Source organism: Mustela putorius, unplaced genomic scaffold, assembly GCF_011764305.1.
Source record: "Mustela putorius furo isolate JIRA1106 unplaced genomic scaffold, ASM1176430v1.1 tig00001149_pilon_pilon_pilon, whole genome shotgun sequence".
Lineage (NCBI taxonomy): Eukaryota > Metazoa > Chordata > Mammalia > Carnivora > Mustelidae > Mustela > Mustela putorius.
In genome coordinates this window covers 609,025-681,113 of record NW_025421595.1, presented here as the reverse complement: position 1 = coordinate 681,113, position 72,089 = coordinate 609,025, and positions in this window count along the sequence as shown.

The window sequence follows — 72,089 nt, the reverse complement described above, 5'->3', positions numbered from 1 at the left end:
TAAATAAAATTAAAAAAAAAAAAAAAAGGAAATACCAAACTCCAGCCATTCTACCTCCTACTCAGGGCAAAAAACCAAGAAGTACTATTGAAGTTCACAGCACAGAGAAGGTCCTTAATCCTAGAACTACAAAATGATGCCCATCTCCCACATCTTACCAGCACATTGCTTAGATATATTGACCTTATTTCGTTAAACCCAGCACATCACATCCAGTTATCGTGAAAAAAAAAAAAAAACACACTAAAAGACAAAAACACCCAAATTTCTTTTTTATGAAGACTACCCTTTACTCACTGTCAGATATTGCTCTAAGTACATTATATTTGTTGCTTCATTTACTCTTTTAAAAGTCACCAAGAGGAAATGAAAAAATTATTTCCTCTGCCTCAGCTTTAGAATATAATTGACATATAACACTGCATGAGTTTAAAATGCAAAATTCAATGATTTATACATGTATAGTTTGGAGGATGTTTATTGCAGTAAGGTTGGTTAACACATTTTTCACTACATGTAATCCCATTGTTGTTGTCATGCTGAGAAATTTTAAGATCTACTCTCTTATCAACTTCCAAGTATACACTAGAGTTTTCTTAACTGTAGCCATCCTGTTATATATTAGATCCCTGAACTTATTCCTCTTATAATTAAAACTTTGTGACCTTTACTATCATGTCTTTTTTTTCCTGAGACCGAAGTCCTGGCATCTATGTATCTACTCTCTGTAGTTTGGCTTTTTTAGAGTCCACATGTAAGTGAATCACAGTGTTTCTCTGTATGGCTTATTTCACATGGTATAATACCCTCAAGATGCATCCATGTTTTGCAAATAGCAGATAGACTTATTTTTATGATTGAATAAATTGTAGCTGAATATACAAATTACATACACATGCATATTACATGCATGACATTTTGTTTATCTACTCATCCACTTATCTGTTGATGGATAATTAGATTGTCTTTATGTTGTGTATAATGAATAATACTGCAATAAACATGGGGGTCAGGGCACCTGGGTGGCTCATGATCCCAGGGTCCTAGGATCGAGCCCCGTATCGGGCTCTCTGTTCGGCCAGGAGCCTGCTTCCCCACCCCCTCTCTGCCTGCCTCTCTGTTTACTTGTGATCTCTGTCAAATTAATAAATACAATCGTAAAAAACAGGAAAAACAAGCAAAAACATGAGGGTGCACATATCAGTGATTTCATTTCCTTCAGATAAGTAGCCAAAAGTGAAATTGGTGAATCAGGAGGTAGTCCTATTTTTATGTTTTATTTTTCATTATTTTTCTAATTTTTAAAGATTTTACTTATTTATTTGATGGAGGGATAGAGAGAGGGAGAGAGGGAGAGAGGGAGGGAAAGAGCACAGGGGGGCAGAGGAAGAGGAAGATGGAGAAGCAGACTCTTTGCTGGAGCTGGGAGCCAGGACCCAGTGATCAAGACTTGAGCCGAAGTCAGATTCTTAACTGATTGAGCCAACCAATCATGATGATCATGATGATGCATAATAGTCCTATTTTTAATTTTTTTGGGAAATTTCATACTGCTCTCCATAGTAGCTATTCTAATTTATAATCCTACCAACATTGCAAAGTAGTTTTTCCTCTGCATTATCACTAGCATGTATGTCTTGGCTTGTTGATAAAAACCATTATAACAGGTATAAGTTGATATGTCACTGTGGTTTTGATTTGTATTTCCCTGATGATGAATGATGTTGAGCATCTCCCATTGTCTGTTAGCCATCTGGATGTCTGAAAATAACAGTTTGGGTCCTTTGCTTGTTTATTAATCAGACTATTTTTTTATTTTGTTTATTTTTTTAAAATATTTTATTTATTTATTTGAGAGAGAGAGACAGTGAGAGAGAACATGAGCGAGGAGAAGGTCAGAGAGAGAAGCCGACTCCCCGTGGAGCTGGGAGCCCTATGCAGGACTCGATCCCGGGACTCTGGGATCATGACCTGAGCCGAAGGCAGTCAGTCGTCCAACCAACTGAGCCACCCAGGTGTCCCTATTTTGTTTATTTTGTTGGTTTGTTTGTTTATTTATTTATTTATTTTGCTATTGAGTTATGCAAGCTTCTTGTATGTTTTGACTATTAACCCTTCAGATTTATAGTTGGTAAATGTTATCTCCCATTGTGTAGATTGAATTTTTATTTTATTGCTTATTTCTCAGTTTGATGTAGTAGCATGTGTTTATTTTTGCTTTTGTTGCCTTACCTTTATCTCATATCCAAAAAACCATTGCCAAGATCAATGTCAAGTTTTTCCCCATGTTTTCTTCTAGGACTTTTACAGCCTCAGGCCTTATGTTTAAAGGTAAAATAAAAGCCCAAATATCTTAGAGATATAACAGTCTCTTTCAGGCTAATAATTGAACCTCAGTCCATCTTAAAAAAAAAAAAAATCTTCCCTTGAACTCCTCTCTCCCACACACATTTTGGTTGTCAGGATTTAATCTGGGTATCCCTTAAAAAATTTTAGCTATAGCTATTTTAAAACTTCTGGTCTTTAGCCTCTTTAATAGAGTAAGGTAACACAATGCCATATTACAATATTGAAGCATTTTAAATTACATTTTAAATTACACTAGACACTTAATTTTATTAATGTGTTTTATATTTTTACATGTTTCCCTGTCACTAATTACCATCCTTTTATTTCAGCTTGCATATTGCTTCTTACAATTATAAGATGGGTCTAGTTGATGAATTTATCATTTTTGTTTGTCTGGGAAAGTCTTAACTGTCCTTCACTTCTGAAGGACAGTTTTGCTGGATAAAATATTCTTTTTTTTAAGATTATTTATTTATTTATTTGACAGAGAGAGATCACAAGTAGGAGAGGCAGGCAGAGAGAGAGGAGGAAGCAGGCTTCCTGCTGAGCAGAGAGCCCGATGCGGGACTCGATCCCAGGACCCTGAGATCATGACCTGAGCCAAAGGCAGCGGCTTAACCCACTGAGCCATCCAGGCGCCCTGCATAAAATATTCTTGATGTTTCTTTTTTTTTTTTTCCCTTTCTTTCTTTTTTAAAGATTTTATTTATTTATTTAACAGAGAGAGATCACAAGCAGGCAGAGAGAGAGAGAGAGAGAAGCAGGCTCCCTGCTGAGCAGAGAGCCCGATGCGGGACTCGATACCAGGACCCTGAGATCATGACCTGAGCCGAAGGCAGAGGCTTAACCCCCTGAGCCACCCAGGAACGCTTTTTTTTTTTTTTTTTTTTATTCCTTTAAAAATTTCAATAAATCATTCTACTCTCTCTTGGTTTGTAAAGTTTCTGATAAGAAATATACTAATATTTGCATAGGCCTTCCCCTGTATAAGTGACAATCTTCTTTTCTCTTGCTCTTTTAAAATTCTCTTTTGTTTTAATTTTTTACAGTTTTAGTATAATGTGTTTTGGAGAATTGAGTTGAATCTATTTATGTACTTCTCAGCTTTGTGAGTTAGATGTCAAATGTCTCCCAGTTTTGGGAACTTGCTAATCGTTATTTCTTTAACTAAGCTTATTTAAAGCTTTCCACCTCCTTTACCTTTCCACCCCCTTCTTCTGTAATTCCAATAATGCATACATTATTTATATGGGTTCTGTAACTTCCATAAGCTTTCTTCATCCCTTTCATTCTTTTTCCTTTTTGCTCCCCTGATTAAATAGTTTCATTTCGTTATGTTCAAGTTCACAGATTCTTTCTTCTGCTTCATTCAGTTTGATTTTGAAGCTCCTGTTAAATTCTTTAGTTCAGTCATTGTGTTTTTAGCTCCAAAATTTCTGCTTAATTTTTTTATTTTTTCTATCACTTTGTTGAACCTCATATTTGTTCTTTATTGTTTGACTCCTTTTGCTAAATTATGTGTTCTTTCATACCTGTCTGATCATTTTTACAGTTATTGTGTATTCTTTGTTAGGCAATTCTTGTATGTCCATTTCTTTAGGATCAGTTACTGGAAATATACTTCTTTGGTGGTGTCTTATTTTCCTGATTCTTTATAATCTTTGTAGTCTTGTGTAGTTTGTGTATCTTAATAAGCAGTCCCTTCTTTCAGAATTAGGGACTAATGTGGAAAGGAAATTACTTCACCTATGCATGTCTTGGGGAAGAGGGGACACATTCTGGCGCATATTGTGATCCCCAACTTAGTGGTGCATGTGCCAAGTGTGGGGATATTAGCAGTCCTGGTGGGGCATAATGGTTGCCAACTCAGACTTCTAGGATTCACATCATTAATATCTGCATGATTGTGGTGAGAACTGCTGGGTTCCACAGTGGCTACAAGGACACAAAGGTGTCCTTCATGGCTTTTCTAGGTCTAGTACATAAGGATGAGGGCACGTAGTAGTGATGGGCATAACCTGATGTCCTTATGCTTTACTGCAGGGGCTAACTTCAAGTGTCTGAACTGGGAATACGGAGGAGATAGATTGGATTTTAAAAGATGAGATTGATGTAGATTAATTGATCTGATGCCATTTAGGTAGGCATATGGCAGGGCAAATAAAAGAATGCACTAGGGGATGATGGCTCTATTTACTCAGAAAGAGTATTCAGGGTAAGTGCATATTGATGGTGAAATTATAAGCTCATTTTTTTAACCTGCAAAAGTAGGATGAGAGAATCAGAATCAGAATTTAGTTTCTGATTCAGAGGATGATATTGCTTCAGTAAAATGCTTATAGTTAAAAGAAAAAATAGAATGAAGTAAAAAACAAAAAAAGATTGTCAGGATAGATTTAAAAAAAAAAAGATTCAACCAAATGTTGTACAGGAAGTGCTATTTAAATAAAGTCACATCCCTGGCGCCTGGGTGGCTCAGTGGGTTAAGCCGCTGCCTTCGGCTCAGGTCATGATCTCAGAGTCCTGGGATCGAGTCCCACTTCAGGCTCTCTGCTCAGCAGGGAGCCTGCTTCCTCCTCTCTCTCTGCCTGCCTCTCTGCCTACTTGTGATCTCTGTCAAATAAATAAATATAATCTTAAAAAAAAAAAAAAGAACTTTAAAATAAATAAATAAATAAATAAATAAAGTCACATCCTTACTGAAAATAAATGAATATAGAAAGATACACCATGCTAATCTAATATTAGCAAAAATAGGGGGAGATATATTAATTTCAAACAGAATAGACTTTATTTTTTTTTGAGATTTTTTTAATTTATTCATTTGACAGAGATCACAAGTAGGCAGAGAAGTGGGCAGAGAGAGAGGAGGAAGCAGGCTCCCTGCTGACCAGAGAGCCCGATTGGGGCTCTATCCCAGGACCCTGCGATCATGACCTGAGCTGAAGGCAGAGGCTTAACCCATTGAGTCACCCAGGTGTCCCCAGAACAGCCGTTAAAGTAAGGATAGCATGGATGAAGAAAGGTATTGCTTAATGATAAATGGGTCAATTCTTAAGTGCAAACTTCAAATAATGTGAGGCAAAAACTAATAGAGTTGCTCAGAGAAATAGATGAATTCATTATCATAGTTAGACTATAGTATCCCTTTGTCAGAAATAAACAGATTCAGCAGTCAGAAAATTAAGAACAAGAGCTAAAGATGATGTTAGCATAGTAATGATATGGGAAACAAAGGCAAAAGAAAAAGCTAAATTTCTGCTTACTACTTACAGACCATTGACAAGTCCTTGAAACAGATAGAGTGACCTTTGTCTGGGATCTCAGCTACCTCAATTTTGACACTTTGCTAAGGGCAAAAGGCAATCTTAGCCTGACCCCCAGGATCCTATCGTATAAAAATTCCTTTGGAAACTTTATCTCTAAATGCCCCCAATATGCATGTTGGTAATCATCCTCTAAGAATATGACCCACTGATATAGCTCTGAAGGGTCTTATGACTCAGGTTTTAACTAGATGGTAATAAATGACCTTTTCCCAGCAATAGCTAGCCCCTCAAGGTTCTGGAAACCTTGTTTCCAAAATTCCTTAGAGACATATAGTATGGTTACCCAACTCCCAACTTAAAAGTATATAATCAGTTACCCATCACAATCTCAGGACAGCTCTTTCTACCAACTTTGCATCAAAGATGTCTCAAGAATCCTTTCTTGGTTGTTGGCTCTGAACCATCGCTGTTTTCTATATCCATAGGAAGACCCTAAAATTGTCTTGTTCCTCCAACTCAACGAGATAATTATGAAATCATCCTAAATACCCCAGAAATCATCCTAAAGACTAACAGAACAAACTTCACAACTAAAGGGAGAGAAGAGGCCTCATTGAAGATGGTAGGAAGTGCAGACACATGGTTAGGGGGTGAAACAGATCACAGAAACAGATCACAGGTGCTGCAAAGGGAGGAGCCCTGATCACAGAGAAGGGCCAGAGAATAAGAACACACAGGGAGTGCACAAGGAGAATGTTTCCCCCAAAGACTTTGGCTAGGAGAAAAAAGGGGCTGAATTTCAGGAGTTGTTGCATCCAGCAGGGCTTAAAGGCCTGGAATTTTAAATGACAACAGACAACAGTGTAGCTATATAGAGTCCAGGGAGCTGCTGAAAAGACAGGCAAACAACCTGGAGTAGAGGGGGAGACAGGGTGGAAACAGTGATCTGGGGGCACTCAGTAGGGAGATCCTCACTCAGTGAGAAGATTGCAGTCTTCTTGGAGCCTTCCCCTGAGAAGCAGTATTCATGAAGATGCCTGGGAGGTGTGGGAATGAGCTGGCTGGCACCCCTTCCCTTCTCCACCCCCTGAGTGCATAGACAGAGGTATCTGCAGGAAGCAGCTCAGTTTCAACACTGGCTGCATAACTTTCTTATATCAAGTGCCAGACCTTTGTGAACTGGCAGGACTACCCTTCTTGGCCAGCTTGCCTCAGTCCCAGGACCACCAAGGTGGACAGAGTTTTGTCCACCCCATTTCTATTGATTAGAGTGTTCTGCAGGATTTCAGTTCTGGTGGACTCATTTCACAGGCAGAGCAGAGCACCAGAGTTAGAACTCACCACATTCATGCCAGGGACCAAACACTGACCACTGCAGGCAAGGACAGCCCCTGCAGGCAACTGGTCTGAAGGATAGAGCAGCCAAAACAAAATAGCAGAACAGACACAGCTCAAGGCAGAGACACTCCCTGAAGTGACAGGCCCTGGGAAATACATGACCCCTTCTTCATAGGACACTCCTTTAAGAAGCAGGAGATTTTATGACCTTTTTTAACACAGAGAATCCATTAAAAAATCATTCACCATGATCAATTTGAATTTATTCCTGCACTGAAAGGGGGTTCAATATTTCTAAATCAATCACATTAATAAGAGGAAGGATAAGAACCATGTGATTGTGCAATAGATGCAGAAAAAGCATTTGACAAACTGCAACATCCATTTATGATGAAAACCCTCAACAAAGTAGGATTAGTGGGAATATATCTCAACATAATAAAGGCTATATAGAAAAAACCCACAGCTAAAATCATACTTTATGTGAGTTTCTTGACTGATTTTTTTTTTTAACTCACATATACTAATTTTTACTGTTGCTGTCACTTTGGGTCTCTCCTTTGCACTCAAGGAGTCCCTTTAATATTTCTTGTTTAGTGGACACGAACTCCTATAGCTGTTTTTTGTTCTGTTTTGTTTCTCTGGGAAACCTTTTTATTTCTCCTTCTATTCTGAATGACAGCCTCACTGGGTAGAGTATTCTTGGCTGCATGTTTTTCCCAGTCAGCACGGGTACTATATCATGCTATCCCCTGCTAAATTTCTGTTGAAAAAAACTCATGCTATCTTAATGGGTTTTCCCTTGTAAGTTAAGGACTGCTTTTTCCTTGCTGCTTTTCAAACTTTTATATTTTGTAAATTTAATTACTCATATTTCTTGGTGTTTGCTTGCTTCTGTTGAATCTGCCAGGGATTTCTGTGCCTGTTTTCTGGCTGTCCGGATCTGGATGTCTGTTTCCTTCCCCCAATTAGGGAAATTTTCAGCTGTTATGGCTCCAAAAAATTTTCTTCCCTCTTTCCCCCGTCTTTTTCTTCTGAGATTCTTATGATACAAATGTTGTTAAATTTGCTGAAGGCACTGAATTCCTTCAGTGAATTCTCATTTTCTCTACCTGGTTTTTGTTCAGCTTGATTACTTTCAGCTTGATACTGTGTCTTCTAGGTCATGAATCCATTCCTCTGTCTCTTCCAGCCTGCTGTTCATTCCATCTAGAAAGTCTTATGTTTCGTATACTGTGCCCTTTATCTCTGCTATGTTATTCCTTATCTCTGTGTTAAGGGTCTCACTCATGTCTTCACTCTTTTTCTTTTCTTTTTAAATTTATTTCTTTTCCATGTAACAGAATTCTTTGTTTATACACCACACCCAGTGCTCCATGCAATAACATGCCCTCCATACCACCTAGCTCCCCCAACCCCCACCCCCTTCACTCTTTTTCTTAAGTACAGCAAGCAGTATCCTTATGATCATTGCTAAATTTAAATTTACTTTAAATTAAATTTAATTTAATATATTTAAAAATATTTTAAATTTTCTATCAGGCATATTGGATATATGTGTTTCACTTAGATCTGTGACTTTAGCCTCCTCTTGTTCTTTCATTTGAGAGACATTTCTCTAACTCCTCATTTTGTTTGCCTCTTTGTGTCTGTTTCTCTGAATGTTTTTCTCTTGAACGTAGTGACGTTATGAAGAAGAGGTCCTGGAGTTCCATATAGTGTACTTCAGGATCCTATATGTATTCCTCCCACCCTCTGTTGTTTCTGAGTCCATTTGAATTTTAGTGTCATCCTCTCCACTGATTCTCTGCCTATTGTAGGCTGTGCTTGCTCTCTATGGTCATAACCCAGGCAATCCAGCTCTGGGAAAGGCCTCCCTACTGGGGAACTTGATAGTGGGATAGCATTCTCAGCAAATTTTCATTGTACCACAAGTCCTACGTCTGATATGCCCAAGTGCTGGCATCTGGGGGTTGCATGTGGGACTGCACATGGGACTGCTGGCAGTGTGAGGTTTGGCCTCATTTGTGTGTATTTTTGAGCAGGTGTTTTTATGTGATATAGTGCAGTGCCAGCTATGCACCCAGTCAGTATCTTGGTGTGGCATATCACAATGGCTGGGGTTTATAGGGCTGGTACTGTGCTATGGCTGGACAGGGCATATGAGCACTTTTAACAAAACTTGTCTTGAACCCTGAGTTGAGGCTCTAAATGTCTGTGCAGACCTGCCTTCTACAGGTGTCTTTGTGGTTATGTTAGGAGGTGGGACAGGACAATGGCACCTGCCAGCTTCCTCATTTTCAGAGGAGTCCCCAACACATTCATTCTAAACTCAGTCAAACAGATCTGTCTCATTTGCCCATGACATTGTGTAAATTGCCAGTTGCATGTCATCTCTCTATGCAGGGTCTGATTCCTTAAGAGCTCTCATTTGCCCTCCCAGCTTGCCCAAGGCTGAGTCAGTGGACCTCCAGAGCTCCAGGCTCCAAGGCCCACTTGTTATATAAATGAATGGAATTTACCCACTCTGGTGTTTAAAGCCAAGTATCATGGGATTAGTAGTCCCCGTGCGAGCATCTTGGTGTGAGGGCCCTCTCCACAAGCAGCTCCCTCCATCCAGCAAGCAGTCTCCCTCCCCTTTCTGACCTCCCGAACCATTCAGATGAAGCTGCTTCTCTGTATTTAGTGGTGGAGTTTGTTCTGCCCATCTCCGTGTCACTCTCTGGTTTATGGACTTGGGTATGGATGATAGCCAGCCATAAACATGGCATGGGATGAGCTCAGGGTCATTCTACTCTGTCATCTTCCCCCAATGAAATCTCTGTTATGCTAAGAGAAACAAGATCGATCTAGAATTTCTACTCATTAAGCTGTATTGAAATACAAAGTTGAAAGAATGGCATTTTAGAGGAACAAAATTACTCAGGTGTTCTTACTAAAAGAGCTGTACTTATGTATATCTATAAGAAGTTAAGTTGAATCCAGAATAAATTAAGATGAAAGAAAGAAGGATATTTTTTTAATGGAAAATGAATGGAAAAAGTGAAAATATTCACAATGTGAAATCTATAAAAACTAATAAGGATCTAGAATGTAGGTAAAACTGAAATATTGAATGGAATAATAGAGAAGTAGAGGGGAGCTGAAAAGTATCAATTATCATTGCATTACTCTAAATAAAGATTAATTTCATTAAACAAAATATGACAATCATTCAAAAATGCTTAAGGAATACAATGTCTGTGAAGCTAAAGTGTATTAAGCTAAGTGAAACAAGTCAGTCAGAGAGAGGCATATTATGATTTCACTCATTTGTGGAATTTAAGAAACAAAACAGTTAAACATAAGGGGGGTGGGGGTAAGAGAGGAAGCAAACCATAAGATACTCTGGAAAACACACTGAGGGTTGCTGGAGGGGAGGTGGGTTAGGGATGGGCTAAATGGGTGAGGGGCATTAGGGAGGGCACTTGTTGTATGTTAACATGCAACCAGTGTTGTATGTTAAGTGAGGAATCACTAAATTCTTTACTCTTGAAACCTGCATTACACTATGTGTTTATTAATTATAATTTAAATAAAAATTTGACCGAAGAAACCTTGAAACAGTTGTTTTTTATTTTTAAAGGGTGGAGGAAGAATGGAATCTCTAGCTTCTAAAAAATGGGTATAAAGAAAAAAAGAGTAACCAATATAAAGTAAGGAAAGAATTTTAAAAGTATAAGGAAAAGAAAGTACAAAATAAAAAACTAGAAATAAACCTACATAGTATTGTTTCTGCCATAATGACATAAAATTCTGTATATGTTCTGGAAATATTTTGCATCCTATGAAACTACACACTAAAAATGAGACGGTTTATGAGAAAAGTAGGAAGGGGAAAGATGGTAATATTTGGGCATATTCTGTGACAGTCATTTGTTTTCAACAAGAGAGATAATTAGGAAGGGAGTGGAAACTATTGCATAAACATGTAAGGGCTTCAGTCTGGGTGACACACTGCTTTGAATGAAAAACCAGTTTGCCCTTGTTTGTACATCCACGATGTATTTTCTGTCATTTCATTTTCATCTATTAATATGATTTAATGAAATGTGCCTCTTCTTTACACCATTGTAGCCCATAGAGTAGTTCTTTGTCATCCTCTTCTTCCCTGCCTTATTCCTCCTCCTTCTTCTTTTTTGGAGGATGTCTTGGTCCCATGCCTAAATTCATCTTATTTGAAATGTAAACCTAGAGAATGCAGGAAGATTAGAAACATTTTATATTTTCTATGAAATCACTCATTTCAGAAAGTTCATGTGGACTTTTCATGTTAGGATGAGGGAGTGAGGACCAGTATTTGCTGAAAGAAAACAGATGGAATAGTAATGTATTCAGCATAAATAGTAATGTATTCAACACATGTTGAAAAATGGCATGATCGCAATCAGAGGTGGTGTTCAAAATATAAAATAACTTCTTGGGTACCTTGTGGAGGATGTAGTTTATTAGGTGGTTACACAGGGACAATACTCAAGGGGTAAAAAACCTATGGTGATTGTCCATGGCCTCAGGGTCTAGAGGGATACTAGGCATTTGTCCATTGGGTGCCAAACTGCGCACTAGACTGACATCTTCCCAGCTGTGGTCTGGGCCTTGTCTGGGAGGACACATATAGATGGGCACTGGTATATGGGAGTTGTAGTGGGCTGGCAGGAAGGCTACTGGGCACCAAGTGCTCAGGCAGCCACCTACCAACTTGGAGCTCTCCTGATCTGAGGTGGTTCAGTCAGTGTGGGAAAGAGGTGAAGGGGTCTGGAGTAGCAGCTATTTATCAACTGGTGTGGGAGTACCTCTGAATTTAACAGCACGTTTTCAAGGTTTTCCTAGTAAAATTGGTTTGTTGGAATTCTCGATTGCTGTAGAGTTGTCAACTACTCATGTAGTAGTTGATACAACTACAAAGTAGTAGTTAGTAGTTAGTTAGTAACTAACTAAGTAGTTGATACAACTACTACATGAATAGTTGATAACTAGTTCTGTACATGGGTACACAGATTTGTAAACAGGAAACAAAAGGAATTATAGGTCAGGAGATATCAAGCAAAGAGCTAGAGCCTGAAATAGTTGCCTATAAAAGGTTAACATCCCCACTACTTCTATAGTCCTCTTTTCCTGCATATCATTCTTTGGTTCTTTTCATTTCTTTGTTTTTGACAAGTTTGACACACCTTCTCACTTTCAATTCCTTTTGCTCCTCATAAGATTTAAACTTCCTCCTAAAGAGCTCATATATCCAATAGCAAAGACAAGTGTGGTTGTAACCACAAGTCTTCAAAGACGTATCTATAAAAACCTGTCTGAATAGTTAACTTCTGTAAAGGGATAAATTCCCTTCAGATGATTATATTTTTTGGAGAAAATCATGTCCGTCACTTTGTGAGTGCTCACTAAAAGTTCCTGTACCCCAAATAAAATATGCTGCTGCAAGAGTTACTAGTTTTAGGCAGACAGTGACAGAAGTGCTTCTTATTGTACTTTGTAAGATTGGCTAATCTGTATAGTAAGATGGATTTGGATTTGAGCTGTATAAAATTTATTCTTTAACATGGAATCACATGTCCACTGAGATTTCTACTGGTCAACCAATTATTTACTTTGACAATACCTCACACTTCAACTCACCTTCAAGATTCATACCATCCCTTAGAATAAGGATATTGCTTCCTCCGGTATTTCCTTGACTAATATGTTAAACATTAACTCTTCCCATGTACATACCCCAAGATACCTTATATATAAGATGTCTCTATCTCAAATACACACACACACACACACACACACACACACACACACAGAGCCTTGGCAGACCTCATGTTACCTCTAATTGACACATTTTTCCAGAGAAAATTACTGTACCCATTTCTCCTTCTTAAAGACTTTTGAACCTCTTTCAACCAAACTTTCCTTTCTACTACTGCTGTGAAAAGTTTCATCAAAGTGACTAAATGACTTTCTTAACTACTTCATCCAAATAGACTTTCCAGTCTTTTACCACCAAATACTGGTTTCCTTATTTAGTTCAAGACTGCTACCTACACATTGATTATAAATTTGGGGGCACTTTTATGAGCATGCTTTGTTCCTTAACTTCGTCCTTTTACTCAGTTTTACTTTACTTCACAGGGGCCTCCATGAGCTAGTGAATTCAGACTGATCTATATTCCATCTTGAGCAGGAGTAGGTTCACTAATAATTCTGCCATGGTTATTGATAGTTTTTTTTTTTTTTTTTTGGTAGTCCTTTTGCATTTGTATTTCGATGATGGGAACACTGCTCTTGATTGTTTATATAAGAGTAATGAGTCAGTAATTTCCTAGTAGTATGCCTAAGTAATGGGGAATAGTATTGTTTGGAGCTCATGTTTGAGTCAGGATTTCCAAAAGGGGTTATTTATAGAATTTAGGCCTCCGTGTCCAGACACACCTTGGAATACTATTCCTAAGTGTATGAGATCAACAAAACCAGGAATCCTGGCTATAATGAAGTAGTAAGGGCACATAGTAAGGGCAAATGGATATCTCAAAAATAAAGGAGTTATTTGTTCTGTCATCATGACAGGATATCGGAACCAGGGCCTTACCTTACCTAGGCTACGTGTTTGCATATCAGTCCTTTCCAGATGGTATTTGGCCTGTAGCTCTATGAAGTTTGTTGAATTAAATTTAGAATTACCTGCAGACTGCTAAATATATTGTAGTAATTGTTTCTTTTTCTAACAGAGAGATGCAAGCAAAGTTACAGGTTGACTTACTTAATTATGGTCAATTGTCCATGTAGTTTCAAGTGGAAATGCCCTTGCTTGTGACTTCATTTGCCCAGAGGTTTTTATCATAAAGATCTGTTGAGGGAGGGCATATCTGTCATCCAGTAAGATTGGCAACAATGGCTACTGTTTGGGATAATCTAAGAATGGTATTAAAGTGAGTGTGTTCTGACCTAATACTTCTAAGAAATGGGGGGAGAGAAAGGAGTAAGAAGACCACTATGCATAGCTGACAACAAAAAGCCTATATAAAATGAGAAGAAGAATGACTATAAGAAAGAAGATTAAAACAACAACAACAACAACAACAAAGGAGGAGTTAGGGATCTTGGTCCCACCTTCATTATCCATCATTACCTGCTTATTCTAGAAGTGTATCATCTGCTTCTAAAGGAACTGAGACTCTCAGTTTAAGGCCCACTATTGGAGTAAGGGGGTATTTGTGTGCATTTTGAATTTCTTCTTTGCTTGTGACACATATACCCAAAGATTAACTCCATGGAATTTCTCTGTTTTCATTTTTGTAAACAGTATATGACACAAGGTTCAAAACCAGTTTTTCTCTGATACGTCCTTCAATATCCTAGTTGAAGATTATAAAGACAGGATGCTGTGGGAAGGCTGCCTTGGTGACTTGGAATAGTATATGAATTTCTGGCAATACTTTGCCATGTTTGCATACAGGAGGGCATAAGTCTAGTACTGGAAGTGAAATCCTTAGATACAGTTATTGCTTTATATAAAAGCAATATTCCAGTTATTGCTTTATACAAAGTGACTAATGTGTTTTCAAGAGATGGGGCTGTGTGGTCAGAAGGGGTCAGAAGGTATAATATGAGTCCTTTTGCCGAGTGGAGTTCAAGAATTACTGCAAGTTTTATTAATTTTAATAAAGGGGTGCTACTGGAACTTTCAACTTTTCTGGAAGATGGTGTGTATGAGGCCAGTGTGATTTTAGTAAGAGATAACGTAATAGTTCTTATAAAGTGTGTACTTTGATCACTTGCTATACCAGCTGGGATGCCCCAAGTTGGAAGAGTAGCACAAAGACAGTCAAAAAAAGGAAATACAATAACCTGATTCTACATAGGATGCCAAGCAAATCAAAACCAAATGACAAACCAAGGTACTAAATAAGAACAAATAGCTGAAGAACTAGTGACTCTAAGGGCTGAAGTTTTGATTAGGGAAATGCTTCAACCCACCCTAAAATTAGGAATGCAATAACTAAAACATAATCCAACTGTAAGAACCCCTGTGAAGGTGTACAAAGTGTTTCTGTATCCATATCTCTCTTATACTTCTTCCAAGATTATATTGTCGACAGGTGACCCATAACGCAAATATAGCCTCAGCTGTATTATAGAGTTTCCTCACCAATACTGATTCTGTATAATCAATTTGACTATGATAAGACATAGTTTATGATGACTAAAAACAGATTGATATCCTTGCCTGTTTTGCTTACTGATGGAGAGAAGGAAAACAGGGTCTAGTGCAGGATGAAAAGGGCCTTTAGATATAAGGTTTTCTACTACAAATTTGATCCCTTCTTTTGCTATGACTTCAAGAGATATTAGATATATGATGGTTTGACAGTATTTTATCTGAACTTTTATAGATTCTGTTCTAACTATTTTTCTTATGTCAGTGAAATTTTTAGCCCATGGTCTTTCTGGTACACTGTCAAAACCCTTATCTGGGATATGCATCAAATATGGTGGAGAAAGCAAAAGTACAGGCAGACCACACACAATTTGATTATGAATAGAGACATTCCTGGAATCCCAGGAAAGAGTCCTACTGATGTAAATTTGGGGTTATAATTTCATTTGCAAAGTGAATCTCTCCCTGTTATATTTGTAGCTGTTGTACCACAGAAAAGGAAGGAATGTTTTCCAGTTAAGTGTTGAAGGGCTGAGGAGTAGGTAACAACTACGAGTTATTTCAATTATCTACTACCTGTGTGATATGTTTACTCAGAGGAAGAAGTGATATGGTTAAACGTAGAAAGAGTAGCACCCCTACTGATCAGGAATTCATGAGGATGACCATCAGAATTTATAGCTGATTCATTTTGAATGTTTAAGAGCATGGCAGAATTTGTGGTGTTTTTTCTTTCTTCAGACACCATCATCTGAATTGATGGATTTTTGTTTTCTTTTTATTTTCACAAGATAGTAGACAGAAATCCACAGAGTCATCTCTCTCTGATCAAAACCAATATTTCTGATCACAAAATTGAGATAGAAGGAGGACCTCACTTGGATTTACTAGTGACACACAGCAAAGTTTCTTTGAGTACATACTGATGAGTTGAGAACTGCAAACTCACAAGTCTGGGAGACCTGCTTGAACTTATAGGTGTATACCCTATCGGTTTCTTTTAATAACAAACAGCACATTAAGACAACACAACAGAAAACACCAACAAGAGACAGGAAAACAATAGCTTGATTCTACTAAGGATGACAAGCAAAATAACCAAGGAAATCAAGACAAAGAGTGTGAAAATTCAGATCTGGTGATGACTTACTCTCCTAGTCTCAGCAAGCTATAAGCAGCATGGCATAAGTGTCTTTAAGAATACCACATTTGGCCAAACATCAACAAAATTAAAATAGACAAAGGCAATTTATTAAGAGCCTGCTATAGCAAGTGTCACCACCATCACCTGTGTTTTGGCAGATACTCAAAGACAAGCAAAAGAGTAGGAACACTTCACAGTGAAAAAATGGAAAGTCTCATGTATGTCCTGATTAGAGGCTGTTTGCATGGAATGCTGTAATTTGCTTCCCTGGAAGAGGAGATTTTATGTATTTGGCTAGAGGTGTACTTCTGACTTCCTCTACTTGGGCCCAGCTTGGAAGAAATGCAGGGGCTAAAATTACAGAAGCCCTCAGTTATTAATCAAGTCTTGGATATTTATGGGTCAATTATCAGAGGGGTTATTATTTGGCTCCCACAGCTAGTTGCTACTGACAGTGATCTGTTTATAGTGTATCGATAGTAACCTGGCTTCCAAGACTTCTAACTATAGAGAATGAGTTGGTTTTCTGGACTGATTGTGGAAACTACAACCACAGCCCCAATCTTTGCTGCAGATTGTGGGGCACAGTTCAGTTTGTATATATGGAAATCCATTGTCTGTATAGTCTCCTCTCAACAGTAATTCAAGAGACTATCGGGTTATCTCCTTTTGAGAAGAAAGAAAGTGATGGTATTTAGTTGCATGATGTTCAGGTGAGAAGTGTTTAAAATTGTAGGTATGGAAAGAAATATGTATAGTTGGTAAATAAAAGGGTAGGTCATAAAGAATCCTGATGACAACTATAAGTGCTCTGAGTGATATAACACATAGGTACAGATGATATATATCTTTAAGTGCTTTTTGTTAAATGCCACCTAGGAGGTTGTTCCAGCCTGGGAGAGTCCCAAAAGGGGCAAAACAGCTCATCTCTTAGGGTATTGCCTCACATCATAATACCTAACCATAATTCCTTACCATCAAAGTCTAATACTGCAGTAAAGTACAGGCCACTTACCTAGAGAATGGAGAATGATAAGCAGGTAAACAACATATCATAATCCTCTCCTACCTAAATTTAGTAGTTACTTTCTTCCATAAGTACCAACTGGCTGAGGTAACTCTTTGCTTTGATTCCAGAGTTCTAACCCAGTTGATTTTCAGTTTTTGACAGCTTATTCATTGCTTCATTCAAGGAATGTATCCTTGGAGCTTCCTTCCATGCCATTCTCACTGATGCCCAAAGAAAGATATTTGATACACCTACCTCTCTAGTATAAGGGCCTGGTTGGCCAGAGGGAGCCATTTTGTTGCAGTGAACTTAGATTGACCCTGCCCCCCCCAGAGGAACTTCTTGCAAAGCCTAGATACAAGAGTGGGTCAGGCCAGGTGAAGACATTCAATCAGTGGGGTGCGCATATATTTATTGAGGTGAGTTTAAATCCCATTGGCCACCTGTGTGTGGGCGGGGCTCAACTACCCCTATAAAGACTAAGCTATAAAGGTTAGTCTGCGAGGCTGAGGCCAGGGAGGAGAAGGAGAGCCATCGGAGGAGTAGGAGAGTCAGGAGAGCTGTCAGAGCTCTTGTAAGAGCTGTCAGAGCTTGTTGGGGCTGTAAGAGTCATAAGAGCCACCAGCGGCCCCACTGCCCCACTGCCCCGGCCTCGCCAAGCAGCCTTGCAGGAGCAGCGTCATTCCGGGTGCAGCTTCATTCTGGAAATTGTCGGGGACAATTTACATTCACCTCCTTGGTGAATGGCCCAGTCAGGAGCAGCATTGTCTGGGGAGACGTCTTGTCTGGAGCAGCCCCATCAGGGAACGGCCTTGTCCAGAGCAGCCACAGTGGGAGCGGCCTTGCTGGAGTCCTCGTCGCCTTTTTGTAAGAGACAGCCCTGACCAGGTCAGTTTGATTCTTGATGCTTGGCGTGAAATAAAGCTTTGCTTGACCTTCGCTTTGTATCAGTCTCGATCCTTTGATCACAGACCCTAACATCTAGACTCTGTACTATTATGGTTTTCTTTCTACCACCCTGACCATGTATACGCTGCAGTTTTGTCTTCCATCTAATAATGTAGCTTCTCAAGACTCTGTCCAGATCCTCTCTTTTTTTATGATATCCTTTCCTAGCCAGTATCATCCATGTGCATGGATGGCTTCAGTGATCACTTATAAGCCCATTACAAGATGGCCAAACATAACCATGATTGAAAAGTCATGATTATCTCTCCTAGAACTTGTCTTCTTATAATGCAGGATATCAATGTCCACTCAGTTTCATAAGTCAAGTAAGCTGAGAGCCACCTATCACTTTTTTTCTGTTTCATTATCCATTATGATGTATCATAAAGTTTTATGGGCTGTACCTTTACAGATATGCCTATGCTTTATCTATGCCAGCTGACAGCTTCATAAGATAAAACCACCTCCCAGATAGTTGTGGTACACTCCTAAGTAGTCTTTCTATAAGTACTCTGGTTCCCTTGTGATGCGACCATTTTTATATTTCTACCTAAAACATCAAGAGTATGATAGGTATTGCTTTAAGTCTATATGTTGCTTTGGGTGGTATAGACATTTTAACAATAGTATGTCTTCCAACCTATGAACGCAGGATGTATTTCCTTTATTCTTTAAGATTTCTTTTACCCCAAACCTATAAGGAACTTATCAAATTCAACACCTCCCTCCCCCACCCAAAAAAATCCAGTTAAGAATTGGGCAGAAAACATGAACAGACATTTCTCCAAAGAAGACATACAAATGCCTAACAGACATGGAAAACTGCTCAACATTACTCACCACTCAGGGAAATACAATGAGTTACTGCCTCACAGTGGTCAGAATGGCTAAAATCAACAAGTCAGGAAACAATAGATGTTGGTGAGGATGTAGAGAAAGAGGAACCATCTTATTCTGTTGGGAATGCAAGCTAGTGCAGTTATTCTGAGAAGTAGTGGAGGTTTTTCAAAAAGTTTAAAATGAAGCTACCATTTGCAGTAACCTGGGTGGAACTAGAGGGTATTATGCTAAGTAGAATAAGTCAATCAGAGAAAGACAATTATCAGATAATCTCACTGATATGAGGAATTTGAGAAACAGGATAGAGGGTCAAGGGGGAGAGAGGGAAAAATGAAACAAGATGAAACCAGAGAAGGAGAAAAACCATAAGAGACTTTTTTTTTAAAGACTCTTAATCTCAGGAAATAAACAGGATTGCTGGGTGTGGGGGAGGGATGGGATGGCTGGGTGATAGACATTGGGTGAGGGTATGTGCTATGGTGAGATAAAAAATTAAAAATAAATAAATAAACAAACAATAAATAAAGGGTTAAAAAAAGTAGAGCTACCCTACAAGTCAGCAATTGCACTTCTAGGTATTTAACCAAATGATATAAAAATAGTGATTCAAAGGGGCACATACATCCCATCCTAGTATTTACAAGCACAATCTGCAAGAGCCAAATATGGAGAGCCCAAATGTCCAGCATCTGGTGAATGATTAAAGAAGATGTGGGAGGCACCTAGGTGGCTCAGTCAGTTAGACATCCAGCTTTTGAAGTCAGCTTAGATCATGATCTCTGGGTTAAGAAATCAAACGCTGCCTTGGGTACCACATTCAGTGGGAAGCCTGCTCCTGTCATTCTCCTACTTCTGCCCCTCCCTCCACTCATGCTCTCCCTCTCCAAAAACAATTATCTAAATCTTAAAAAAAAAAAAAAAGATGTGGTGCACACACATACACAAACACACACATGTGTGCGTGCACACACACACACACACACACACACTGGGATATTATTCAGCCATCAAAAACAATGAATTCTTATCATTTATGATGATGTGGATGGAGCTAGAGGGCATAATTCTGAGTGAAATAAGTCATTCAGAGAAAAACAAATACCATATGACTTCACCATATGCGGAATTTAAGAAACAAGACAGATAAACATAGGGGACGGGAAGGGAAAACAAAATTACATCGAGAGGGGGACAAACCATAAGAGACTCTTAATTATACGGAACAAAGTGAGGGTTGCTGGAGGGGTGGGGGAATGGAGACATGAGGAAAAGGAGGGATGGGCATTAAGGAGGGTGCTCACTGGGATGAGCACTGGGTAGAATATGGAACTGCTGAATCACTGAATTATACCCCCAAGGCTAAAAATACACTATATGGTAAATACTTTGAATTCAAGTAACATCTTGAAAGAAAAGAAATAGTGAAACAAATAAATTTTTTTTAGCAATGTTTTCTACTTTTCAATGTATAAGTCTTTTGCTTCCTGGTTAATTGTATTCCTAAGTATTTCTTGTTTTTGAAGCTCTCATAAATAGGACAAGTTTCATGTGTACTGCAACTATTTGATATTTGTATATACTGCAAAATGATCCTGACAGTATGCCTAGTTAATATTTATCTCAAAAATATTTACATAACTTTCTTCTGATGATGATAATTTTTATTTACTCTCTTAGCAACATATGATGAACTGTAGTTAATATGATAAACTGATAATAACTGATAACCGATTAACTGATATAGTTAATATGATTAATCAACATATGATTAACTATAGTTAATCATCATGGTGTATCTTACTCCTAATTATTTATTTATATTATAAATGGAAAATTATAACTTTTGACCCCCTTCTGCCCTTTTGCCCACTCTGAAACTACGTGTGTCAATCACCAGTTTGCTCTCTGCATCTATGAGTTAGGTTTGTGTTTCTTTTGATTTTTAGATTTCAGATATAAGTGAAATCAGATGGTATTTGTCTTTTTCTGATATCCTCTTTTTTTAAACTCAGGTGTAATTAAGATACTGTGTTACATTAATGCTGAATATACAGTATAATCATTCAATAATTCTATTATCACTTAGTGCTCATCAAAAAAATGTATTCTTTAATGTGAATAGGTATTTATTCTTTTTAAAAATTTTTAGTTATTTTCAGTATAGTTAACAAACATGCTATATTAATTTCAGGTGTACAATATAGTGACTTGACAACTCTATACATTGCTTACTCCTTATCAGGATGAGTGTACACTCTCTCTCTCTCTCTCTTTTTTTTAAAGATTTTTATTTATTTATTTGACAGATAGAGATCACAAGTAGGCAGAGAGGCAGGCAGACAGAGGGGGGAAGCAGGCTACCTGCAGAGTAGAGAGCCTGATGCGGGGCTCCATCCCAGGACCCTGAGATCATGACCTGAGCCGAAGGCAGAGGCTTAACCCACTGAGCCACCCAGGTGCCCTCTCTTTCCTTTTTTTTTAATAAAATAAGTGTTCTCTTAATACCTTTCAGTAATTTTACCCATTCCCTCACCCAACTCCCCTCTGGTAATTATCAGTTTATTCTCTATAGTTAAAAATGTTTTTTGGTTTGGCTCCCCCCCAGGTTTGTTTTGTTTCTATATTCCATATATGAGTAAAATCATATGATGTTCGTCTTTCTCTGACTGACTTATTTCACTTAGCATAATACCCTTAAGATCCACCCATGTTGTTGCAAGTGGCAAGATTTCACCCTTTCTTATGCTGAATAAAATAAATTGTGTATGTATATCTATATATGTGCATATAGACACAAATATATATGTGTGTGTGTACGTATGTGTGTATGTATGTATACATACACTTATGGGCTGCCTTCATATCTTAAAATTATTGTAAATTGTCGGGGACCGCCTCTGGCTGGGAAAATCTCCGCCATTACAAGATGGCGCTTGGCTCACTGACAGCAAAATACGCTGCAAGTAAACAAGGAACGTTCTGGTGAAGCCTGCCTAAAGGAGGACATAGTCATTGGCTGTTTCAAATTTAATCAGCATAGTAACAGGACTCACATTGGCTCTCCTCATTGCTTGGCCCCTTATTGGTCACCCTGCCACATATAAGTGAAGGAAGTTGACGAAATAAACGGATGAAGCATTAACACCATACCAGGCTGATTGTCATTCTTGCGGGCTGAGGGCGACATTTTGTTGTTGTATAATTTCTTTATATATTTTGGTTATTAATTTCTTGTTATGTATTTTCCTTTTATTTCTTGGTTGTGTGTTCAATGTACAAAGCTTTTTAACTTGGGTGAAGTCCAATTTATCTTTCTTTTTCCTTTTTTTGCCTATGCTTTTGATGTCATGTCCATATAATCCAGCATCATGAAAATTCTTTTGAATATTTTATTCTAAGAGTTTTATAGTCTTATAGTCTTTTATTTAATCATTTTTAAAATTTGGATATGATGTTAGCTAGGGTTTCAAGTTTGTTCTCTTACACATAATACCCAATTGTTGAAAAGACTGTCTTTTCCCAATTGAATAGATTTGGAACCCATGTAAAAAATCAACTAACCATAAAGGATAAGGTTTATTTCTATTCTATTCTTTCAATAGATCCATGCATCAAATATGTCAGTACCAATGGATAAGGAAGATGTGGTCCATATACATGATGGAGTATTATGCCTCCGTCAGAAAGGATGAATACCCAACTTTTGTAGCAACATGGACGGGACTGGAAGAGATTATGCTGAGTGAAATAAGTCAAGCAGAGAGAGTCAATTATCATATGGTTTCACTTATTTGTGAAGCATAGCAAATAACATAGAGGACAAGGGGAGATGGAAAGGAGAAGGGAGTTGAGGGGAATTGGAAGGGGAGGTGAACAATGAGAAACTATGGACTGTAAAACAATCTGAGGGTTTTGAAGGGGTGGGGGGTGGGAGGTTGGGGGAACCAGGTGGTGGGTATTGGAGAGGGCATGAGTTGCATGGAGCATTGGGTGTGGTGCAAAAATAATGAAAATTTTAAAAAATAATAAAAAATTTTAAAAAATTAAAAATAAAAAAGTAAAAATAGGTTATCTTTTAAAAAAAAATCAAACAGTGTTGGGAAAATTGGACAGCCACATGCAGAAGAATGCAAATGAATCACTTTCTTAAACTGTACACAAAAATACACTCAAAATGGATGAAAGATCTCAATGTGAGACAGGAATCCATCAATATCCTAGAGGAGAACATAGGGAGTAACTTTTTTGATATTCATCATAGCAATTTTTTTCTATATATATCTCCAGAAACAAGGAAAACAAAAACAAAAATAAACTTTGGGATTTCACCAAGATAAAAAGCTTCTGCACAGCAAACAATCAACAAAACTAAAAGGTAGCCTATGGATTGGGAGAAGATTATTTGCAAATGACAGTTCTGCTAAAAAGGTTAGTAACCAAAATATATAAAGTACTTACAAAACTCAACACCCAGGAACACCTGAGTGGCTCAGTCGGTTAAGCTTCAGCTTAGGTCATGATCCCAGAGTCCTGTGATAGAGTACTGCATGGGGCTCCTTGCTCAGCAGGAAGCCTGCTTCTCCCACAGCCTGCCACTCCCCTTGCTTGTGTACACTCACTCTCTCTTTCTCTGACAAATAAATAACTAAAGTCTTAAAAAAAATTTCACCATCTAAAAAACTAGTAATCCAATTAATTAAAATATGGGCAGAAGACATGAACAGACATTTTTCAAAGAAGACATACAGATGGTTAATAGACAAACAAAAAGATGCTCAGTATCACTCATAACCAGAGAAATGCAAATCAGAAGTATCATGAAATATCACCTCATATCAGTCAGAATGACTAAAATTACCAACTCAGGAAAGAGATGTTGTTAAGGATGTGGAGAAAGGTGACGTATCCTTCATTGTTGGAGGGAATGCAAACTGGAGCAGCCACTCTGGAAAACAGTATGGTAGTTCCTCAAAAAGCTAAAAATAGAGCTACCCTATGAGCCAGCAATTTCACTACTACATATTTACCCAAATGATACAAAACTAGTGATTCAAACAGATACATGCACCCCCATGTTTACAGCAGCATTATATACAATACCCAAGTTACAGAAAGGGCCTGAATGTCCTATTAGCCATGAAAAAAAATGAAATCTTGACAATTGCAACAATGTGGATGAAGCTAGGGGGTATTATGCTAACTAAAATAAGTCATTCAGAGAAAGACAAATACCATATAATTTTGTTGATAGGTGGAATTTATAAAACAAATAAACGATAAGGGGAACAAAAGACAGGAAAACTCAAAAACACTCTCAACTATAGACAGCAAGCTAATGGTTACCAGAGGGGAGTTGGGTGGGAAGATTGGTTAAATAGATGATGAGGATGAAGGAGGGCATTTTTCAGGATGAGCACTGGGTGATGTATGGAAATGTTGAATCACTGTATTGTATACCTGAAACCAACATTACACCATGTGTTAACTAAATGGGATCTAAATAAAAGCTTGAATTTTTTTTTAAAAATGCCAAAATATATAATACATATAATTATTATCAGAGCATTTAGTCTATTTGCATTTAACACAGTTATTGATAGATATGAATTTATTGTCATTTTATTAATTGTTTTCTGGTTCTTGTTGCAATTCTGTGTTTTCTTTTTTTTCCCCTGCTTTCTGTCTTTGCACCTTGGTGACTTTCTTAAGTGTTATGTTGGGTTCCTTTCTCTTTATTTTCTTCTGTATTTAATGTAGGTTTTGGTAAATATTTGATTCATCCATTCAACTTAATTAATTAATTAATTAATTAATTAGTTTATGAATAGGGGCACCTGAGTGGCTCAGTCAGGACAGCATCTGCTTTTGGCTCAGATTGTGATCCCAAGGTCCTGGGATCCAGTCCCAAGTTGGGCTCCCTTCTCAGACAGGAAGCCTGCCTCTCCCTCTGCCTCTGCAGTTTCCCCTGCTTGTTCTCTCTCTTTCTCTCTAACAAATAAATAAATAAAATCTTTTTAAAAAAACCCTATGTATATAGCAGCATTTTGTAAGTTGGTTGTCATTTCATTTGAATGCATTGTGAAAGTACTGGTTCTTCCCTTCTCCCATCCTCCAAAGCCAGGCAGCTGCTAGTCAGCTTTCTGGTCAATTTACCTATTCTGGATGTGTCATAAAAACTGGAAGGATACAGTATGTAACTTTTTGTGTTTTACTTCTTTAACTAGCATAGTGCTTCTAGTTTTATCCATCTTGTAATATGTATCAATATTTCATTCAGTATCACTCTACACAAATGTGTATCATCTCCAGGAGTCTAGTTAGTATTGTTTACTTATGTATATCATTAACTACTTTGGAATGTCTTTAAAATCGAGACAAAAAAAATGTTTATTATAAGCCAAAATAGAAATAATTTAAGTTATGTTACACTTACAATAATGAACATCATTTTTAGGCAACCACAAAATGAATTATTTCATTAAATATCTGATGAAGGAGACATTAATTGTCCAAAAATACAATTGTCTAACTTTCCAGAGACAGAATCTTTTGTGTGCAAATTATGGGAACCAAGTTTATGAAAAAAAAAAAAAAAAAAAAAACCTCAAAGACTTTTTTGGATGAGATTTAAAAGTTCCTATAAATTAAACAAATAATTCTAAAATTTATATGGAACCAGAAAAGACCTCGAATAGCCAAAGGGATATTGAAAAAGAAAGCCAACGTTGGTGGCATCACAATTCCGGACTTCAAGCTCTATTACAAAGCTGTCATCATCAAGACAGCATGGTACTGGCACAAAAACAGACACATAGATCAATGGAACAGAATAGAGAGCCCAGAAATAGACCCTCAACTCTATGGTCAACTAATCTTCGACAAAGCAGGAAAGAATGTCCAATGGAAAAAAGACAGCCTTTTCAATAAATGGTGCTGGGAAAATTGGACAGCCACATGCAGAAAAATGAAAATGGACCATTTCCTTACACCACACACAAAAATAGACTCAAAATGGATGAAGGACCTCAATGTACGAAAGGAATCCATCAAAATCCTTGAGGAGAACACGGGCAGCAACCTCTTCGACCTCTGCCGCAGCAACATCTTCCTAGGAACAACGCAAAAGGCAAGGGAAGCAAGGGAAAAAATGAACTACTGGGATTTCATCAAGATCAAAAGCTTTTGCACAGCAAAGGAAACAGTTAACAAAATCAAAAGACAACTGACAGAATGGGAGAAGATATTTGCAAACGACATATCAGATAAAGGACTAGTGTCCAGAATCTATAAAGAACTTAGCAAACTCAACACCCAAAGAACAAATAATCCAATCAAGAAATGGGCAGAAGACATGAACAGACATTTCTGCAAAGAAGACATCCAGATGGCGAACAGACACATGAAAAAGTGCTCCATATCACTCGGCATCAGGGAAATACAAATCAAAACCACAATGAGATATCACCTCACACCAGTCAGAATGGCTAAAATCAACAAGTCAGGAAATGACAGATGCTGGCGAGGATGCGGAGAAAGGGGAACCCTCCTACACTGTTGGTGGGAATGCAAGCTGGTGCAGCCACTCTGGAAAACAGCATGGAGGTTCCTCAAAATGTTGAAAATAGAACTGCCCTATGACCCAGCAATTGCACTATTGGGTATTTACCCTAAAGATATAAATGTAGTGATCCAAAGGGACACATGCACCCGAATGTTTATAGCAGCAATGTCCACAATAGCCAAACTATGGAAAGAACCTAGATGTCCATCAACAGATGAATGGATCAAGAAGATGTGGTATATATACACAATGGAATACTATGCAGCCATCAAAAGAAATGAAATCTTGCCATTTGCAACGACGTGGATGGAACTAGAGCGTATCATGCTTAGCGAAATAAGTCAAGCAGAGAAAGACAACTATCATATGATCTCCCTGATATGAGGAAGTGGTGATGCAACATGGAGGCTTAAGTGGGTAGAAGAAGAATAAATGAAACAAGATGGGATTGGGAGGGAGACAAACCATAAGTGACTCTTAATCTCACAAAACAAACTGAGGGTTGCCGGGGGGAGGGGGTTTGGGAGAAGGGGGTGGGATTATGGACATTGGGGAGGGTATGTGATCTGGTGAGTGCTGTGAAGTGTGTAAACCTGGTGATTCACAGACCTGTACCCCTGGGGATAAAAATATATGTTTATAAAAAATAAAAAATTAAAATTAAAAAAAAAAAAGTTCCTATAAATTAGTTAAGTTTGTGTTAAAATCTCCTTCAAAACTCAGGATGCAAATAAATTACTTTGCCAACTTATTTTTCTGCTAAGGTCCTGGCATTTTTAAAAAGCTGTATTGAAGTAAACTTGACAAATTATATCAAGATATTCAAAATGTATAGCATGATGATTTGATATATAGACAAATTGTGAAAGGATTTTCCTCACCTCCATGTGTTAATTAACATATTCATCATGAATTCTTGATCTTTTACTTTTAAAATCTCACAGTTTCCAATCACTGCTCCCCAAAAGTTATTTTTTTAATTGAGGTAACATTCATAACATAAGATCAAGTATTTGACATGTATAATTTATTGGCATTCAGTTATAATGTTGTGCAGTGATCACCACCATCTAATTTCAAAAAATTTTCACAGTCCCAAAGGGAGACTCTGTGCTCATTAAGCAGCCCTTCCCATTAATTCTATTCCAAGCACATACAACTAATGAGCCTCTGTCTCTATGGATTTATCTATTTGGCTTATTTCTTTTCCTTTATTCCCTCCATAAAGATTTTATGTATTTATTAGAGAGAGAGATAAAGTGGGGCAAGGGGCAGAAAGAGAAAGAGAGAATTCTAAGCAGACTCCCAGCGGAGTCTCAAGGGGCACTATCTCATGACTCTGAAATCATGACCTGAACTGAAACCAAGAATGGATGGTTAACTAACTGAGCCCTCTAGGTACCTCAGGACATTTCATACACAAAGAACTACATAATAGGGGACTTACTATGTCTGGCTTCTTTTACTTAGCATATTATCTTGAGGCATCTGCCTTGTAGCATGTACCTGTATTTTAATCCATCTTATCGTTGAAAAATAGTCTGTTTTAGGGATCTGAATAATGTTCATTTATTTTTGTAGACATGTAGACATGTAGACATGCCTTTTGGTGACTCTGTTATAGGAATTCATGTACAATAGAAAATCACAGAGTCATATGATAGTTGGTTTTATTTATACGATGAATAGTCAAGCTCTTTCACAGTAGCTGTAAAGCTTTATATTTCTGGCAGCAATGGGTGTCTGGCTTTTCACATTCTCACCAAAATATTGTGTTTATTTTATTTTATGGCTAAAGTAATGTATATGTAGAATGTATATGGCTTTGACTTACATTGATATTAGCATCTTTTCATGTGTTTTTGGTCATGTGTATACATTTTCTTATTATTGAGATAGAGTTGACATATTAACTTCAGGTGAACAATATAAGAAATTTGTATACATAGTAAAATATTTACTACATAGTAAGTATGTATGTCCTTACTAAGTAAAAAATACTTACATAGCAAGGTATTTGTATACATAATAAAATATCGCAATAGTCTAGTTAACATCCATCACTATTCATAGTTACAAAATATTTTTTTTATTTTTTAATAATTTATTTATTTGTTTGAGAGACAGAGAGAGAGAAAAAGAGAGAGGGGGAGGGAGAGAATCTTAAGCAGACATACTGTTAAGCTAAGCATGGAGCCCAACTCAAACCTTGAACCCTGACACTGAGATAATGCCCTGAGCCAAAATCAAGATTTGGATGCTCAATTAAGTGAGCCACACAGGCACTCTTCAAATTTTTCCCTTGTGGTGAGGAATTTTAAGACCTACTCACTTATCAGTTTGCAACTATGCAATACAATATACTAAATATAGTGACCGTGTTGTACATTACTTCCTGATAATTATTTTGTACCTTTGCACCTATTACTCCCATCCCTGTCCCTCCCTCTGGCAATCACCAATCTGTTCTCTATCTATGAGCTTGCTTTGTTGCTGTTTTTAGGTTATACATGTAAGTGATATCAGTGTTTGTTTTTGTCTTTTCTCGTGTTTTTAAATTATCATAATATTTTTTAGGCTCCATCCATTTTGTCATAAATGGCAAGATTTCACTCTTCTTTATGGCATATATGTCTGTATATATATGTTAGCCACATTTTTATCCATTCATTTATTGATGGACCCTTGGGCTGATTCCATATGTTGGCATTTGTAAATAACGCTGTAGTGAACATAGTGCTGCATATGTATTCTCAACTTTGTGTTTTTGTATTCTTTTGCTATATACCCAGAAGTAGAATTGCTGGATCATATGGGAGTTATATTTTCAACTTTTTTTGAAGAACCTGCATATTGTTTTCCAAAGCGGCTGCTCCAGTTTGCATTCCCACCAACAATGCATTTTCTTCACATCCTTGCTAAAACTTGTTACTTCTTGTCTTTTTGATAATAACTGTTCTAACAGGTGTAAAGTGATAGATATCTCATTGTGGTTTTGATTTGATTTTCCCTGATTAGTGATTTTGAGCTTCTTTTCATGTACCTGTTGGCTATCTATATATCTTCTTTGGCAAAAAATGTCTATTCAGATCTGCTGTCCATTTAAAAAAATAGGATTGGGGGATTTGTTTTTTTTCCCCCATTGTTGTATGAGTTCTTTGTATTTTTTGGATAATAAACCCTTATCAAATATGTGTTTTCTCCTATTCAGTAGGTTATCTACTTAATACTAACATCTACTAATTTTGTTGATGATTTCCTTTGCTACACTGTAGCGTTTTAGTTTGATGTACTCCCACTTGTTTACTTTGGCTTTTGTTGACTTTGCTGATGTAAGGGAACTAATTATCTGTGTTATTTCATCCAGGAGTTTTATGGTGTCAGTTTTATGGTGTCACATTCATATTCAAATGTTCAATCCATTTTGTATTATATTTGTGTATGGTATAGAATAATCTAGTTTTATTATCTTGAATGTTTCTAATCAGTTTTCCCAAATAGCTTTCCTTTATGGAACAGACTATCCTTCCCCATTGGATATTCTTGACTCATTTGTAATGAAATACTTGATCACATATGTGTGGGTTTATTTCTTATTTGCTATTTTCATTGGTCCACATGTCTGTTTTTACACCAATAGTATACTATTATAATTACTAAAGCTTTGTAATATAGTTTGAAATCAGGAAACATGATACCTCTAGCTTTGTTCCTCTTTGTAAAGATTTCTTTGAGTATTTGAAGTCTTATGGCTCCTTACAAATTTTAAGACTGCTCTATTTGGTGAAAAATTCCATGGGAATTTTGATGTATTACACTGAATCTGTACATTACTTTGGGTACTATTGAAATTTTAGTAGTATAACTGTTATAATCACTTACTATGGAATATATTTCCATTTATTTGTATTTTCATCAGTTTCTTTCCTTAATGTCTTATAGATTATAGTATACCATTATTTCATTTTCTTGGTTAAATTTATTTTTAAGACTTCTTTTGGATATAATTGTAAATGGTATTGTTTTCTTAATTTCTCCTTCTGCTGCTTTATTATTAACATACAGAAATGCAGAAGAGTTCTGTATATTGGTATTGTCTCCTGCAGTTTACTAGGCTCACCTGCTAGTCTTAGTAATTTTATTGTGAAGTTTTTAGGGTTACCTGTGTATAGTATCAGGTTATCTTCAAATAGAAACAGTTTTTCTTATTCCTAACCAATTTAAATGTCTTTTTTTTCTTTTTCTTACCTCATTGCTATGACTAAGACTTCCAATATTTTGTTGAATATAAATAGTGAAAATTGATATTCTTGTTTTTTTTTTTTCTGGTCTTGGAGGAAAAGCACTCCGTTTTTCTCTATTGAATATGATATTACATATTGGCTTTTCATATATGGCCTTTATTTCACTGAGGTATACTTATGCAGTCTACTTTGTTGAGAGTTTTTATCTTGAGTGCATTTTGAGTTTTGTCAAACGCTTTTCCTGCATCTTTTGAGATAATCATGATTTTTATCTTCTTGATTTTGTTAATTTATCATACAATGTAACACACAGATTGATTTGTAAATATTGAACCACCTTTGCACCCCCTGAATAAATCCCACTTCATCATGGTGAATGATCCTTTCAATATGTGGTTCAAGTTTACTATTTCTTGTTGAGGATTATTTCATTCATGTTCATGGAGAATATGGGACTCTAGTTCTCTTTTTTGAGAACTTGTCTCTTGTCTGATTTTGGTACGAGGATAATGCCAGCCTCACAGAATGTATTCGGAAACTTTCCTTCCTTTTTTATTTTTTGGAATAGTTTGACAGTAGATATTAAATGTTCTTTATTTGTTTCTAGAATTTTCCTTTGTTCTTTAAATGGCTACTAGAAATAAACCATGAAAACGTTTGGTCATGCATTTTCCTTAGGAGATTTTTGTTTCTTATTCAGATTCTTTAATTATCATACAGTGAGATTTTTATTTCTTGATTAGTCAGTTTGGGTGTTTTTATTTTCTGGCAATTTGTACATTTCTTCTAAGTTATCTAATATGTCAAAATACAATTTTTTTAGTTATCTCATAAATTTTTTTTAGTTTTTATTTAAATACCAGTTAGTTAATAATATTAGTTTCAAGTGTACAATATACTGGTTCTGCACTTCTATATAACATCTGATGTTTATCGTAAATAGCTTCTGTCATCCCCATGACCTATTTAACCCATCCATCTCCCCTACCCACCTCCCCTCTGGTAACCATCAGTTTGTTCTCTAGAATCAAGAGTCTGCTTCTTGGCTTGTCTATTTATTATTTTTTCATTACTCATTTGTTTTGTTTCTTAAACTCTACCTATGAATAAAATAATATGGTATTTGTCTTTCTCTGACTATTTCACTTAACATAGTACTCTCTAGCTCTATCCATGTCATTGAAAATGGCAAGAACACTCCTTTTTCATTTTTTTATGCCCAACATGGGGCTTGAATTCATGACCCTGAGATCAAGACGCATATTCTACCAGCTGAGCCAGCCAGGCACCACAATATTTCATTAGTTTTTATGTCTGAATAATAGAGTGATATATATTATATATACATATAATTTGTTATATATATCACATTATTATATTGTTATTATTTATATATTTACTTATATAAAATGTATATATATGCTATATTTATATTATAATATATATCCTATTACATTATGTTATAACATAATTATATAATTATATAACATATATAATATATTATATATCATTATAATATGTTATATAATATATTATATATCATTACATATTATATTGATATATAATATATTATATAACATATTATAATGATATATAATATATTATATATGTTATATAATATATATAATTATGATAAAGAAGATACATGAGTATAATATATAAATAACTATATATGTGTGTATGTATATTATATATAATAACATTTATATATAATATAATGATATTATATATCATTATAATATAATATAATATATTATATATCATTATAATATAATATAACATATTATATTGATATATAATATATTATATAACATATTATAATGATATATAATATCATTATATTATATATAAATGTTATTATATATAATATACATACACACATATATATTGTTATTTATATATTATACTCATGTATCTTCTTTATCTGTTCATCAATCAATGGACATCTCAGCTGCCTCCGTATTTGAACCATTGTAAATAACATTGCTATAAACATAGGGATGCATGTATCTCTTTGAATAGTGTTTTTGTATTTTGGAGGTAAACACACAGTAATGTAATTTTTGAATTGTAGGGTAGTTCTGACTTAAATTTTTAAAAAATAAATATATTTATTTTCAGCAATACAGTATTCATTAGTTTTTCACCACACACAGTGCTCCATGCAATCCGTGCCCTCTATAATATCCACCACTTGGTACCCCACCTCCCACCCCACTGCCACTTCAAACCCCTCAGATTGTTTTTCAGAGTCCATAGTCTCTCGTGATTCACCTCCCCTTCCAATTTACCCCAACTCCTTTCTCCTAACATTCCATGTCTTCCATGTTATTCATTATGCTCCACAAATAAGTGAAACCATATGATAATTGACTCTCTGCTTGACTTATTTCACTCAGCATAATCTCTCTGAGTAATGTCCATGTTGCTACAAAAGTTGGATATTTTTTTTTTAAGATTTTATTTATTTATTTGACAGAGAGAAATCACAAGTAGATGGAGAGGCAGGCAGAGAGAGAGAGAGAGGGGGAAGCAGGCTCCCTGCCGAGCAAAGAGCCCGATGCGGGACTCGATCCCAGGACCCTGAGATCATGACCTGAGCCGAAGGCAGTGGCTTAACCCACTGAGCCACCCAGGCGCCCCCAAAAGTTGGATATTCATCCTTTCTGATGGAGGCATAATACTCCATAGTGTATATGCACCACATCTTCCTTATCCATTTATCCACTGAAGGGCATCTTGATTCTTTCCACAGTTTGGCAACCGTGGCCATTGCTGCTGTAAACATTGGGGTACAGATGACCCTTCTTTTCACTACATCTCTATCTTTGGGGTAAATATCCAGGAGTGCATTTGCAGGGTCATAGGGAAGTTCTATTTTTAATTTCTTGAGGAATATCCACACTGTTCTCCAAAGAGGCTGCACCAACCTGCATTCCCACCAACAGTGTAAGAGGGTTCCCCTTCTCCACATCCCCTCCAACACATGTTGTTTCCTGTCTTATTAATTTTGGCCATTCTAACTGGTGTAAGGTGATATCTCAATGTGGTTTTAATTTGAATCTCCCTGAGAGCTAGTGATAATGAACATTTTTTCATGCGTCTGATAGCCATTTGTATGTCTTGATTGAAGAAGTGTCTGTTCATATCTTCTGCCCATTTTTTGATATGATTGTCTGTTTTGTGTGTGTTGAGTTTGAGGAGTTCATTATAGATCCTGGATATCAACCTTTTGTCTGTACTGTCATTTGAAAATATCTTCTCCCATTCCGTGGGTTTCCTCTTTGTTTTTTGACTGTTTCCTTTGCTGTACAGAACCTCTTGATTTTGATGAAGTCCCAAAAGTTTATTTTCACTTTTGTTTCCTTTGCCTTTGGAGACATACCTTGAAAGAAGTTGCTGTGGCTGGTATCGAAGAGGTTACTGCCTATTTCTCCTCTAGGATTCTGATGGATTCCTGTCTCATGTTGTGGTCTTTTATCTATTTTGAGTTTATCTTTGTGTGTGGTGTAAGAGAATGGTCGAGTTTCATTCTTCTACATATTAACTGTCTAGTTTTCCCAGCACCATTTATTGAAGAGACTATCTTTTTTCCACTGTATATTTTTTCCTGTTTTGTCAAACATTAATTAACCATAGAGTTGAGGGTCCATATCTGGGCTCTCTACTCTGTTCCACTGGTCTATGTGTCTGTTTTTATGCCAGTACCATGCTGTCTTGGTGATCACAGCTTTGTAGTAAAGCTTGAAATCAGGTAACGTGATGCCCCCAGTTGTATTTCTGTTTTTCAACATTTCCTTAGCGATTTCAGGTCTCTTCTGATTCCATACAAATTTCTGAATTATTTGCTCCAGCTCTTTGAAGAATACCAGTGGAATTTTGATCGGAATGGCATTAAAAGTATAGATTGCTATAGGCAGTATAGACATTTTAACAATCTTTATTCTTCCGATCCAAGAGCATGGAATGGTCTTCCATCTTTTTGTGTCTTCTGCAATTTCCTTTATGAGTGTTCTGTAATCCTCAAGTACAGATCCTTTACCTCTTTGGTTAGGGTTATTCCCAGGTATCTTATGGTTCTTGGTGCTATAGTAAATGGAATCGATTCTCTAATTTCCCTTTCTTTATTTTCATTGTTAGTGTATAAGAAAGCCACTGATTTCTGCACATTGACTTTGCATCCTGCCACGTTGCTGAATTGCTATATTAGTTCTAGTAGTTTGGGGGTGGAGTCTTTTGGGTTTTCCATATAAAGAATCATGTCATCTGCAAAGAGAGAGAATTTGACTTCTTCATTGCCAATATGGATACCTTTTATTTCTCTTTGTTGACTGATTGCTGTTGCTAGTACTTCTAATACTATGTTGAACCAGAGTGGTGAAAGTGGGCATCCTTGTCTTGTTCCTGATCTCAAAGGGAAGGCTGCAAGCTTTTTCCCATTGAGGATGATATTTGCTGTGGGTCTTTCATAGATAGATTTGATGAAGTTCAGGAATGTTCCCTCTATCCCTATACTTTGAAGCGTTTTAATCAGGAATGAATGCTGGATTTTGTCAAATGCTTTTTCTGCATTGATTGAGAGGACCCTGTGGTTCTTCTCTCTTTTATTATTAATTTGTTCTATTACATTGATTGATTTGTGAATGTTGAACCATCCTTGTAGCCCAGGGATGAATCCCACCTGGTCATGATGAATAATCTTTTTTTTTTTAAGATTTTATTTATTTATTTGACAGAGAGAAATCACAAGTAGATGGAGAGGCAGGCAGAGAGAGAGAGAGGGAAGCAGGCTCCCTGCTGAGCAGAGAGCCCGATGCGGGACTCAATCCCAGGACCCTGAGATCATGACCTGAGCCGAAGGCAGCGGCTTAACCCACTGAGCCACCCAGGTGCCCTGAATAATCTTTTTAATGTTGTTGGATCCTGTTTGCTAGGATCTTGTTGAGAATCTTAGCATCCATATTCATCAGTGATATTGGTCTGAAATTCTCCTTTTTGGTAGGGTCTTTGCCTGGTTTGGGGATCAGGGTAATGCTGGCTTCATAGAACGAGTCTGGAAGTTTTCCTTCTGCTTCAATTTTTTGAAACAGCTTCAGGAGAATAGGTGTTATTTCATCTTTGAAAGTTTGGTAGAATTACCCAGGGAATCCGTCAGGTCCTGGGCTCTTGTTTTTTGGGAGGTTTTGGATCACTGCTTCAATCTTGTTACTAGATATCGTTCTATTCAGGTTGTCGATTTCTTCCTGGTTCAATTTTGAGTGTTTATAGTTTTCCAGGAATGCATCCATTTCATCTAGGTTGCTAAGCTTATTGGCATATAACTGTTGATAATAACTTCTGATGATTGTTTCTCTTTCCTTGGTGTTCATTGTGATCTCTCCCTTTTCATTCATAATTTTATGAATTTGGGCTTTCTCTCTCTTTTTTTTTTTTGGATTAGTGTGGCCAGTGGCTTATCGATCTTATTGATTCTTTCAAAAAACAATCTTCTAGTTTCATTGATACATTCTAGTGTATCATTGGTTTCTACCTCATTGATCTCAGCTCTAATCTTGATGATTTCCCTTCTTATGTTTGGATTTGGTTTGATTTGTTGTTGATTCTCCAGTTCTTTAAGGTGTAGAGAAAGCTGCTGTGTTCTGGATTTTTCAATTTTTTTTAGGGAGGCTTGGATGGCTATGTATTTCCCCCTTAGGACCACCTTTGCTGTATCCCATAGGTTTTGGACTGTAGTGTCTTTATTCTCATTGGTTTCCATGAATTGTTTCAGGTCTTCTTTGATCTCTTGGTTGATCCAAGCATTTGTAAGCAAGGTGGCCTTTAGCTACCAGGTGTTTGAGTTCCTTCCTAACTTTTCCTTGTGATTGAGCTCCAGTTTCAAAGCATTGTGATCTGAGAATATGCAGGGAATAATCTCAGTCTTTTGGTATCGGTTGAGTCCTGATTTGTGAGCCAGTATGTGGTCTATTCTTGAGAAGGTTCCATGTGTACTTGAGAAGAATGAGTATTCTGTTGTTTTAGGGTGGAATGTTCTGTATATATCTATGAGGTCCATCTGGTCCAATGTGTCATTCAATGCTCTTGTTTCTTTATTGATTTTCTGCTTTGATGATCTGTCCATTTCTGAGAAAGGCGTATTAAGGTCTCCTACTATTAATGTATTCACAACAATATGACTCTATCTTGATTAACTGTTTTTTTATGTAATTGGCTGCTTCCGTATTGAGGGCATAGATATTTACAATTGTTAGATCATCTTGGTGGATAGTCCCTTTAAGGATTATGTAGTTTCCTTCTGTATCTCTGACTACAGTCTTTAGTTTAAAATCTAATTTATCTGATATGAAAATCGCTACCCCAGTCTTCTTTTGAGACCCATTGGTATGAAAAAACTTCTCCATCCCTTCACTTTCAGTCTGGGTGTATCTTTAGGTTCAAAATGGGTCCCTTGTAGACAACATATGAATGGGTCCTGTCGTTTTATCCAATCTGCCTCCCTGTGCCATTTTATGGGTGCTTAGGCCATTCACATTGAGAGTGATTATTGATATATACGTTTTTATTGACATCGAGTTACCTTTAAAGTCTTTCTTTCTGTAGATTGTCTCTATATTTCTGTTCAATGCTATTCTTAGGATTTTTCCTCTTTTATAGAACCCTCCTTAATATTTCCTGCAGTGTCGACTTAGTGGTTGCATAGTCTTTTAAGCCTTGCTGGTCTTGGAAACTCTTTATCTTTCCATCCAGTATTGCTGGATAAAGTATTCTTGGCTACATGTTCTTCTTATTTAGTGCCCTGAATATATCTTGCCAGCCTTTTCTGGCTTTCCAGGTCTCTTTGGACATGTCTGATGTTATTCTGATGAGCTTTCCTCTGTAAGTAAGGAGCCTCTTTGCCCTAGCAGCTTTCAAGAGATTATACCTACAATTATAATTCATCAATTTGACTATCAGGTGTCGTGATGTTTTTTTGGAATGTGTAATCTTGGGTGGAGACCATTCAGCCTCTAGTACATGAACGCTGGTTCCATTCGCGAGATTGGGAAAATTTTCATGAAGGACTTGTTCCACTGTATCTTCTAGACTTATTTCTTTCTCCTCCCCTTCAGGGATTCCAATAATTCTGATGTTGGAATGCTACATGGCATCATTTATTTCCCTGATTCTGTTTTCGTGGTTTCTAAGTTGTTTGTTTCAGGGTTCCTCCTGATCCATTCTATCGGTTTGTCTTCCAGATCACTAATTCTATCTTCTGTCTCAGTTACCCTAGCTTTGAGAGAGTTTAGATTAGATTGGAACTCATTGAGAGCATTGTGAACCTCCTCCCTGGTAGCTTTAAGCTCCGCCCTAACATTGTGAACATCCTGTCTGGTCACTTTCAGCTTGGCCCTAATCAATTCTGTTTGGTCATCCATGGCTTTCTCCAACCTAGTTATTGCCTGGATAATTGTTAGCCTGAATTCTCTTTCCAACATATTGTCTATGCTAATAGCCGTTAGCTCTGTTGCAGAAGGTCCATCCTCTGTATTTTTCTTCTGTTGGGCATTCCTCCTCCTAGTCATTTTGGTGGGAGATGACTGAACAGATGTAGCTAGATGTATTAACCATGGTGCAGTCAAGGTGCACCCTGGAACACTTCTGAGCAATCAGGATTCCCCACCCAAATGAGAGACAAAAGAAAAGAAAAAGAAAAAGAAGGAAAGAAAAAAAAGAGATAGAGAGAGAGATACAGGAAAGAAATGGAACATGAAAGAGAAGGTTCAGCCCAAATGGGCCCCAAGGTAAAATTTATTAAGTAGACAAACAAAAACAGACAAAAAGACTGATGCAAGTATCTGACAAGAGAAAAAAATATATATATATGCAAATAAATGAAGAACCTCGTCAAAAAGAACCCCAAGTGTAAGATTTATATACTATCAGGACAAACACAAAAACACTGGTGGAAGAAAAAGATGGGAGAGTGGTTATAAATTCTCAGTGTGTATGAGAAAGGTTGTTTTGATTCTTCCTGGATGTATCTTGATATTTTTGTTAAAGGACTCAACTTTCCTAAGATAAAGGGGGATTAAAAATTGGTTTACTATAGGGGTAGTATTAATTGGGGAAAGGAGATTATTTTGAAGTTTAACTCTATATGAATATTAGAAGATAAAAATAAAAAGGAATAAACTAGACTAAACTAAATTTTTTTTTAAAAAAGAAGGAATTCAAAAAACAGAAACGCAAAAGAAAAACATAGGTTTATGTATCAAAAAGTTCAGGTTAGAAGGTTATTATGGAATTTGATGTACTGGACCACTCGCTGTGATGGTTATTAGGTTAAAAAAATTACCTATATTAAAAAAAAAAAAAAGAACCAGAATAGTGGGATCAAATTCATAATAAAAATTGTCCTATGAAGTAGTGGTGCTTGTTATCTTGTTGTCTTTTTTTTTTTCTTTTCCTGGTTGGTTTTCTGGGGGAGAGGCCTGCCACGTGGGTTTTCAGTCAATGATGTTCCCTGACTTAAGTCCTCCCGCCCCCCTCAAGGGGGTGGGCTCTGAGGAAACTGTTTTTTTTTTTTTTTCCAGGCTTTTGTTCTCTGGTGGTTTTTATGTTTGTTCACTTTTTTTTTTCTCACTTTGACCGCTTTTGATGGTTTTGTAGTTTTAGAGGAAAACAAACCGCACCCTAATCTCCCTCTCAGAGAGAAGCCTCAGTCTGGCTGCAGAGCCTAAATAAGTTTCCCCTTAGCTGCTGGCAGAGCAGGTTCCAAGTTGCGGTCCCTAGGGACGCTGGATCTTTTGCTTGTACCCAAAGCCAAGGCAGTGGCGGCTGTCTGGGCAGCTCCAGGCCACTGGAGAGGTTCCCAGCAGCAATCGCACGCTGAGATTTTCCCACTGGCTGGGGCAGGGAGTGCCTGGTCTTTCTGCATCTAAGAGCGCCCAGCTTGCACGCACCAATTTCAGGAGAGACTGTGGGTAGCGCAGGGGTCTCAGGCTCTGAGAAAGGGGCACAAGTCTGAGAGCACCAGGCTGGGCCTTCGTGCACCTCTCTGGGGAGAGAGTTTGGTTCAGGCTCTGAAACAATGGGGTGTATCAAAGGGCACCGGCTGGGCCTTTATACTCTCAGGGGAGTATCTCAGGCTCTATAGCAGGGCTTGCGCATTCTGCCACATAGCAGCTCCCATCCCCTCACAGGAAACAGACCCCATGCACTCTCTGGCAGCTTAGGGACCAAGAGCTGGTTTCTCTGCCACACTCTCTCTGCCTCAGCACCAGGGGAGGCTGTCCTGGGACGGGGCACTTAAGCCCCTGGCCCTAACTGCCCGGATTCCCACAATTCCCCCCTCCCCCCACCCCAGATTCCTTTGCTCTTTTGGAGTGCTTTCAACCAGTCTCCAAGTTAATGCTGGTCCCCAGACACAGGGCACTCTTGCTCGTATTGGGGTATTACTTTCCAACTGGTCACCTCTGGTGGCTCCCTCCCCCTTTTGTGTATCTTCCAATATCATTCCGCTATTCCCCTGCCCACTGGAGTCTTCAGTCCCTGTAGAGATCCCCTGGGAAGCCGTCTGGCCCTGGGCTGTTGTTTGTTAGGAGATTCTTAATGATTGCTTCAATTTCCTTACTGGTTATGGGTCTGCTCAGGTTTTCTATTTCTTCCTGGTTCAGTTGTGGTAGTTTATATGTCTCTAGGAATACATCCATTTCTCCAGATTGTCAAATTTGTTTGTGTAGAGTTGCTCATAGTATGTTCTTAGAATTGTTTGTATTTCTTTGGTGTTAGTTGTGATCTCCCTCTTTCATTCATGATTTTATTTATTTGGTTCCTTTCTCTTTTCTTTTTGATAAGCCTGGCCAGAGGTTTATCCATTTTTTTTTTAATTCTTTCAAAGAACCAGCTCCTAGTTTCATTGATTTGTTCTATTGTTTTTGGTATTTTTTTGTTTTTGTTTTGTTTTAATTTTTTTGTTTTTTGGGTTTTTGTTTTGTTTTGTTTTCTATTTCATTGATTTCTGCTCTGATCTTTATTATTTCTCTTCTCCTGCTGGGTTGAGGCTTTTTTTGTTGTCCTTTCTCCAGCTCCTTTAGGTGTAGGGTTAGGTTATTTATTTGAGACTTTACTTGTTTCTTGAGAAAGGGTTGTACCACTGTATATTTCCCTCTCAGGACTGCCTTTGCTGTGTCCACTGATTTGAAGAGATGTGCTTTCATCATCATTTGGTTCCATGAATTTTTCAAAATATTCCTGGTTGACCCATTCATTCCTTAGAAGGATGATATTTAACACCCTTGTATTTGGGTTCCTTCCAAATTTACTCTTGTGATTGAGTTCTATCTTCAGAGCATTGTGGTCTGAAAAAATGCAGTGAATGATCTCAATCTTTTGATACCAGTTGAGACCTGATTTATGGCCCAGGATGTGATTTATTCTGGAGAACATTCCATGTGCACTAGAGAAGAATGTGTATTCAGTTGCTTTGGGATGGAATGTTCTGAATATATCTGTGATGTCTGTCTGGTCCACTGTTTCATTTAAAACCTTTATGTCCTTCTTGATCTTTTGCTTGGTGTTAAATATCCCTACTGTTATTTTATTATTGTCGATGTGTTTCTTTGATTTTGTTATGAATTTGTTTATATAGTTGGCTGCTCCCATGTTAGTGGCAGAGACATTAAAAATAGTTAGATCTTCTTGTTGGACAGACTCTTTGAGTATGATATCATCTCTTATTATAGTCTTTGGCTTAAAATCTTATTGATCTGATATAAGGATTGCCACCCCTGCTTTCTTCTGATGTCCATTAGCATGGTAAATTGTTTACCACCCCCTCGATTTAAATCTGGAGTCTTTAAATCCGGATCTGAAATGAGTTTCTTGTAGGCAACATATAGATTGGTTTTGTTTCTTTTATCCATTCTGATACCCTGTGTCTTTTGATTGGGGCATCTAACCCATTAACATTCAGGGTAACTATTGAGAGATATGAATTTAGTGCCATTGTATTGCCTGTAAGGTGACTGTTACTGTATATTGTCTCTGTTCCTTTCTGATCTATTACTTTTAGGCTCTCTCTCTGCTTAGAGGACCCCTTTCAATATTTCCTGTAGAGCTGGTTTGGCGTTTGCAAATTCTTTCAGTTTTTGTTTGTCCTGGAAGCTTTTTAATCTCTCCTTCTATTTTCAATGATAGCCTAGCTGGAGATAGTATTCTTGGCTGCAGTTTTTCTCATTTAGTGCTCTGAATATATCATGCCAGTTCTTTCTGGCTTGCCAGATCTCTGTGGAGAAGTCTGCCACCAATCTAATATTTTTACCATTATATGTTACAGACTTCTTGTCCCAGGCTGCTTTCAGGATTTTCTGTTTGTTGCTAAGACTTGTAAGTCTTACTATTAGATGATGGTGTGTGGACCCCATTTTATTGATTTTGAAGGGGTTCTCTGCACCTCCTGAATTTTGATGCTTGTTCCCTTTGCCATATTAGGGAAATTCTCCCCAATAATTCTCTCTAATATTTATTTTGCTCCCCACCTCTCTTCTTCTTCTGGAATCCCAATTATTCTAATGTTATTTCGTCTTATGGTTTCACTTATCTCTCGAATTCTCCCCTCGTGGTCCAGTAGCTGTTTGTTTCTCTTTTGCTCAGCTTACTGTTGGACAAAACCTTTGAGTATGATATAATGTCCTTCCTTATCTGTCATTTGGTCTTCTATATCACTAAGTCTTTCTTCTGCCTCGTTTATCCTAGCAGTAAGAGCCTCCATTTTTTATTGCAGCTCATTAATAGCTTTTTTGATTTCAACTTGGTTAGATTTCAGTTCTTTTATTTCTCCAGAAAGGGCTTTTATTTTTCCAGACTGGGTTCTCTAGTATCTTCCATGCCTTTTTCAACCCTGGCTAGAACCTTGAGAATCATCATTCTGAACTCTTGATCTGACATATTACCAATGTCCATATTGATTAGGTCTCTAGCCTTCATTACTGCCTCTTGTTCTATTTTTTATGGTGAGTTTTTCCGCCTTGTCATTTTGTCCTGACAAGAATATATGAAGGAGCAAATAAAATACTAAAAGGATGGCAAAGACCCCTTTCTGGGGACAGAAAGAGGATAAAAAAAATTTCATAAAAAAAATTAAAAAAAAAGAAAACAAATAGGAAAAAATATAAAAAAGAAAAAATATATATGTTTAGACTGGTGAATAGAACAGGGTCTCCCACTTAATCTTGGGAGTATTTTGGTCTCTTAGAAGAAACTACCTCCCCAAATTTTAAAGAATGAAAAGCATATGTAAGGGTAAACACAATGAAGAGGTGCAATATTGATTACAAAGATTGAAAAAAAAAATTCTTCTAAATTTCTAAAAAAGGAGCTGATAAGTTGGTTGGGAGATAAAGAAAAACAAAGTGGAGAGAATTTGCTCAGGCTGGAGACTAGAACAAGCCCGGTGCTAGATTTAGGGTGTATTTTGATCTGTTAGAAGTTGTACCCCAAATTTTTTAGAAAAAGAAATCCTATGTGTATACAAAAAATTAAGTTAGCTACAATGAAGGATAAAATATGACTCTAATAGTGAAGGTTCAAAAAGATTTTTTTTATGAAAGGTATTGTTAAGATAAATGTTTAAAAGCGTTAAAAGAGAAAAGGGTGAAAGTTTAAAAAATTAGCAGAAGAAAAAAAATTAAGCTAAAAAAAATTAACTTTGCAAGACTAAAGAACCATGGGGAGAAAGCCATGAATTCTATGTTTTGCTTTCTCCTCCTCTGTTATTTCGCTGTTCGCCTTGGTTAGTGAACTTGGTCTTGGCTGGATTTCTTGTTGATCTCCTAGGAGAGATGATCTTCTAGGAAATCTGTAGTGATTCTTAAGTGTCTTTGCCTGGGGTTTAATTGTACTGCCCTTACCAGGGGCCAGGCAAAGTAATCCACTTGGGTTCGCTTTTGAGAGGTTTTGTTCCCTGAACGCCTCCCAATCTCCGGCCTGGAGGGTCCAAGAGCTCGTGGCCCCAATCCTCAGTGCACCCTCAGAGAAAAGCGCTCAATAACTCCCATCTCCCTAGCCTCCGTCTGTGCTCTCAGCTCACCCAGCCTTGGACCAAGCGTCTCTGTCTCTGGCACACAGCTCCAGCTGGAATCTCTGAACCCTGCAGATCCCTGAGGTCTTCCAGGGGGGTTACCCCGGATCTTGTGGGAACCTCACTCACAGAGCAGTGGCCTGTGCCACGGATTATAGTTCCAGGGAACCCTGGTTGAGAGCTCTCTCCTCAGCTCTGACTCTAGCCAGCTTCCCCGCTATATAATCCCTGTGAGCTCTGCGACACTCAGACACCCCCAATCCTTTTGTGACCCCGTAGGACCTGAGGCCCCGCTGTCCCCGTGTGGGCTTCACCCTGGTTTAGACTCTGGAGCGATATCCCTCAGTGAAGCAGACTTTTAAAAGTCCTGATTTTGTGCTCCATTGCTCTGCTGCTTGCCAGGAGCCCACCCCTCGCCCCGTGGTCTATCTTCCTGTGGCTTTGGATTTACTTCGCCGCCGGTCCTACCTTTCAGAAAGTGGTCGATTTTCTGTTTCAGAATTGTTGCTCTTCTCTTCGATCTCCTGTTGGATTTGTAGGTTTTTGGAGTGGTTTGATAAGCTCTCTAGCTGATCTCCTGCTACCTGATGTCATCTCAGCCTGCTACTTCTCCGACATCTTGACTCCTCCTCCAAAGATGGCTTTTAAGGCTGTTTTCTCTTAGAGTGAAGAGGGTTTTTCTCTCAACTAAAGGAGAATGACCTTCATAGTTGATAAATGCTATTTTTTTTATTTTAGTAGAATAATTACTGCCTATAAGGAATACTCTGGCTTATTATCAATCCTTGTCTAAGTAAAAAGATCTACTTATCTATGTAGTTGTAGAGATGCTAGAATTACCGCATTCTGTAAGTGTTCATATAGGCTTGTTTATTCTCTTTCATAAGTCTCTTACAGAACTTTGAAACTTTGGATAATGAGTTAATATCCAGAACATATCAAGAATTCTTAACAACTCAACAAAAAACTGATTTTAAAAATGGACAAAGGACTTGGTAGACCTTTTCCAAAAGAAGACATACAAATGGACAACTAATATATGAAAAGATGCATAATATCACACTGCTCAATGGAACTGAAAAGCACTGGCATACTACCTTATACACAGTAGGATGGCTAGTATAAAAAAAAAAAACAGAATCTAACAGCTGGTAATGAAGATAATGGAAATTGGACCCCTTACACACTCAGTGGGAATGCAAAATAGTATGCTTTGCATACTTTGCAAAATGTATAGAAGTTCTTCAAAATATTAATAATAGAACTACTATATGATCCAGCAATCCCATTTCTGTGTGTGTATCCAAAAATGAAACACTATTCACAATATCTAAGATGTGGAAACAACTTAAATTTTCATCAGCAGATGAATATCTAAAGTGTGAATATATACATACAAAGGAATATTTAACCTTAAAAAAGAAAGAAATTCTCAATATGTAGCAGCATAACTAATTTTGAGGATGTTTAGGATAAATGAAGTAAGCCAGTCAAAAACACAGATTAAAAGTTCAAAAACTAGTAGGATATAGGAAATCTTAAATATATTTATAATTTTGTCACATTTGCCATTTATGTTTTCATGTTACATGAAAAATCTAATTGTATCACAAGAGATAGCACCAAATATTTCATTAAAGTGTTAACCTTTTATTGGGAATATTGCCATTAATTTTTATTTTTATTGGAGTTTTTTCCAATTTACAGGGAAAAATTCCAATATTTTTATTGGAAAATTTGCACTGACATGTTATCATCAGAGCTTATAATGCAATTTTGCTAGAGAAAATATTGAAATTGATCCAGAATTTCATCGGGAAATACAAAATAATGTGAATCACTAATGGTGTTGATTAAGAAATAGATTCCCCCAGATAATAAGATGTTTTGTAAGAGAATGAATTGTGTTTGTGTTTAACTTATTTTAACTTACAGTTTCATTCTATTATAATTTTAATCTAAGTGGAAAAAAGAAGTAAGATAAATATCTCTTTAAAATGTTTGGGAGTCGGGGCACCTGGGTGGTTCAGATGATTAAAGTCTGCCTTCAGCTCAGGTCATGATCCCAGGGTCCTGGGATAGAGCCCCATGTCGGGCTCCTGGCTCATTGGGGAGCCTGCTTTGCCCTCTGCTCATTCTCTCTCTGAGTGTATCTCTCTCTGTCAAATGAGTAAATAAAATCTTTAAAAAAAATGTTTGGGAGTGGACTAAGGGTTACTATTTAACTGGCTTTTCTCCATTTAATGGTTTTATAAGTTTAAGTTGAAATGTAACTACATTTTTTTAGAATACTTTACATAATTTCATACCTTAAGTACTCAGCGTTTTTGGTTAAATATTTAAATGAGATACATAAAAAGATACTTTAAAAATATTTACTGTTTTTTTGGGGCGCCTGGGTGGCTCAGTGGTTAAGCTGCTGCCTTCGGCTCAGGTCATGATCTCAGGGTCCTGGGATCGAGTCCCACATCGGGCTCTCTGCTCAGCAAGGAGCTTGCTTCCTCCTCTCTCTCTCTCTGCCTGCCTCTCTGCCTACTTGTGATTTCTGTCAAATAAATAAATAAAATCTAAAAAAAAAATATTTACTGTTTTTTAAAATTAACAGTTTTAACTTTGGATATTATAGATATTTGGGATGGGAGGTATAATCCCTTTGAGAGTCTGAAGGGCCAGGGACTCTCTCCCTAGGAAAAAATGTAAATAACTTTTGTCTCTAATGTTAAGGGTTTCTTGAATTGCTAGAAGTCCATCCATGAGCTTTATAAGGGTCAGTTAAAAGGTTCTTCTTTCTTGTGGCAATGAGACACACAGGTTTTTAAATTTATTTGGGCATCTAACACATCTGTTTGGGGAATTCTTTAAAATCTGTGTAGTGTTCTGTTTATTTTCCTAAAGTAATATCCTTAATTTCAAAGTCATTCTTTTGCTTTTGTTGTTTTGTTCAAAGTGGAGTTAGAGTGGAGAGTGGAGTTTAGTAGTTAGAAATCTGCATTACTATTTAAAGTGGCTGATGAGAAACTACTTTTCCACTTTTCCTTGGGAAGAATTTTCTTTGGTGTTCTGTAGGATTTTATGATCACATTAAAATCTAGTGATTATTACAATCAATAATTTTCATGAAGATAATGAATAATAAGATCCTGTTTAACTTAATTCTAATAAACTGACAGGCTAGAATATTCTAATTGAATTTTCAGTGAATTCAGTATTCAGCAGATGGACTGTACTGAAAATCTTTCCATTATTATTATTAAAGTGCTTCATGATTCTGTGGGAGATAAGTTGTCCTTTTCAATGAGTATCATGATATACATTAAGATAGAAATAGTAAAGATGAATCTGAACTTGAGCATTCTTTTGAAGCTAAATATTCAATCATAAAACAAAAGCAAAATTTGTTTTTGTTTTACTGTGCACTAAGTGTTGTAGAAGTCTTACTGTATGTCAACTTAATATATTCTATGTAAGAACATGCCCATTTCTTTTGCTGCCATGTTATGATATTCTGATAACTGGTATGCTAAATAACTAGTCATCTTTTTAACAGAAACATAAAGAGCTGACACATTTATGAAAACCTACTTATGAATGAAGAAGATACACTAAAGCTCAGTGTAAATCCAGTATTTTTACAATTACATATTTCCCTCACTACAACTCTAATCCTGTTCTTTTTTATTGCATGTGTGATCTTCATATAGCTTATTCCTGCCCACAGTTGACATATTTCTGACTGAAAAAAAAAATTGGGGGTCTCTGAACATTTGAGGAATATTTCTTTTTAAATACATAATGTTTCTAAAGATGAAACATTATGAATTTCATTGTAATGCTATCTCTGGTTAACCTTGTAAGATTGAAATCTGCAATTATTAAAATGTTTACTAAAAAAAATGAAGACTTGGAATACTAGGTTAGCCCATAAGTAGTGCCAAAATCAACAATGTAGTTTGGTCTTCATACCAATAGTTGATATATTTAAGACTATTAAAACTTAGTATGTTTTATGTTATATCACATTCTATATGAGCTTGTATATGTCACTTAGTTTTGTCACATAATATGTAGAAACAATATTCAAGTAAAATTTATTTTTCCATTATCTAATATTTAAGTTAAACATTTGTTAGCAGGGTGCCTGGGTGGATCAGTGGGTTAAAGCCTCTGCCTTCAGCTCGGGTCATGATCTCAAGGTCGAGCCCCGTATCGGGCTCTCTGCTCAGTGGGGAGCCTGCTTCCCTCTCTCTCTCTTTCTCTCTGCCTGCCTCTCCTCCTACTTGTGATCTCTGTCAAATAAATAAATAAAATCTTAAAAAAAACATTTCTTAGCAATCTTAAGGATGTCTAATGCCTCACTTATTGAATCATATTTTGCTATTTAAGGGTATCTAGCATTTTCTCTTTAGGATCTCAAAACTGTGTCAGAAAACATACATGTTGCTCAGTAGTAACCCTTTAAAGGTATTATTATAACATAGAGTTAAAATATCAATCTGTTTTGGGGCACTAGGGAGCTGTCTGTTAAGTGTCTGCCTTTAGCCCAGGTCATGATCTCAGGGTCCTGGGATCCCCTTGTTGGGCTGCCTACCCAGCAAGGAGTCTGCCTCTTCCTCTTTCTCTGCCTCTGCTTGCCGTTCCTCTCTCTCTCTCTCTCTCATCTCTCAAATAAATAAAATGTAAAAATATATATGTCAATCTGGTTAAGCACTTTTTACCAAAATATGGTCTTGATTTTGTAATACACAAAACCTAGTTTAAGCGTCATTTTATAATAGTTGATGATTTTTAAATTATGCTTTTATATTATAAAATATTAAACCTTTACTATTGGATGTGCTCTTATTAAAACATGCATCATATTTCATATAAAAAGGAAAAGTACATGATAATTCATTGTTAATATCTAGATACATTAATGTATGAGTTAAGTTACGATTAAACAGTAAATTCAAAAGTTATTCAAACTGATTTACCACTAAAAGAGGCCTTTGGAAAGTATTTACCTAAACTCTAGTGTTATGGACATATACAGTTGATCCTTGAACAAGGGATTGAACTGTATAGGTTTGATTGGTGGTTTTTTTTCAATAAATATAGTCCTATCTTCTTATGATTCTTTAATAATAACATTTTCTTTTCTGTATATAATACAAAATATATACAAAATATGTGTTAATTATTATGTTATCAGTAAGCTATTAGAATTATTTTATTTGATAATCTCAGTGCATGGGGTAAGTACTGTTTTTGTTTTCCACAAGCAGACTATAGTTAAGCAGTTTAATAAAGATTACAATGTTTAGTGCTCTAATCTCATTAAATCTAAAATTTTAACATTTTGTGGTTTTATATAATTTGTATTTTCTGTTTTGTGCTATACCATGATTAGGATGCAAAAGTAAGTTTATGTATTTATTTGATGGATATTATAAAATTAAACTTTTTTTTCCCATTAACGTACACTTCACCTTTAAAGTACAAAATTATTGGTAGTAAAACCTGAAATTTGAATTACTCTATACCTTTTTTTTTCTTTTTTTAATATGCAAAAGCAGCCATCACAGAAATTTTTCAAAATTTTTCTTAATATTCTTGCTTTGGTTTGTCCTCTTTGAAATTTGGCAATGACCAGCAGTTGTTAAATAGGACTTTTTGTCCCAGATCATTGTTTCTCTGTGTTGCCTCTACCATTGCCATTGGTTGCTTCTGAAAGGCTTCAGGCTCTGTTTTCAAAGGTTTTCCACTGTGAATAATTAATTTAGCAGAATTTTTAAAATATATGTACGTATATTTTTGTAAATATGTAACCGGAAAACAGCATGAAAAACAACTTTAAAAGATTTATGGAAACAGTTTTTGTTTTTTTCTTTCAATTTGGAGAAGAGAATTTCAATTTTAGAAATTGCTGGTCAGTTTGCAATTTTGTGTTATAGAGTATGGTAGTTAATCTTTAGGCATTTAATGAATGTTGATCCCAGATGTCTTGGACCCCAAACCCTAAATAATCACTAGCTATCACTAGTAGAATACTCTATAATCCTGAGTTTTTTTTTAAGGTTTTCTATTTTGCTTTCTTTATTTTTCTAAGCATGTACATCCTTCCATGTTAATTTCACACTTTTAAACCTCTCCAGGTATCCTTACCAATCTCACATTTTCCCTCCACAGGAAGCTGAAATGCTACGTAGTGTTCTTGAAGAAATTGGACTGACATAACTTTCATCCCTTGTTGATGACTTTTTGTGGCATTTCACACACCATAGATGTCATTACTTAACTTCTCAGAGTTACCTAATAGTGTTTTTTAAATGATGTCATTGTTACTGTTTCATAAGCCACTTCTTCAAACGTACACAAAAACATTTTTTGTTGTTGTTCCCCAGAGGAAACTTTGATTAACCAGTAAATAAGTTACTTTAAATATGAATTAGCCTGATGGAGCACAGAAAAGATGCCTTTTATGGATATTTTAGCTTGAACGTTCTCTTACATCACACACACACACACATATGTATATACATATGAAATTTTGGTGATACACATTTATTACATTACTGTTTTTGGCAAAGAAATTTGAAATTAAGTAATGTGAAAACTAATATTATAACTAAAAACCAAAGAAGCATTTCAGTATATATGGGTAGATATGTTGCAAGTTAATGAAATTTTAATAACTCTACTAGAACTTTATATAGCATATATGTCACTTAATATGTATATTATTAATATATATTACATATAATATGCATATATTAATATGTAACTTAATATGTATATATTAAGTTCTAGTATAGATAACACACACACACACATACCAAAGACCTGTTGGAAGTTACGTATCTTAAAACCAACTAATTCCACATAATTTAAGTGACTTTATTAGAACAATGTTATTTTCATGCTAAATATTATCACTTAGGGATTCTGAGCCTGGGACCAGATAGGTTGTTTCATGGTAGTACTTTTTTTTTTCTTTCTGTGGCAAGACCATATGACTATGAAAGGTTCTTTGTGATCATAATCATTTGGTCACTTATTGTTTTAATATTCCAAAAAAAAGTAGAATGGCTGTCAGGAATTCTTCACAACACTATTTTGACAAGATACGTTCTTACTGAAAGACCTGCGGATCCCCTTACCCAAGAATTCAACACTGCCACAGGATGCAAACAGCAAGAGGTTCTTTATTGTTTCTGCAGGCGCCTGCGGGTGGTCAGCACGCGCCTGCAGGTGGTCAGCAGCTCCTGCTAGCTGAGCACACCAGGCTGGGGTGGTGAAGGATTTTTATAGGCAGGTACAAACAAGTTTTGGATGGGGCGGAGCTGACTGGCCGACAATTTGAACATTTGAAAAAGGCATACTTGGTGTTAGCGGATTGGCTTTGGAGGACCTACATTCTGGCCAGTCACCGTTCAGATAGTGTACAGTAGAGGGTACGTGTTGAATTGCACGTTTCTAACCTTTATCTGTATACGTGCTGAACCGCATGTCTCCGGCCTTGGTACGGGAGACAACCCTTATCAATTTTACTTAGGAGTAGGGGAAATTCTTAACAAAGGAAGGGTATAACTTTATTTGATTACACAGCGAGTGAGGGTTTAAGCAATTTTTCATTTCTTAGCAGAGCATTAGAAGCATTATTATACAGAAGCCAGAAACAGCGGGGTTAAACACAGATTTTTGCTATTCGTTATCCTGTTATGCTGCTTGCTGTCTCCCTTATCTATGGTCAGCTGGCCACAGTTTCTTAGTTAGCATAAGCTGGTTATAAAAAGAATGTTAAAACTTATAGGCTATCCTATAGTTCTGACCTGGGATCCTTCACTTACCACAAAGTGTTGCAGAACTTACTGTTTAAAGCATGAATGTTCCTTTGGGAATGCTTGCTACAACCAAATTTATTTTGCCCCCTGCTACTCTACTGCTTCCCTCCACATAGAAGTACTGCATACTTTAGGGAAATTTCCTTCTGTGGCATACAACATTTTTCTGATTATCAGAAGGCTTAAAAACAAAAAACACCTCTCAAGTAAGACTTGAATGAGCTAAAACAGCATTAGTAGTGCCTATAATTCTAAAAGTTCTGTAACTGTTTCATTGTCACTTTTACAAATATTTGTGTGTATGTAACATGTCTTCACAGTTTACACTTTGACATGTATAAGCTCTGTGCTGTGTTTAATCATTCTTGTGATGATATTCGGTCTATGTAGCATTGTCTTGCCACATTACCAATTGGTTGTAGTATTTAACACACCATTCTATGTTTTTATGTGTTTCTGAAGGTAGTTAAGGTAGGGAGAGTTTGTTAAGGAAGCACTTTAACTTTTTCAGTAAAAAAAAATACTCGTTTCCATTTGAATGTAGAGTTTGTTGTAAGCACACACAAGATAAGTGGGATTTAAGGAGTTTGATGCACTTCAAGTTCATTAAAAAATGTTAAATCTTTGCTACCAGAATTGTGTCTACGTATTTATTTTCAGTCAATACATGCCTCTTTTAAAACTTTGATGTAATTGACTCTCTTTTTGAATGAATAACTTAGGTTATTCCAGGCAGTGAAAGAAATTTTGATTCCTACCCCTTTTTTCCGCAGTGGTGAGGGAACAGAAGGCTGGCTGAGGACAAGGCAAGAGCTGACATCCTCCCAACCTTCCCCCACCCCACTCCTGGGTGGGACAATTCTTTAGGAATCTCCCACCCATCTTAATGTTAGTACTTTACTAGAGGGCAAAATGACGTTGGCAATGGCAAGGCCTCTGGCATCTGGTATCTTGTAGGTCCTCTTTAGCATATGAAAGTTCTATTGAAACTTCCCTTTTCCTTACCTCCCTCACCCCCACAGTACATACCCTTCCACCCTTCACAACCCCAGGGCAGCAGCTCTTCTTGCCCATGGGTCCTGTCTCCATGTTTCAATAAACCAACATTTTGCACCAAAGATGTCTCAAGAATTCTTTCTTGGTCATCGGCTCCAGACCTCACCCCAATGAACGTCACTTTATATTCTTTATATTCTAAAACCATCATTTGGCGCCCAACTTTGGGCTGTGAATCTTTACATTTGGACCCTGAACTTCAGTGCAAAATTAATGAGTACTTTTGAAATGCCAATTGAGTATTACCCCCACCTTAAAAGACCACCAGAGACGTGAGTCAAAGCCAATCAGCAAGGGTCGTTGATTGCAGATTCGAACCTGGACCTCTGCACTGCTCATTGCCGATAACGCCATAACGCCGAGAGGTCCAGAGCTGGGTTGGTGCAGGGTTTTTATAGACAGGTACAAACAAGTTTCGGGTAGGGCTGAGCTTATTGATTGATAGTTTGAACACAATTGGGAGTCTCCTGGTGGAATGTTACATTCCTGCTATCAAGCATCCCTGTTAATGAGATTTAGGTTTAGAAGTATTTACTTTTCCTTCTACCTCCGCCTGCTTCTGTTTTTCATGGAGGGGAGGTTGACATTAGGGCTATTGATAAGGTAACTTCTTTGTTGTAAATCTCAAGGATATTTGCAAACCAGGGGAGACTCCTACCTTGCAGGACTGTGATCTCTGCAAGTTAACTATTTATCTATCATTTTATGGCAGTCAGGGGTGCCTGAGGAATGCTACACATATGGAGGGGAGCGGGTGAAGGGGGGGGGTGCAAGGCGCCAGCTTTTGCTTTGTCCTCAGCCAGCTTCCTGCTCCTTCACTTTTTCTCCTTCCCTTACTTCTCATTTCAGGGCCTTTTCTGGGAGTATGGTCTAATTGAACACTTGCATTTGGATTGCTCAGGCTGTAATCCCCTAGCCTCTATGATGAGGAGAACATCTGCCTTTTGGCTGTAAGGTAGTAGCCTAGCCGGAATGGTAGTAAGACCCAGGAACTGATGTCCTCTCTTTTTTCCTGTTCTCACATAAAGTTGTCTCTCTTGTGCATGCAATAGCCACCTAACTCACCAGGATGCCTGCCAATCTTAAGACTCCTATGTGAGGTTTCCTCCTGATTGATCTAATGTGACTGCCTCTACATCCCCAGTCTAGCCACTTCTGGCCACAGGACCTCCACTGGGAGTCAGCCGAAACCAGTACCTGATTGAATTAAAACGCAACCTGGGACCATTTCCTAGGGAAGTTGGCTGTAAGGACCACATATGTTGGAATGTCGCATAGACCATGATGGATTTCAGTCTTTATTGTTTCTTGTCAGTGTCTTCTACAAACTACTTAAAGCTATGAAATTGGTTAATTTCCCCTTGTAAAAACGTTTCTGGTATTTCCATGGGTTAAACTATCAAAAAAATATGCAATCTTCAGGACAAACAATGGCATGGCACGGCACAGTAGTTTGGTCCATTCACCAGGCAGCCATTAGCAGCCTAGGATTCAATGGGGAAGAATAGGGGCAGCAGCACTCCTCCAGGGCCTTTTATGACAGGAATGCCTTCCAAGGGAAGGCAGGATCATGATCAATAGTGATATCTTGTTGGATGCCTCCAGTCGCTTTTGGCATAGGGGAACCTCTGACATATCCTGCGTGTGATGCCACCCAGACATCAGGGGGGATTTGTAATGGACCTTCTTTACTTTTCTGGGAGCATGTTGAAGGAGCAGGAGGCTGGCTGAGGACAAAGCAAAGGCTGGTGCCTTGCACCCCCCCCTTCACCCGCTCCCCTCCATATGTGTAGCATTCCTCAGGCACCCCTGACTGCCATAAAATGATAGATAAATAGTTAACTTGCAGAGATCACAGTCCTGCAAGGTAGGAGTCTCCCCTGGTTTGCAAATATCCTTGAGATTTACAACAAAGAAGTTACCTTATCAATAGCCCTAATGTCACCCTCCCCTCCATGAAAAACCGAAGGAGGTGGAGGTAGAAGGAAAAGTAAATAAAGTTAAATTTCTTCTAAACCTAAATCTCATTAACAGGGATGCTTGATAGCAGGAATGTAACATTCCACCAGGAGACTCCCAATTGTCTTTACCTGATAAGTAACCAGGCCTTCAATATCCTGGTAGTGCTTTTTTTGCATGTGTGGGCTAACCAGCCTGTTCTGCTTCTGTAAGATTGCTTTGTCTGCTTTCGTGCGGGGTCCCCTGACCCAATTCACTGACGCCAAGTATGCCTGTTCAAACTGTCAATCAATCAGCTCAGGCCCACCCGAAACTTGTTTGTACCTGTCTATAAAAACCCTGCACCAACCCAGCTCTGGACCTCTCGGCGTTATCGGCAATGAGCAGCACAGAGGTCCAGGTTTGAACCTGCAATAAACACCCTTGCTGATTGGCTTTGACTCAAGTCTCTGGCGGTCTTTTAAGGTGTGGATAATATTCAATTGGCATTTCAATGTCTCAGTAGGCTTCTTCAGTTCCTAAGAAGACTCTACTTCAGGGTGCCTTTTAACCCACTAGAAATAATTTGCATTGCAAAACATAGGAAAGGACTGAGCTCTGGTAACATTACATGGCCTCACTAGGAAATCTCAGCTAGATTTCCTTCGCAGGAAATAGGGCGAATGGACCTAGGATCCCTAGGCCTTCATTGCTCTACACCTGACCTAAGGGACTTTTGCAGAATGTGTTTGCGTGAATGAGTCAGCTAGTAAACTCCTCCTGATATTGGATGATAAATATGTAAATAAGCCTCTTAGTAAACCCAGAGGTTTGCTAGAGTATACACAGGCCCTCCCTAGCAAAGGGACTATGACTTTATCTTTCTGTGTTCCTCCTAAGAGATGTGGGGCTTCTCCCTCACTCACTTCCCTTGTTAATGGCTATAACTGAAGCCAACTCTAATTAGTCTAGACTAACTTGAGATCGAGACTTTAAGGAATATTCACAAGCAGCTGCCAAAACACACTTCGTTCCCTGTCTTCTCTAGCCTGAGCTGGACTGCTTAACTCCTCCCCAATTGTCAGGGGGAAAACATCACGTATGCTCCTCTTTTGGGGCTGATCAGCTCTAAAATGGGAATCCTTTTTCTGCCTTCTGGCAGCACTTTGTTTCTTCTGTCTCCCCCTTCTGTTTTTATAACAACGTGCATGGGACCTGCGTAACTGGCTGCTAGACCACCCTCATGCCTCCTGCACCACATGGCTCCATCTCTCTTCACTGTCAGGAGCAAGAAGAGCATCCCCTGGACCTAACACCCCCACCCCTCCAGATTTCCCTGCCCGTGTCTCAGGTAAATACTGAAAATGGAGTGGACCCAAGTGGAACATAAATCAGTATTTAAACTAAATTAAATTTGTTAGTTTAGTTAAGATAGACATGTCTTTGAAGTTACAGCAGTAAATGTGAAGTTTTTATTCTATCAAGGTCTACTGAAGGTCAGATAACCTCATGTTAACTATGTTGGGTTGTTCATCAAAAAGATGACTAAACTGGGGCACCTGGGTGGCTCAGTGGGTTAAAGCCTCTGCCTTCAGCTCAGGTCACGATCCCAGCATCCTGGGATTGAGCCCCGCATCGGGCTCTCTGCTCTGAGGGGAGCCTGCTTCCTCCTCTCTCTCTGTCTGCTTCTCTGCCTACTTGTGATCTCTGTCTGTCAAATAAATAAAATCTTTGAAAAAAAAAAGATGACTAAACTGATGGTTCATTGTCTGTCTCAGAGTTTTCATGGGAAATTGTTAAAACAGCTTTCAAACTCTTTGGTGACCTGAGTTTATATAGCTTTGCTTGGATTACAAATGGAATTAAATTCGAAGGACATCTAGGTTTTACAAATAGGATAAAATGCTAAGTCATTAATTACTGGATGTAGGTCTGTGCTTTTGACTTCTTACGGCAAAGAAAAACAGTATTTAAATCTTTTGGTAAACACGTTTTGTGCTTAACTGATTCATAATGAATTCTGTCCTAACAGTTTGCAATTAATACTTAACTGACTAGAGACTAAGCTTTTTCTATGAGTACAAAATTCTAACTGTAACTAAGACTAATGGAAATAAGGGAAACAATTCTGTATGTGGAAGAGTAGGTAGTAAGAAAGATAAGGAATGGGAATGCATTTTGTTAAAGATAAAAGGTAATTTTGTACTAAATCAGATGGTGTTTGGAAAGAAATGGCTTGGGACACAAGCTGAATGCAAAGAAAAGTTGTAGAAAGTTTGTGAAGGGAAATCTTCAGAAAAAGAATTTTATGTGTGGTCAGGACAGACTAAGATTGAAATGAATGGGTTTTAAAGGTACGTTGGTATAAGACTGAAACTCTCTGTTCAAGAAAACAAAAGTTATCTTAAATTAATTGATCTGCTATTAAGAAAATGTAAACAATAGTTTACTCTTTGCCTGTCCAAAAAACCTGTTCCACATTTCACCTATATCAGGTCTTTAACATCCCTAAGTATATTTAGGCCTGTGCTTTAAAAGTTTATAAGATTTTAGCAAATGTTGACAAGATTTAAATTGTAAATGAAATCTTTTAACTCATTAGGGTTTTCCTTGGTATGCTAAGTTACTCAGGAAGTACTGCTAAACAAATGATAAACTTTGGATTACATTTGGGTAAATGCTATAACTATTCTAGAGATTCTATGCATTTCCTAAAGTTTTATGTTTTGATAGATCATAACTTGATGTTGTAATTATTGAAGTGTTATGTGTCACAGAAATAACCTGATTTCCTTGCCAGCTAAGTTGAAAACTCATTTCATTAGCTCTTTAACCATAAACCTCTGAGTTTTTGTCATTTATAGTTGTTTGAATTCTCTTGTAAAATGAGTCTAACCTTAAAGGAGAGTTCATATAAAGGACTTTCAGGACAAATACAAATATTTGATATATTTGAAAATCCTAAACTGAAATGGGCAAGAATTTCCAGAACTAACTAAAGCTGCATCCAAACTTAACCAGAACTAGTAACATGGGACTAAATGAACTAACAGATGGTGGTGTTATGTCTCTTATTTTAGACATTGTTCATTCCCCAATGTTTACTTTTCCAGACTAAGGAAAATTTAAAATATTCACTTGTAAACAAACCAAAACATTCAACTTTTCTCTGTACTTGAGCCCTCAAACTCAAAAGGTCTCAATAAGTATTCCTCCACAGTAATCAGTCATTTGCATAAGTTCAGTAAGAATCTGTTCTCCTTGTAACAGGACACCATTGGAAACCTGGTTATTTTACCAATGCTTAGACTGGAAGGTCATATTTGAGAAAGGCTCATATGACCAGACAGTTTTAAGGAACTAAGGTTGACTTTATGAAACCTGGAGCCACAACACGCCTTGGAAGAGTTGGCCTGATACCTTGCTTACAGAGTTCCCAGCAGCCTCACCAGGTGAGTAAAGAATGTCATTTCCTGGCAGGTGCAGGAACCTCAGGATACTTTGGGAACCTCGTGAAACACAATCTGCCCAAAACTACAGGTATTGCAGGCATGTCTGATGGCAAATACATGGCTTGGCTTCTGGCCTGGGGAGACTACTTAAAAGTTCAACCTAGAGATTCCTTATAAAAAGTTCCAGCAAAGCAGATTCTAAAAGATCTATATTATCACTCACTGTTCTTGCTGAGCTACTATAAAAATAATTAGGTCAAGTTTGTTAAAACTGGGCTTGTTTTTTCAAATAAATTAGTCCTGATTTTGCCATTTCTGGAAATGAAGCTTATTTTAGAGAGAAAAATTATGTTTCAATAACACACCTTTGTGGATGTTAAGTTATAGGCTTGATTGTCTTTAAATGTTTGTTGTTTACCTAAGCTAGACAACTAGAGGTAAACTTAAAAGAGAAATTGTCAGTAACTCATATATAGACAATCTTCTGCTGATTATTCTGTGGTGATAATAACAGAACCCCATGGGCAATTAACAATTTAAACAGCTGAAAAATGGGATTGATTCCCCAACAATTATATAACTTACAGCTTGACCACTCTGTGGGGCTAGGATAATTGCCTAAAAGCCAGAAGCATACCCCACTCCATAGGACTAACTATGGACTTGTGGAGATAATGGATGACCCCACTTTCTTTGATTGGATTGAATGATGCATGTGGGACTCCCCTTATCACTTGACAAGTTTTCTCCCATTTACCAGTGATCCTTTGTAATTAGAATGTTGTTAAGACTGGACCATTCAAAGGGCTTATTAATGGTTTCATCCCTTAGTCATATTTATCATTGAAGCCAACTGTATTGAGGTACAGTTGCAAACATTTAAGCATAGAACAGCCCTCAAAGGAGCCTCAAAGCTCACTATGGGACAGTCCCTGACTGTAATGACTTCACATCAGGCCCCAAATGTCTTAGAAACCAAAGGCCTCCAGTGGATGATGGAGGCAGACTTATTAAATACTGGGCTACACTTATATATATATGCCAGAAATAAAACTTGTCAAACTTTAAACCTAGTTACCTGTATGCCTCAACATAACCATTGTGCTCCTTTCTCTATAGAGCAGGGACTGGTCAGAGGTTATTAATCTTGCTTACTCTAGTTGGCCAGATTTAAGATGTCCCTATTAAAAGTACAAATGGCAATTGGTTAACTGATGACAGTAGTTTTCATAAAAGGAATAAGAAAAGCTGGATATGCCATAGTGCTCACTAGCACTTTGCAATTGCCAAAGCTTTAAAAATTAATATTTAATACTGACTCCAAATATGTTTTCCTAGTCCTACATGTCCATGGAGCTATTTGGAAAAAAAGGGGGATTATTATCAAGCCATCACTCCACAATCAAACACAGGCCTAAAATTATTACTCTTCTTAAGGCTGTACACGACCTAAAGAGATAGCTGTAATTCACTTCAAAGGATTTCAAAGGATACAACCTTAGGAACCAATGAAAGTAATACAGGCTTTACATCAGACCACTGATTTGGGCAAAAAAGTTTATCAGGTGATAAACTTTCTGAAAGAAAATTGTCCCTAGGTTTGGACACCCTTGGTCCCTACAGAGTAACAATGGACTGCCCTTTGTTACACATTAAAAGATGGCCTTCCAAAACTGAATAGCTCTTGATACCTTGACTGCAGTTGCAGAAACCCAGAATTGGAGGACTGTCTCCTAACAGGACCCAATGGTTATATGACTCTAACTTGTGCTCATGGTTCCCCCCTAGGCTGGATACCAACCAGCCAACCATTACCAACCTGGCCAGCCTTCCAAAACTTAAAAAAGTGGTGAACTCATTCTGTCTCATTGGCATGACCAAATAACATCTAGTTTTGTTCCTCCTTTGGAACTGGAGGATGTTTGGCACATGGAAGCTCCTATTAAATACATGGTCAGTGCTACATGACCCTCAAAGTAGCATTTCTCTGTTAAAATGCTATGGTGATGCAAGTATGTAAAGCAGCTTTACAAAATAGAATGGCATAGAATGTTTTATCTGCTACACAAGGTAGAAATTGTGCTGTCACAAAAACAAAATACTATATTTATGTTCCAGATTATCATAAAATATTTCTTGGGTCCTGACATACTCAAGTTAGCACTTTAAACAGTACCGCACTCCTTTAATAACTAATTTAAACTCCTAGACTAGAAAAGGTTTTTTTGTCAACTAGCAAAAAACTTTCTTGAGCTTCATTTTTGTTGCTGTTGTTGTTGTTAACACTAATCATGTGTTGCTGTTTTCTCCCATGTCTCCCCACCTAGCATCAACTCCCTCACTGCCATGACTTCCACAGATGATTGATCCTTTTCATTTGGGAAGATCACCTGAACAGTCTACCCTGCACTCAACTGCCTCTGTCTTTCATAGTGATGAAGTTCTAGAACCTAAGTGAGGTTCAGTGGGCTGAGGTCCAGAGCCGGTGATCCAAGAAAGAATTCTTGAAACATGTTTGGTGCAAAATGGTGCAACAGGAGTTGGGTAGATGAGGACAAAGGAGGTGATGTTAGTCTCTAAGGAATTTTGGAAGCAAGGTCTCCAGGACCGTGAGGGGCTAGCTATTGTTGGGAGAAAGGTTACTTATTACTAGTAGTAGAAATCTTCTTGTGAGACCCTTTAGATGCATATCAGTGGGTCATATGCTTGGGAATGATAGCTGACACTATCTTGGAGATTTAGAAATAAAGTTTCACATTTTCCCTATCAAGTGTCCTTGTTAGTGAGATTTGGATTTAGAAGAAATTTGACTTTATTTACATTTCCTTCTGCCTCAGCCTCCTTCAGTTTTTATGGAGGGGAAGGCGACATTCAGGCTTGAAGAACTGAGTTATTGTTAACTGGAAATTGGGCTATTGAAAAGATAGCTTTTTTGTTGTAAATCACTACTCCTGTCTTGCAGGATTGTGATCTCTGCAAGTTAGCCAGGGGTGCCTGAGGAATGTCACACACATTAAGAAGGGGAGTGGGTGGAGAGGGGGTGCAAGATGCCAGCTTTTGCTTTGTCCTCAGCCAGCCTCCTGTTCCCTCATCAGAAGCTCCCCTACACATTCCCCAACTGACCAGTGTTGACCCGAATAGGTAGGGACAACTCTACACCCCCTTTTCAGCAGGACTGTTACAGAAGCTGAGACCTTCCACCTTCAAAAACCTTAAATATTTAAGGGTCAAAATTGTTCAGGGGGGAATGATGAGGGAACAGAAGGCTGGCTGAGGACAAAGCAAAAGCTGACACCCTCCAACCTTCCCCCACCCCTACTCCAGGGTGGGACATATGTGACATTCTTTAGGAATCTTCCACCCATCTTAATGTTAATAGCTTGCTAGAGGGCAAAACGACCTTGGCAATAGCAAGGCCTCTGACATCTGGTATCTTGTAGGTCCTCTTTAGTATATGAAAGTTCTATTGAAACCTCCCTTTTCCTTATCTCCCCCAAATCCCATGGTACATAACCTGCCACCCCTCACAACCCCAAAGCAACAGCTCTTCCTGCCCATGGGTCCTGTCCCCATGCTTTAATAAACCATCATTTTGTACCAAAGATGTCTCAAGAAATCTTTCTTGGTCATCAGCTCTGGACTACACCCCACCGAAACTCACCTATATTCTAAAACATCATACCTACCACACAGTTAATCATGTACATTTTGGTTGTGTTTAGAAGTGACAATTATTCAGCATTAATGAAGGATATTTTTAATCGTTTTTAGAGTAGAAGCATTTAAATTCTGGAACAAATCAAGATTTGCAAAGTGAAGTTTATTTTTTTCTAACTAATTTGTTGGCTGCAAATTAAAATGGAAATCATTCAGAAACACAAATTTATTTCTTAGTCCTTATTCCCAAATCTCAAATTGTCAAATGCCACACACAGAAACTCAAGATCCTAAGTATGTCAGTCAATGGAAACAATATGAAAAAAATTTCACATGGAAGTGAAATGTGGGAAGTCTATTTCCTATTGTCTTCTAAAATCTGGAGATAATATTTTGCTTTAAGCTTTTCTGCAGATGACTTCTACACTTCTATATTGATTTTTGTACCACAAGTGGTTGAATGTGAGACATTCATTATCAATGACCCTGACTTTAAAAAGACCCAAAGAAAGTGCTTTATGTCTATACAAAGAACTCTACAATACACAGCAAAAGAGATGAACATCCTGATGGAAAACACCACCTTACCAAATTAAAAGAGATGAAGAAAAATCTAGGAGCAAGAAAAACTATATTACCACTTTAAAACAGAGAAAAATAAATTTTAAAAGAGCTATTAAGGGGCTCCTGGCTGGCTCAGTGAATTAAAGCCTCTGCCTTCAGGTCGGGTCATGATCCCAGAGACCTCCATCAAATCTCTGCTGGGCAGGGAGCCTGCTTCCCCCTCTCTCTCTGCTTGCCTCTCTGCCTGCTTTTGATCTCTGTATCTTTTTTAAAGATAAAATCTTTTAAAAAATAAAAAAAATGAAAGAGCTGTTAGGTCAACACCTGAAAAAAATTCTAACCAATTATTAATAAGGGCCTACAAGTTTCTTGAAAGGACCAATGTCTATTATATACAGAAAAAAACACTATAGGGGCCTACTTAACCAGAGCAACTCCATCTCGGTTAAACAGCCACTTTGTTGTTTGGGCAATAAAATTTAAACTGACTCTGCCCTCCCCCGGCAGAGGAACTTACTTAAAGGCAAGTCTGGAAACCAGTAAAATATGGTTGACCAGTCCCTGATAACAGAGCCCAGAATACAAGGACTAGTCAGGCCAGGTGGAGACATCCAATCAGTAAAGCGTACATACTATCTCCCTAACTACAAAAGAATTTGGGCGCCAATTCTAACTAAGGTGATAGGCTAGTTCAAATAGCTACTACAGGGTGAACTGTAATTCAATTGGCCACCCTTGTGTGACCTAACATGACCATGCAAACTTTCTCTGTGTGTTGCAATCTCATTGGCCACCTGTGTGTGGCCAGGCTCAACCACATGGCCTTTGTTCTATAAAAGGTAGTCTGTGAGGCTGGAAGGGGTCACTCTCTCCATAAGCGACAGTCCAACTGGTTAGTCTGATTCTCGATGCTGGTGCGAAATAAACCTTTGCTCGACCTTCGCTTTGTATCTGTCTCGCTCCTTTGATCACAGACCCCATGAAACACAATCTTTATGTGAAGAAATAAATACCTAGAATACAAAATTTATCAATCTGCCCAAGATGAAATTAATTTTAGCTGTAGGGGCAAAATTTTCCAATAGTACAAGAAATTTGAAGTCTTGTGAAGAATAATTTAAAAACAATTTAGTGTTATACCCCTTAATGTGATTTTATCCTGTAGAAATTATGTGAAATTATTTAAAGAAGATGCATGATTTTTACGTGTTTCCAGCCAAGGATTCTTCAGTTTTGCAAAATTATAATAAGTAAAGGAGTAGAGGTGGGTGAGGAGATTTGTTAACTGACAAATCAAAAACATGAAGTGAGTAAAAAAATCACTTAAAAATAAGGACTAATGAGGGGCACCTGGGTGGCTCCATGGGTTAAAACCTTCAGCTCAGATCATGATCCCAAGTCCTGGGATTGAGCCCCGCATCAGGCTCTCTGCTCAGCAGGGAGTCTGCTTCCCTCTCTCTCTGCCTGCCTCTCTGCCTATCCCTGTGAAATAAATAAAACAAAAAATCTTTAAAAGAAAATAAGGACTAATAAGACAAAGTTTCATAAGAAAATATGTGTACATACTCATAAGAAAAAAGACTAAAAAGCAACGTTCATTCAAATGTTGATTATTTCGTAGGGTTTGGTTATAAGTAATTTTCATGTTTCTTAAACATTATATGTCTTTTTAAATAACATTCATGTATGTGAGGTATTGTCAAACAGACTAATCCATTTGAGTTCAGTGTCTTTCATCTGAGTAATGTCTGTCACGGCGTAATAAATGAGTAATACAGGTTTATTGGATTTGGGACTCTGAATAGTGGTATTTTTATGCCCAAGTTTTCAATTCTGAGAGACCACCAAGGAGCCAACATCATTGTAAACACACAAGGGTTTATTCAGCAAGCTTAAGCTTGGGCCCAACTATTCCTGACACAGCAGAGTAGGGACTTGGACCTCTTTCTGACATAATCTATTATAACGTCAAGCCATTTTATTCCTGACATGAGTCATAACAACGATAAGCCATCCTATTCCTGATTGATCATTGTGTTTGCTCTAGTCAGTCTTCCTGGAGCAAGGGGTCCAGGATACCTAAGATGGCTCCTGGGACTAAGATGGCTATAGTTATGTCAAGGGTTGGGGTGGGTACAGCCTTGTTTTTCTTGGCCTCCACAGTATCTCTCCAGCCTGATCTGTACCAAGGCTCTGGGACTTAGAGGAACTTTGGTTTTGGCTGTCCCTGGCCCATCTACAATCCTTATTTCTTCTACCACTTTGTGAATTGTGCTTTAAGGACTCTCTGACATGTTTTGAAGCTTCTTATTCCGGGGACTACTTTTCCTGTTGGGCGATCCATTTCTCTTGCAGGAATCAAATGGACAAGGGCTTCTCCTCCTCCTGGGGCTCCCATGGTATGCACCATGGTGGCCTCAATGCTCCGTACCCCAAACTCTTACCAAAGTAGAGGCCAGTCCAATCTGGAGACAGGTAGATATCTCTGTTAGCCCCTCAAAACTAATTGTTAGGATTTCTTCAACATATGAAGAAAGTTGCACTGTTTTCCTTTAGCATGTTATCCTTCAAATCTTCAACAACACAGTGAGGAAATTGCATTTATTGCTGGCACTTTATCCTTTTTAGAATGTACATTGCTGATGTTCAGAAGTGATAGAAATTATTTCCCTTATTACTTAAAAGGGGTTTACATTGAAGTGCCTGGGTGGCTCAGCTGGTTAAGCCTATGACTCTTGATTCTAGCCCAGGCCATGATCTTAGGGTCATGATGATGAGGGAAGAGAAGGCTGGCTAAGGACAAAGCAAAAGCTGACACCCTCCAACCTTCCCTCTCCCCCACTTCTGAGTGGGACGCACATGACATTCTTTAGAAATGTCCCACCCATCTTAATGTTAATAGCTTGCTAGAGGGCAAAATGACCTTGGCAATGGCAAGGCCTCTGGTATCTGGTATCTTGTAGGTCTTCTTTAGCATATGAAAGTTCTATTGAAAGCTCCCTTTTCCTTACCTCCCCCAACTCCCATGGTACATAACCTGCCACCTCTCAGAACCCCAAGGCAGCAGCTCTTCCTGCCCATGGATCCTGTCCCTGTGCTTTTTTTGCACCAAAGAGGTCTCAAGAATTCTTTCTTGGTCATTGGCTCTGGACCTCACCCCACTGAACCTCACCTATATTCTAGAAATTCATCAATGGGATTAAGCCCTACATTGAGCTCTGAGATGGGCTTGGAACCTGCTTAAGATTCTCTCTCCCTCTCTGCCCCTCATCCTTTAATAGATAAATAAATGTTTAATAAATAAATAAATGGGGATTACATAAATTGATGTCATAGTTTTGGTTCCTAGATTTCACACTCATTCAAGTGCTTTAACAAATGGCATTCTGAAAAGAAAGAAATTGAAAGTTTAGGAATTCATCCTTCCTCCCATTCTTTCTTGAATTAGTTTCAAGTGCACAATATAGGGATTCAACATCTATACATATGCTGTGTTCATCACAAAGTATTCCTACTATCTGTCACCATACAACACTATTACAATACCACTAACTATACACCCTGTGCTGTACTTTTCATCCCTGTTATTTATTCATTGCAAAAGTTGAAGCTTATAGCTCCTGTTTCTTTTCATCCATTTTGCCCATTCTTTCCTTTTACCTCTGGTAGTCATCCATTTGTTCTCTGTATTTGTAAGTCTTTTTTTTTTTTTAATTTAATTTGTTTTGCTTTATAGATTCCACATATGAATGAAATCATATATTTGTCTTTTTCAGTCTGACTTATTTCACTTAGCATAATACACTCTACATCCATTCCATATTATCACAATACCAAAATTTATTGGATTGCATAATATTCCATTATATATACACCAAGTTTTCTTCATTCATCTATGAGTAGACATTTAGGTTGCTTGCAAATCTTGGCTATTGCAAATGAACGGGTGTGCATATGCTTTCTCAAACTTGCATTCCCATTTTCTTTGGGGACTAATTGAATCGTATGGTATTCATGCTTTTAATTTTTGAGGAACTCAAAAATTCAAATTCAAGTTCCACAGTGGCTTCTGGTTCAGAATACAGCAGAACAAAAGGTGACCATATAATTTTTTTCACCACACTACTAATTAATATAACAGATCTCTAACACTGAAGAACTAGCCCTTGGAGTGGCACAGTGGAGGCAAGAGAAAACTATTAGTCAAAAGAGTTTAGAGCCTATTAAAAAGAAGATTAACACTGGCCTAATCTTTAAATGTACAAAGTTTTTTTTAAATACAGAAGATCTGTCAAAGTGAAATCTCTTTTGCTAATCCCTTTGGAGCTTTTAACTTCTTTAAAAATCAGTAAGTTCCCCCAAATGTATGCAACAGTTAAAGATTAAATATGTTTCAATGAGTTTTTTATACACAAAAATTAATTCTAAGATGGATCTTAGACCTAATGTAAGACATGAAAGTTATATTCTTTAAAGACAAAAAGTAAATTTTTCTAACATTGAGTTAAGCAATGGCTTCCCAGATATAACACCAAAGTCATTAAAACAAACAAACAAACAAAAAAGGATGAATTGGACCTCATTAAAAAAATTTTGGTACTTCAAAGGACAGCATCAAAAAGTAAACAGAATAGGGGAGAATATTTGCAAAAAAAAGAATTTCTATCTACTGTATCTAAAGACCACTTACAACTCTATAATAAAAAGGCAACACAGTTTAAAAACAAGTGAAAGACTTAAACTGACATTTCTCCAGAGATATAAAAAATGACCAGCAAACTCATTAAAACATTTAATATCATTGGCCATAAACAAATCAAAACCATGATGAAACACTGTCACAGTGAGATGGATAATATAAAAGGCAAAATCTATTATGGGGGAGATGGAGAAACTTAACTTTTAATATTGCTAGTACAACCAGAAAATACTGCAGCTGTTTTGAAAAACTGCCAATGATTCAATAATGGTTCAAGAATTCAAGAATGGTTGGCAGTTATTCAAAATATTAAATATAATTTACAGCTGAAAAAATAATCATTTCAGACCTAAGGACATCTTTCTAAAGACAGAAACTGAGGAGGTGGAAAAACATCATGCAAATGGACAGACATCAAAAGAAGCCAGACAAACTAGACTTTAAAAAAAAAGACTGGAATAAGACATGAAGAAGGGCATCATAATAGAACAATCCAACAAGATGATCTAAAATTTCTAAATATTTATCCATCCAACATGGAGCACCCAAATACCCAAATATATAAAATATATGTAATTAACTTTATTAGAGATCTTTAAATAATAATATGTTTTCAATTTATGGTCCAGCATCTTTTATTTCACAGGTTCCATGTTTTTAAATTCACAGGTTTCTTCAGCATTTCTTACTGAACAGGTTTTGTGGCAGTCAACTTTATCAGCTGTTTGTTGAGGAATAAATTAATTTCTCTCTCATCTAAGGGTAGGCTTTATTGATGTAGAATTTCTTGTCAATGTTTTTTTTCCTTAAGCACTTTAAGTGTGTTGTCCCACTGCCTCTCACTTCCCAGGTTTCTGCTGACTAATCCATAGACGATTTTTGAGATTAATTTTTGCAGGATGAGTTGCTTTTCTCTTGCCACTTTAAGGAATTTCTTTGTCTCTGGCTTTTGTTGGCCTGGATTTTGCCTTGGTTCTTTTAAAATGTCCTGATTTCTAAATATTTTCATGTCCTGTTCCCCTTCTACTGTGATTTTAGCAATTCTATTTTATTCCTCTAGGCATAATCTCTTGGCCTAGGTGTCTGCAAGTATGTTCTCCCATGATGAATTTCATGATAAATACCCACTCTCTCCTGTTTCTTGTGATTTCCCAGCTTGAGATCGAAACTGTATCACTTTTTACCCATCTGAACTTGATTGAGCCCTGTCAAAGCTGTGTACTTCCCTCTGGCAGCCTCCAGGCATGTTGGAATGTTGCAAATAAGGTGAACTTTAATCCCTCCAATTTGAACTGGGCTGATTATTGTTTCCTTCAGAATATACCCTGCTGGCTGTGGGAAAGGAGAGGGTAAGATATGCAAGGGTAAATAAAAACACCACATTTCCTACTGTTTTAACATGGCTTTTTGTTAATTAGACATTAACAAATAAATAAAAAAATATATAAAATAAAATAGACCTTTGGCTATTTTCCAGAACACTAGTGTATTTCTCACACACACACACACACACACACACACACACAGTCTGTAAAGTATACATATTTAATTTATATGACTATATATATATATATATATAGGGAATATGGTTTGACTCTTCCAGTGTGCCATTTTTATGGTGGACCAGAAAATCACAAAGGCAGCCCCTCGAGATGCAAGATAAGGTCCTTAATCATGACCAGGAAGACTGTTCATCCACTGCTAACTAAACTATGAGTCAAGGAGACATTTTTGATTGTTGTGTTGAAGCACCTAGATTTGAGGTTGCTGGTGTTCCGTACTAACGTAACTATTAATTAACGGTTGCTGGAATTGTACTCTTTATACAAAGATTCACATGTCAGACCACTCTGGTAGCCACACTGTGAATAGGTGATATTTTTATTTTTTATATTGCACAGAACCTGAAAATGATACTTATTGAGTATTGAGTTATTTGATCGTTATCACATATGTAGTACATAGAGTAAAGATTCTAAATCACTAATTCTCAAATTTAGACACACTAGCTAATATAACTCTAATGTGAAAATAAATCTAAATCTAAATCTAATGCAAGGCATTTGATCCATCAATAGATGAGATATTAAGAAAACCAAGGAAAGGAACCAGTAGTCCTCCTAGTGCATGAAGTCATGGAAGGCTCAAATATTCTATATAGGATTTGTGGTGTTTGCAAACTGATAGGAGAAATGGAGAAGTGAACATGGAGCGTTTTTGTAAGATTTTGACATGTAGTCTGAGTGGTGAAAAGAATTAGAGGAGAGTTGACATTCATTCTAATATTTCAAAGGAAGCTGAACCAAGTAATACAGTGTTACCTGGGAAAAAAGGCACCAGAACTTCAACACAAATAAAAAAAAAAATTGGGTACATGACAGGCAATGGCCCTTCAAGAAGTGTAAAACGGATACAGAGGGGAGAGTATAAGGGTACAGCTTTGGTTTTAGATGTGCTTTCAGTCTATAGAGGAATTTGTCCTAATGACTATCACAAAATATCAAATAAGGTAAATAACAACTTGAGATATCAAGTTGATTGACTTGAAGGGATGGGAAAATAACATGAAAAGTAACATAGGAAGATGCAAGAAAAATGGGTAAATCTTTACACATAACATAAAATGTCAATATTGACTATAGAGGAGATGCCTGGCCTGGGTATGCTTGTGACAGTACAAGAGGGTCACAGATGTAATTCCTTTTGAAGGATTACTTCAACATTCTGACCAAGCACACTGCTATAGGAATAATTAAATGACTCCAAAACGTGATCATTGTTTAGGGGACAAGAAAATGGATTTATAATCTTGGCATGTTTGTTTAAAAGTGGAGTCACATAATTCTAATAAACTCAAGTGCATTGAAATTTCTATTCCTACTGAAACTGAAAAAAAAAAAAAAGCTTCTGAAGAGTTCAGGTAAGAACATGGTGTGCTTGAGTTTCGTTAGACCACCATGTGGTAATGGATAGGCAATTCCCAAAGATGTTTTGCCAAAGAAGGACCACCTGCCATGACCTTCTTAATTTCCAATCATTTTGTGCATCACAATGATAACTGTGCTCTCTTTAATCGGTGCCAGACTCTGGACTGAGAATTCTTTCATAACTTCTGCTTTTGAAGCAGCTTGAGTCCAAATATGGTGGCCAAGCTTAGAGAGGTCATTTCCTTCCCGGTGATCTAGGGAAAAGAGAACACAAGAACTGATGTTGTATTTGCATTTCCAAATGCTGGGTGGTTCACTAATGAATGGAAACTTTTTTTTTCCGTTTTGATGCTTCATCCTCCCCCCACATTTCCCTCTCGTATTTGGGATTGAATTCATAGCTCGGAGGCCAACTTAAGAGCACATTGAGTAAAAGTTTGAATACTGAAACTTTATTGTGAATTTTATTGTGAAGTTGGCATTATACAGAATTTCTGTGCTATGTGCAATAAAGAATTATTGATGTCCATCCTCCCATTCAATTTATCCATCCATCCATCCATCCACCCATCCACCAACCCACTTTTCCTTCTATCCATGATTCATGCATTAATCAGTCCTCCCATCATCTTTACATTCACCCATTACATCAGCAACCACCACAGACTAGCCATTTTTCAGGGTTTATATTTGTTTCAAAAATTTCTGAAAATAATTGGAATACAGCCTTTAAAGATCTGACATTGCAGTGAGAAAAACAAATTTATCACTTACAACATCGAGTAAAATGTATGAAGCTATCAATTTTGGAAGCTCTAGGGACATTTTTTCAGAGGTGGTGGTACTTGCACAAAATCTTGAAGAAAGTCCAGTCATCTACAGGGAAGAGCAGAGGCTCTGTCTGGGACCTGGCACATATCCATAGTGGAGAGATATACATATAATATATCATATTATATATACCATATGTATATGGTATACCATAATATACAAAGACAGAAAAGTGTAAAATATTCCAGGTTGCCCTGAGAAGCTCAGTATGGCTGGGGGTTCATCAGAAAAGATAGTCAAGGGTCACATAAAAATACATTTGTGTTTTAGAGAAGGACTGTAGATCTAGGTTAGTGACCTAAGGCCAAAATGATTCTTCACAGAAGAGAATGGAGAATGGACTTTCATGTTAGAAAGAGTAGTCTATGGCCCACATAGATGATGGATGCAATGAAGCAACACAACCTGGGACACACTGCAGTAGTCTAGGCTATAGCAGCTTAGGTCAACAATAAAAAATGGGAGATGAAGAACAGTTTCTGAAGTTAAAAGGAGAGAGTAGAGTGAAGGAGAAATGCTCAGGGTGACTGTGAGCTTCTCGCTAGGAACTGATGACTACAGAGCCATTAAGCAAATGAGAGAATACAGGTTTGTGAGCAGGTAGATGAGGGTAATAATTTCAGATGAGCTGAGTGTGCACCATTTCTGGGAAAGCCAGGAAAGGTGTCAAAGATATTTACTTATTTACTCTATATTTATATAGTTGACATGCAATATCATGTTTTAGATGTGCAACAAAATGATTTGACTATTCTGTACATTACCTACTGTTTACCACAGATGTAGCTACATCTGTCACCAGGTAAAGGTATTACAGTATCACTGCCTATATTCCTGATGCTGTACTTTTTATCCCTGTAACTTTTTTTTTTTTTTTAATAACAGGAAGTTTGTTCTTCTTCACCTATTTCACCCATCCCTTAGGGGTGAGTATTCAAAATATATAAAGCACTCATACAACTCAACATCAAAACAAAAATCCAATTTAAAAATGGGATAGAATGAAAAGTGGGAGGTGCATGGTCATAATTAAGAAAATGGGACTGCCTGGGTTTGCTTTTCAACTTCACTACTCTTCACTATTCTTGGATAGAATATCTATATTTTCAATTTTAATTTTCTGTTACATTAGTTCGTTTTCTGCTACAAAAAACATTCTTGAAAGACATTTTTTTGAACTTGCTGTAGT